The sequence below is a fragment of the Prosopis cineraria genome, unplaced genomic scaffold, assembly GCF_029017545.1.
Source record: "Prosopis cineraria cultivar Desert tree isolate PC_DT_omini unplaced genomic scaffold, ASM2901754v1 PC6, whole genome shotgun sequence".
Classification (NCBI taxonomy): domain Eukaryota; kingdom Viridiplantae; phylum Streptophyta; class Magnoliopsida; order Fabales; family Fabaceae; genus Prosopis; species Prosopis cineraria.
In genome coordinates this window covers 19,001,981-19,074,069 of record NW_026555337.1, presented here as the reverse complement: position 1 = coordinate 19,074,069, position 72,089 = coordinate 19,001,981, and the positions used below count along the sequence as shown (strand labels likewise).

General features: G+C 31.8%; 4 protein-coding genes and 1 long non-coding RNA gene across 7 annotated transcripts in view; 2 read left to right on the top strand and 3 right to left on the bottom strand.

Moving 5' to 3' along the window:
* LOC129312692 (uncharacterized) overlaps positions 1 to 512 on the top strand; it is a 529-nt gene extending 17 nt beyond the window's left edge. Inside the window, exon 1 of the mRNA XM_054955368.1 lies at positions 1 to 512. This exon is cut by the window's left edge and continues 17 nt beyond it. Within this exon, the coding sequence (XP_054811343.1) occupies positions 1 to 349 (349 nt within the window). The 3' untranslated portion in view covers positions 350 to 512.
* A 6,034-nt stretch (positions 513 to 6,546) lies between these two features.
* LOC129313966 (uncharacterized) lies at positions 6,547 to 10,412 on the bottom strand. Its single transcript, XM_054957351.1, has 4 exons — positions 9,938 to 10,412; positions 7,195 to 7,304; positions 6,997 to 7,128; positions 6,547 to 6,903 (listed from the first exon to the last, which is right to left on the bottom strand). Exons 1-4 carry the CDS (start codon positions 10,410 to 10,412, stop codon positions 6,547 to 6,549), a joined length of 1,074 nt encoding a protein of 357 aa, XP_054813326.1.
* Positions 10,413 to 15,083: 4,671 nt separating this feature from the next.
* LOC129312967 (uncharacterized) lies at positions 15,084 to 16,432 on the bottom strand. Its single transcript, XR_008593802.1, has 4 exons — positions 16,356 to 16,432; positions 16,097 to 16,232; positions 15,380 to 15,448; positions 15,084 to 15,270 (listed from the first exon to the last, which is right to left on the bottom strand). It is a non-coding gene; the product is annotated as an uncharacterized LOC129312967 (long non-coding RNA).
* Positions 16,433 to 27,160: 10,728 nt separating this feature from the next.
* On the top strand, positions 27,161 to 35,402 carry LOC129312744 (uncharacterized). Its single transcript, XM_054955430.1, has 10 exons — positions 27,161 to 27,395; positions 28,596 to 28,734; positions 29,512 to 29,656; positions 29,795 to 29,922; positions 30,183 to 30,254; positions 32,627 to 32,729; positions 32,827 to 32,933; positions 33,439 to 33,480; positions 34,763 to 34,975; positions 35,178 to 35,402. Exons 1-10 carry the CDS (start codon positions 27,199 to 27,201, stop codon positions 35,244 to 35,246), a joined length of 1,215 nt encoding a protein of 404 aa, XP_054811405.1. The 5' UTR covers positions 27,161 to 27,198; the 3' UTR covers positions 35,247 to 35,402.
* A 1,954-nt stretch (positions 35,403 to 37,356) lies between these two features.
* On the bottom strand, positions 37,357 to 51,069 carry LOC129313549 (ATP-dependent 6-phosphofructokinase 4, chloroplastic-like). 3 transcript variants are annotated; one of them, XM_054956765.1, is made up of 14 exons: positions 50,640 to 51,065; positions 49,739 to 49,785; positions 49,540 to 49,579; positions 49,371 to 49,433; positions 49,164 to 49,301; positions 48,552 to 48,710; positions 48,399 to 48,452; positions 48,220 to 48,288; positions 46,638 to 46,767; positions 46,407 to 46,447; positions 45,202 to 45,426; positions 44,483 to 44,531; positions 40,943 to 41,097; positions 37,357 to 38,151 (listed from the first exon to the last, which is right to left on the bottom strand). In XM_054956765.1, exons 1-14 carry the CDS (start codon positions 50,922 to 50,924, stop codon positions 38,002 to 38,004), a joined length of 1,605 nt encoding a protein of 534 aa, XP_054812740.1. In that variant the 5' UTR covers positions 50,925 to 51,065; the 3' UTR covers positions 37,357 to 38,001. The 3 variants fall into 3 exon arrangements, with proteins under 3 accessions (XP_054812740.1, XP_054812742.1, XP_054812741.1); XM_054956767.1 differs by lacking the exon at positions 37,357 to 38,151 and adding an exon at positions 40,369 to 40,751 and having other exon boundaries at positions 50,640 to 51,069; XM_054956766.1 differs by lacking the exon at positions 37,357 to 38,151 and adding an exon at positions 40,370 to 40,696 and having other exon boundaries at positions 50,640 to 51,069.
* Positions 51,070 to 72,089: the final 21,020 nt, after the last annotated feature.

Here is a 72,089-nt window from a genome sequence, read left to right as displayed (position 1 = left end):
GAACAATTATGAGATCAGTAACTATGTGTGGTTCCTCAATTCCTTGATAGATAATGCAGATGATGTCAAAGCGTTAAGGAAAGCTAGGGTTCTGAACAACCTTCTCGGAAGCGATGATGAAGTGGCGAAAATCTTCAACACAGTGAGCACCGACTTGGTGCTTTATACAGGAAAGTATGATCGTGTGAGAGACAATATTGAGAAAATTTACAATCGTAAAGTAAGCACTTGGTTCGCTGAATTGCAACTCAAGCATTTCAACACCCCGTGGACAATCATTGGCCTAATATCTGCTTTTCTTGGGTTTAATCTCACTATTGTCACCCTCATAAGGGAATTAAGCAAATAAGAAGGATTAGCCTCCTCCTAATAGCCATCCACTAAAATCAGATCCCTCACTGGTGTGTTTAGACAATTAAGATTCACTTTAATGTGGTTTGTGTCGTATAAATGAATAAGTTAACCAAAGGCGTAGTCACTGATAAAGCATAATGGCCTTGCGCAATTTCCATGTAACTGGCCCGTCCTGAGGACATAAAACTTTTTGTTGTTGTTGTTGTTGAATGATATTAATATACAGTTTCCTACAATATTGTACATTTGCGTTTGAGATACATTTCAATATTTTTTTTTTTTTACTATGTTGGTGGTTTCATATGTCTTTGTGAAAAAAATTAAGGAAAAATTTATTATTTGATCCTTGTAGTTTTAAACCAATTGTAACTCAGTCCTTCAATTTCAACTCATTATAATTCAGTCCTTGAAATTTTAACTCTGTTATAAATCGGTCCCTGAATTTTGTCTCTCGCAATTTAGTCTCTAAAATTTTAACTTCTTAAATATTGATCCCTATATTTTAAAAAATAAAATTGTAAAAATTAAAAATAAAATTCAATCCACATTCTTGTAGATAGCAGTAACTGGTGGCATGGTTATAGAAGCATTATTTAGAAGAAAATGTGGGGTGGATTCAATTTGTAGAATCTGCAATACAGAAGTTGAGACCATTGAACACTATATACTAATGCGTGATTGGGCACAAAGAGTTTGCTTTGAGGTGTCCATTGGCTCTGGTAAGGTATTTCTAGGTTTGACAAGTGGACGTGTCATTTGATTGGGACTGAGAGTAGCCTTGGTGAATATAAGAAGGCTCTTATTGGCACTGTTTAACTTTCTTGGTGTGCGTAAGGATAGGTGCATCGTGTCATTTCAAGAATGAGAGACTAAGCCTGTTAGGGTTATGTGGAATGTTGTTAACCTGGTTGAAGAGGTTTGGAAGGCTAATAGGAAATGAACTGTAGAAACTGAGAAGAAGGGATGGAAGAATAAAGAAGTAGCCTGTTACTGCTTGTTCTGATTTAATTCACGGATAAGTTTGGATGGATCTTACCATGAAAAGGAGGGAAGAGCAGGGATTGGAATTATAATACGAAGTATTGATGCAAGAATGCTTGATGGTTACGTTTTGCTAGTAAGGTGAATGTAGCTTCTACATTTACCACAGAAGCACTGGCCGTGAGGAAGGCTTTGAGTATCACGAATCGATTTACTAATAGATAGGTAGTAATTGAGACTGAAAGTGAAAACTTGGCACCATGTGTGAAGGAGAGAAGGGTGGAATCGTGTGAGTGGGATGCATCAACAGTAGTGGAGGATATCATAGCAATGTTAGAAGATGCAACAATGTGGTGGTTTCTCTGATTTTTAGAGCATAGAATAAAACTGTGGAGTTGGGTTGCATTGAAAGCTTCAAAGGGAATGTTTTTCTGGATTTAGCTTATTAGTTGTTTCCTGTTTTGTCATTTTGTTTTTTCTCTTTTAGTAAGTTATGTGTTTACCGACCTCATCTAATAGGATAAGACTTATTGTTGTAGTAGTAGTAAGTTATGTGTTTAGGTTGTACTGTTATATTTTTTATTTTTTAGTGTTTTTTTGTTTTTAGCTTGTGTCTACTTTATTGATATTAATAAAATTGACTTGTTTTAGCCAAGAAAATTTTTTGTTCATATCCACCTCAACGTGTATCATTGCCCGGATGTCTGTGATTCAATTAGAGATCAAATATTGCATCATAGGAAAAAAAAAACCATATCAAATTTTACATTATTTACTTTTATTTTTATTCTTTAACATATCAAATTTATATGATTTATAATTTTTTATTATATATATGTTTTCTGTCCTTTTAGATTTTATATAATTTAAAAAAATTTTAGAATACAAATTATTTATCATATTAAATTTTACATAATGAAAGATTACGTATCATAAAACACATATTTTAGGGAAAATGTTAATTAAAGATCCCATAAGAGCATTAATAATAATTGTAGGCCCTAAATTATTAAAATCTTATTAACAGACAATGATCTTTATATGCAATTAAAAAAATGCAAATAGTCAACTGAGAAATCAATAAAAGATAATTAAAATTATTTTTAATGTCAGGTGATAATTTATGAAAATTAATTGTGAATATCAATTTTTTACTATTAATATACAAATAGACCACTTGGGAGGAAATCAAGATTATACACTTTAGATTATTAGTAACATTAGTTAGGAATTTGCAAGAAAAATTTTTGAATTACAAACCAATCACTCATAAATTTTGTTGCCAATATACAAATAAATCATTTAAAAAACCTATAAAATACATTTAGAATTATTTATAACATCAATTGATAATTTATAAGATTCAATTATAAATCACAATCCTATCATTTGTTTTTTTTTTTAACTATTGCTTGGGAAATCAAAAAAAGATATTTGAAAATCTTTGTAATGTTAGTTGAAATTTTACAAAAACCTATTGTGAATCTTAAGCCAATTAACAAAAAATAATTTATTGTAAGTAAGGATCATGGTCTATCATTAAAATTTCAATAATTCAAGGTTAGTAATTATTCTTATAAGTCCCTACTTGTCATTTTCCCGATACTTTATGATAGTTATATATTTAAAAGTATTTTTATTATTATATATTATCATAATAACTTTTTGTTTTTACTTTTGAAAAAAATATTTAAATGTAAATCTCTTTACAATGGCCAAAGTGGACTTTCCAAAAATGAATTTTGTTAAGAGTTAAATGTCACGGCCTAAAAATTAGGTATGAACGGCATAAGATATGTGGGTGCAAAACTCACATCCGTTAAACCTTGATGAACTCCTAAGTCAATATTTTAGACGCCTTAGTATGATAATTAGAAATTCTTACCATGCTTTTTATATAAACCAAAAATCATGAACTTATAAAGAAATTTCAGAAAAACTTCCTCTAAAAATAGGACCTCTAGAAATTACTAGAACAATAATTTATAATATCAAATTAGATATACAATATTAAAAGAAAGACAAGGATCCTACCTACAATTTACATGGAGCACCTAGGGCCAGACTCAGATAAAAATATAAAGTTCAAATTATCATCAAATTATCATCAAATTGAGACTTATTTCAAATAACTCTTTCACTTCAGTTCAATAATAAAACTCCTTAATAAATATCTTGAGATACAAGTTCGATACCCTCTAAGGCCAAAAATATCTTTTTTAGTGAATAACGTCCCAGATTAAAATTAAAGGAAATATAGTAAGGAATTATAAATGGAATAAACATGAATTTAACTAAATTAGTCATAAAAAATGGTAGGATTGCATAATTCAAATCAAATAGTTTTCATGTGATAACCGAAGAATTTAAGAAAAAATTAATTATATATATATATATATATAAGTTTGTGTTTTAATAGTAATTATATAAATTCTTGGAATAAATATAACAAGTAAGAAAGCTAGTGTAGTGGTAGCAGAATATGTATTCTCTCATTAGGTCACGTGTTCAAATCTAATGAAGACCAGGAAAATTTTTTTCTACTCTTTGTTTATAAATTATGAAATTACCCTTTTCCAAATATGATAAAAGCTTCCTTCTCTTCTTTGGCCATTCCAAAAAATGGAGAGAGAGAGTATGAGAATTTGATCGACTCAACATTTTCTCAACACCTCTGACCCTTTTTTCATTCCAATGATCACCAACTCATCTCCCTTTTATGTTCTGGTGGTGGCTGGTGCAGTTGACGCTGTAGTTGTTTTGGTTCGTTTCCCTTGTGTTTCCTGTCTCTATTCTGTCTCATCATTTTCTACTTTGTTTCTATCTGTCTTCATTGGGTTGGGTTGCTGCTAATTTGTTTCTTTTCATTTTGGCCGAGCTGTGTTCAGTGGATCCCTCTTGTTCAACTGTAGGTTTCGTTTCCTTCTTCTTGGTGTATGCTATCGACTTTTTCTGAGGTGAGGAGTTTGAACTCTTTCATTTGTTAGTTCTATTGTGCATGTGAATAGATGGAATAAGGGAGTTGAATACTGAAAGAAAAATTGTTCTTCTCTATGTTGTTATCGTTGCTCTGTGTGTAGTTATAGATTTCATTTTTTTTAATGCTATGTGTGCGCTTGAGGCTACAGAGGATCAGCGTGTTCTATTGTGGCTGTGCTTGAGGAAGCTTCACGTTTAGGTTTTTCTTGCTATGTATATATGTGAACTGGTGATTAAAGTGGCAAATCTTGGCTCCCCTGTTATTGTCCGTGACTGTATGTGGGTGATTGGAGTTAAAAGAAAAAAAATTAAATTTATGCATGCTTTCTGTTGCTGTTGAGCCGTGCTATTATAGGAGGGAGAGGACTCAAATTTAAGTTGGAAGTCTATTCTAAAGTTTGATAATATATATATATATATATATGGGTCATAATTTTTGGAGTTAAATAAATCTAATTTGGATTGAATATGGTTAAAGAAACTACTAAGGAAAAATGGGAAGAGAGTAGCTTGGATATATAACTTAAATAATTAGAATTTATGCACATAAAGTAATTGGTGCAAAACCTATGAGAAAATCTTTACCTCAAGAATGGGGAAGGTTATAAGTATGGAGGATAATATTTGGTGGGAGAAGTATATTAGTATGGAAGCTATGGAATTATGAATGGATGGTTTTGGCTAAAACAAATTGGTGGGGATTAGTGATATTAATAATAACACTTGGATCAACTCTAAATATGATGTTGGTTTTGGAATTTTAAATGATGGTGGTTGATTTGGAATTATGTCAAAAATTTCATTTATTTATATTCTAATAGGGTGTCAAGAAGAACAGGACCCTAACCAAAATTAAAGGAAAGGATATTTTGAGAAATTGAAGCTCTGACAAGTAAGTGAATATCATTCCATTTAATTTATTTTTAATAGTCTTCTATTAAAATATTTTATTCTTATGAATTACATTAATTTTGAAAATTATGAAATATCAATGAAGAACAAACAAGTTATGATATGCGCATTTATTTTTTTCAAGTGTATTTCCAAGATTGATGAAAGTATTTTTGTATCGTTGTTAAGCTTTGAAATATATTAGCTATTCAATTACTACATTTGGTATATTAGTTATAAAGTATGATTTTCACAAATTTTGAGAATTGAAACAACAATTCATGCAAGTTTGGCATTGAGAATGGTAATTTTTTGACAGCAGTAATTATTCTTCTCGCATGTTTGAAACATAAATTTTTAAAAAGACTCTAAATAGAACACTGCTACTAACGGCAGTTCCGTTAGCCCGTAGCGCACTGTGGTTAAACACTAGTTAATTTGTTTCATGAGCTTATGCTCACGTTTGGTATTCGTGGGCTTTGTACCCACGTTTGATTTCATGGCCTGACTGCATTTGGTTATTTACCCTCGTGGACTGTGTGTCCATGTTTGTTTTCATGGCATAAGCCACACTAACCACAACCCCGTGCATCGCACGGGTATACCTAATAAAAAGAACTAAATTTAAGTAATGATAATATAGTTCATATAATTATAGTCATAATATGTGACATGTGGTAAAGAAAGAAATGTGATAATACTTAACAAAAACTATTATATTTGGCCACAAAAGAGTTCAATAAGGAAGTCATTATTCACTACATACGCAGCCAAAAAAAAACAATGTTCATAAACAAATCATGCATTTATAGCTTGAAGGTTTTGAAAGATCTCATAAAAGACCACATTAGTAATGGTTGACTTAGCTTGTTTATCAATGTCATGAATCAATATTCTCAACCCATTTATGCTTATGACTCTAGAAAGTGCAACATACAGTTGGTCGTGTGTGAAAATTGGTCTTGGCAGATAAAGACCAACGTTGTACAGTGATTGGCCTTGACTTTTGTTTATTATCATTGCAAATGAAAGAATGATTAGGAACTGTCTTCTTTGCATACGGAAAGGCCATCTATTTTTAGAAGGATTCATATCCATCCTATGTATAAGAAACTTTTGATTTGGGCTTGAACCATTAAGTGTCACTACTTCAATTACACATTTCCCAAGCTTTGTGATTCGCAATCTTGTACCATTACATAATCCCAACACTTGGTCAACATTCCTGAGAAGCATTACCAATGCACCAATCTTGAGTGTAAGTTTATGAGGAGGTAGACCAGAACTATTACTTGTGTTAAGGAACTCAGTAGTGTAAAGATCCTCGAATGAGTCACTGTCTTATGATGATCTGCAAACAAAATCACAACTGAAATATTCTACCAATTCACCAGGTAAAATACCACACATGAATTCATTTATCTGGTTAACGCACTCAAGAGTTAGTGCAAGGATTGCCCGATCATTGAAATATGTCGTGTTGGACAAATTATCCAATAAGTCTGGGTATGTAGATGACACAATTGTAGCCAAATGATCCTTGTATAAAGTAATCAATATCTCTGATGGAATTTCAATATCTACAATGCCATCATTTGATTCTCCAACCCTGCTATCTCCAATATCTAGTAACCATTGTGAGAATTTCTCTATTTTTTCACGATCAGAAGAGGATGAAGATGATGTCAACTGCATGTTCTTCATCAATTTATATATTTTGCATTAACTCCACAAGTACAAAGAACTTATGGATGCATTGACTATATCTGCCCTACTACCTTTAGGAATTACAGGTAGAATCTGACGGAAATCACCTCCCATGACTATAGACTTCCCTCCAAATGGTAGATCACAATGCATTATATCTTTGAGTGAGCGATCAAATGCTTCTATACAATGGCGACGTATCATTGGAGCTTCATCCTAAATGATTAATTCTATTTATTGCAACAAATATGCAAGTGGGGATCTCTGGCTGATGTTACAGACTGAATCTTCATTTATATCAATTGGGATTGCAAATCTTGAGTGTGCAGTTCTTCCTGATGGTAACAAAGTAGTTGCAATTGCACTTGATGCAACAGCAAGAACTACCTTCCCTTTAGAACACAATGTTGTAGTTAGAGCGTTCCATAAAAATGTTTTACCAGTGCCTCCATAACCATATACAAAGAAAAAGTTACCAACATGTGAAGATGTAGAGGCAATGATACATTGGAAGATCTCTTGTTGTTCATCAGTCAATAATTGTAATAGTCTCTCAGATTGATCTTGTAATGCAACTTTGTCATAATTTAATTCTTGCATGATTAAATGATTTTCAAAATCTAGAATTGGAGAATTCTTAGGCTTAGGAAGAGAAGGATAGTAAGAAAGGCTTTTTCCATTACTTTGTAAGAGTGATTCAATCTCTTTGAGAACAGCTTCTTCTTTATCTTCTTATGAAATTTGCAGACCTGTAACAAAAAAAAAAATAATAATAATAATAATAATAATAATAATAATAAGTGTAAGAAAAATATGTGATATATATAAGTGAATTAAATAAATTTGAAATTTTTTTAGACTAATATTTACTTGAGTATGTTTCATCATTGTGTGGAATGTAAAACAAATCCTCTGAAAGTATCTTGGAACTTTCTTTCCAAACTATGTCAAGGCGACTAAGGCAACAACATAATAACATGCTGACAAACATTTTTCTCAACGTTATGCCCGTTGCCTAAATTGATGCTTCTTTAATTGCATCTATATATTCTTTATCATCATCTAGAAGTCCACGTGCATAACATGCTTCTCTAAAAGTAGGGTACACAATATTATCAATAGTTTTGATCTCATCATATGAACGTGGCCCTTTAACCTTAGTCAATAGAATACGAAGGTAGTATCTCTCCTCAGATGCTGGTGATGCATGACCTATCCGACCCACTGCAAAACCCTTTTCTCTTTTTTTCCACAACCTATTATTCTGTTGCCACACATAATATTGAGGGAATTCACCATATGTAAGTGTTCTTGTAAATTTATCTTTCTTATCTTGATTACACTTTATCCAAGCAAGAAACATTGACTCACAGACTCTTGGTTTATTAAGCAATGAAGAAACATCTTGATCACCAGAGTATACAATATACTGCTCATTAGGAAGGTGGAAACTTAATCTCTCAACAGAGGGGTACCTGTGGTGGATATCAAATGCAAATATTTGTCAACAGCCTTCACAGGAGGAGACATACCTACAATTATAGTACTGCTTGATCTCATCAATGATGGATTGGCCCTCTTAACCAGAACTTGAATAAAGTGAAGCAATAACTCTATCATTCCCTTTGTTTATGTACTTGAACAAATATTTGATAGAAGTTGATTGATTTGTTTTCTCAATATTGATATGAGCCTGGAACTTGTAAAGAAGATAAGAATTATATGGCACAACAAAACAATTATCTAAAGGAACACCATTTTTTTCTATTGTTTTTCCATCATCTCTCCTTTTATACGTCGGGTAGCCATCTTTATCAACTATTGTTTTGTCATTAAATTTTTTGGGAAAGTATTTGCTACATTTACCATCCTTCATGTAAGGGGACTTTTTATTGCTATGACCACATGGCCTATGCATCATGTACGTCCCAACTAAATCATATAGTAAGGGAGAGGAATCCTTATTTGGAATCTCAGAAGAAATTATGTTGTCAATTTCTTTGGGGCTCTTGATTTTGTCATTTTGTTGTAAGAATAAAAGAATGTGTGCATGTGGAAGACCCCTCTTTTAGAACTCAACTGTATAGATCTCTGTCAAGATGAACAAACATATAAATAAAAGATTTTAATAGTAATGAGAAGTTCAATTTTAATTTGTAATAAATTTAATCTTACATATATTTAAAAGTTTAAAATCTATAATCCTACAGAGATCCAAATTAATATTAGTGTTGTTAGCAAAAATAGTCATTTTAATTTGTAATAAGATTTAACAGTATTGTGCTTGTCACATGTACTCATAAATTAATATCAATATATATTTAAATGTTTAAATTTTGTTTAATGAAAAATAACACTGTTAAATTTAATATAATTAATTATTTGTTAAAATTCATTAAAATAAGATATAACTTTTTTTGATTGGTGGTTTCAGTTTCATGCAATCTTCAAAAATTGAGCTTAAAGCATCAAAATTTTGTTTTACATGCATTATTATTCATAATAATATATAATTAATAAATTGCATGTATACAAATGTAAGAGAGTGTAAAATCATATTTTCATTATAATTTATTATTATTTTACATTTAATCATATTAACAAACAAAGTTTATTTAATTGGAAATTTGTAAAATTTCCTTAATATGAAATGTAAATTCATCGAGCTGAAGAATCTTTTTTATTCCTCTCCTATTATTTAATTGTTTAATTTTATGAAATTTAACATGTAGTATAAGTTATGCGAAATGTAGAAAATGATTCTAAAAGGATATAATAGTTACAGTATATGTTACTAATAAACAATAATTGTAAAAGGGCATGGTAATGCCATGAAATAAATTAAATCTTACTTATCCTAGACATAAAATAATATAACATATATTACCAATAAGGTATGAATCATAAATTGGACGTATATAAATTTAAGATATTATAAAATCATGTCCTCAATGTAATTTAATATTTTTATAAAATAATTTAATATATATATATATATAACTTATGTACGGAATATTGTTCTAACCTGCACGTATGGTGCCAAAAATTTTCTTGTCCTTGATTGTCTTTAACAGTGATTGTAATTTCATCTTGAAGACTCTGCATAGGATGTCGGCCTTATCTGTCGAGGAAAGATTATATTTCTCGCAATACCGTTTGATTTTTGGCCATGCAGGATTGCATGTGAAAGTAATAAAAAGATCTGGGTAACCAGCCCATCTACAGATTGCCATTGCATCCTGATAGTTTTGAATCATGTATCTTGCTCCTCCAGTGAATGAAGATGGTAAAATAATGCGTTTACCAGTTAAAGATGCTTGTGTTTCCCCTGTTAGAATCGCGTCTGATAGATCTTGATACAAGTCACCCCTGAGTTCTTTCTGGTGCGTTGTAATCCAATGAAGTCTTTGAGACTCCATCATAGTGTAACCATCAACGATAAATTGTTGAAGAAGCCTACTTGCATGAAGCATAGTTGAAATTTCATTGTCTCTTATCATGAGTCTGTAGGCAAAAAATTCTCTCATGCTAATAGTTTTCTTCTTCTTTGTAGTTCCTAGAGTCTCTTCTCAATGGTATATATCATCTCTATACCCATCTTCTCCAAGTGGGAAAAGATTGGGTATTGAAAAGGAAGATAAGATAGGTGTAACTCATTGATACGTTGCACTGTGCCTGGTAGTTTCTCAACAATAATATCTCTAAGATGGAATACTTGATCAATATCTCCTATAATGAGTGCAGCAACTTCAAAGCATGTCGGTACATTATATGTGCGTCCATCCTTGTCTTACTTACTAAGTAATGCTAATTTCATGTTACAAGGTAGATGACTTTGAATCATTGCTGATGCCAAACAATATTGTTTGACAAATGGATTCACTTCATCCAAAGTAATTTGGATCTTGTCTACAATCACTGGATCAATACCTTCTTGATTTTGATAATTACTGCACATAATTTAATAGAAGGACGGATTAGTAATGTGATTTTTATTACAATAATAATTTATGTAAATTCAAGAATTTGAACTGACCTAACGGCTGAGATTCTGTTGGAAACTTCATTCTCTGTGTCATAAATATAGAGTTGAGAGAACACTGGTCTGGACCCCTCAATAGGGAAAAGATTGCCTATTTTATGGTAATTATGCCCTGTCAGAATGAAGGTGTATGGACCACCACCCTTATTTTTTGAATGATCTATCTTACCATCCATAGATGTAAATGAGAACATGCTATTATAAGTATGAATATTGGAGTGAAAACTCTTTGACTCAAGAAGTGTTTTGTTAAAGAATAAGTCCTTTATAAATTGAGGAGGAGAATGCATTGGTGGCAATAACACTTTTCCCTTGAGGCAACACAAAGAAAACCCATTAGTTATTGAGCCTCTATCTCTTTTAGCCCTTTTATTAAACCATATTTGAGCTTGGCAAAACTTGCAGACATTAGTTGGATCACCCTCATCCAAGTAATCTGAAATTATTGTATTGACAATATTAATATCAATTCAGTATAGTCAAATTGAATTGCCATATGATATTGAAAGAGATATACCTAAAGCATTACTTTCAGCCACACCAGCCAGAACGGTACACTCATGGTCTTCATTTGGATTGGTATCATCATCAATAGATAACTCCTCTGAATATAAAGATTTTTATCATATATCCGGTTAATTTGATAGAAAAAGATTTGCATATATTGTGAACAATTCAAACTTGAATATTTAAAACTTTGAAAATTAAATTCAGCCCTATCATTCATGTTCATCCTCATTAATATTTGTTATACTTTTAGATAACGCAACTATATTTTTTTTTTGCAAGGAATAATCAATGTCAGAATTGAATGCTACATAGGAGGTAGTTTTAAGCAATCAATACCAGTGCCACCATAATTCTGTACTGATTTATTTGCTTGAGTTTTTTTGTGCCATGTACATCTTTGAATTCTATCATTGTGAGAGGTAGTAGAACTATACAAATCTCTTTCTACATCTGTAAAGAAATCTGGGTTAAATTACATCAAAATATGTAGTTGAAAAATGAAACATTCATGTAGAGGCATTAATGGTTAACCTTGGTTTGTTGATAGTTCTCTATGTACTGGCAATTCTAAGACAGCATTTGAATGTTGTGTAGTTAGAATACTGATCTTTTCTGATTATAACACATGCCATATAGAAAAAAAAACAAAGATACTATTGTTTTGTCATGTATGAATAACAAAAAGGAAGTAGATAGCACGTGGGATACATTCAATGAATTATCAAAACAATATATAAGATAAACTATAAAAAATATATACTAAACTATCATCACCACAACATGAATTCATTAAAACTTATGCCATGAGTATAATCTAATAAAGAAATGACAAGGTGGATAGCACATGGGGTCTAGATAAGTGCAGAACAATAAAATAGCCACATAACTTGCCACAATACATGCATTACTGGTCGTATGACATCTGGTTAATGCAATTGATTATGTAAAGCCATTTGGAAAGCATATTGCCATATGGAAAGAATATCACCATCCTAGAAATATAATAGCAATTATCATAATAAATAAAGTAGAACTACCGTACATCAATATCCACAATGTCAATGAATTTGTTATATATAATAAATGAAGTCAGCACTAACATACACATCTATCATGTCCTAAGACATAGTAAAGTAGGACCATGAGAAGATTAATTAGAAGCATTATTTGCAAGAGGAATGACAAGTGGAATGTTCATACTATGGCATGATTTGCATGCAATTAGGGGTTAAATAATAGCAAGCCATATGTAAAGCACTTGCAATTCTGTCAAAAACTACATTATCACATAACAACCTTTATATATGAATATACTGATTCAATCTGATTTAGTAAAAATGACTATAAAAAGATCACTTAAGCACCCATCCGATAGGTAGAAATTAATTTTGAATGAAGTACCTTGTTCTTGAGTGTTCTGCAATTGAGAAAAGGAAATGAAATCACCATTGGAGCTAAAGTTTTCAAAAGTACAAAATCTGGTGCTCCTTCTCTTAAACATGGGCTTTAAGTCTGATTTATGGTATAGTTGATATGCATTCATACTTGCTAGGCAAATCACAAATAAATCAGGGGATTGCTAAACTTCTTTGACAGGTTAATTGCTACATTAGTTATGTCTTGAAGAGCATTTATCCTTGCCTATTTTCTATGATGTAGAGATTTATTGTTTGAGAAGAGTTGAGAAGGATTTGTATTTGGTATATTCTCTGCTTCAGGTTTTAGTGTGCCATTGTCTTCAGATACTGGTGATTCAAACGTGGAAGTCATGATAGCAAATAACCTTGCACGATTTCTCTTTCTATTGAACATCTTGTATTGAAGTTTTAACTTCAAGTACTAAGACTTACTTCAGAAACTACTAAGCTTGCACTTTGAATTAATGAATGTGCAATCTGAATTTTTTATCTACTGTTGGATTGGAGTTCAGCAAATTCATCTTGACTTCCTCTATCGAGTTCTTGATTCTTAAACCACTACAAATAATATTTGAATCAGTTGACGTGCAAAATGCTCTTAGTTTCAAATCTCAGATTTTGGTTCACAATATCTAAGGAGGTTGAAGCTAAGAGGTTAAGGTAGGAAGGGATTCTTGAAAACTTCAATAGGCTGTGTGCATTAATTAGATGACTTTGACATTTGGAAAAGGCTCTTTTTATGCGGCCTATTATCTCTTCTTACTGATTTCACAAAGTAAAGAAGTGACATGACTCTAGAGGTGTTTGTACATAGACTAACTGTCAAAATATTAAATTAAAGCATTTTGACACTGACAAATGCACCGGCGTAGGTGAAATACACTAATTCGGGTTCAGTTGAATCTTACAGCATTTAATGAAGCATGTAAAAAGCAATTAAAGTCTGGCTTATGTGACAGGTAGGCAACTAATAGTAATGATGTTATCAAATTTCAAATCTATTGACTGTGTATTAGTGTTAACTGCTGGTTATTAATTTATTTTATACCAGTGCAAGTAATATCGATGCTGTTACTAGTAGTTTATTTGCTATTTTTCTGTCCCTTTTTATTTTTTTGGATAATAAAAAAATCTTTCTTGTACAACTGGCTATCAATTAAAACCTGTTGTTTTAGCAAACAACTTATGACAACAAAGATGTTTTATGGTGCCCATTTTTTCTGGTGTATTAGCAATATATTAAAACATGTTTGATGTCAGATATCTTGTTTAATTAGAATTGCATCAGTTCAATAGAGTTGTTGTCATGTGTTTCTCAAATATTTGCACTAATGGGTGAGTCAATATTTTTTCATCAAATCAATTTTTTTTTTGGTGACTTACTTAATTATTTAATGTTAGGTTGTTTCTAATTTAAATTAGAATTGCATCAGTTTATTTCTTTAGTTTAATTGTAGATCTATTTCTAATTACTTTCCATCTTGATTTGGCTTGGAAGAATTTTTTTAAGTTATTGCTATATTAATTCTATATGACATAACTTCATACCTTCTAATTTGTTCAAAAGAATATCTCTTCAAGTTTATACTTTATAATTTGTTCAAATCTGTCATAGTCTTATGAAGATTGCAGTATCAATTGGCGTTAAATAGATAATTTGGTCTAAATGGAGGATGAGAATATACGTGTAGGTGTCATGCACTGTAAAAATTTAATTAACATTTAAAGCTTCATAACTAAGTGTTTGAATTTAAAGTGGTCACGCATATTTCATTTAGGGGCTAAAATGATCAATCACGCAACACAAATTTAAAAAGAAGTCATCAAGTTGTCCTATTTTCAGGACTGCATTCCTGAAAAATATGGAAAATTGGTAGAGGAAAAATAATGAGCTCCTAGAGCATTGACAGACCTTAAAATAAATGCCATTAGTAATTAATAATTCATTACATATTAGAGTTCCTGGCCAAAAGAAATAAAACTTAAACAGTAACATAATAACTATTTTAATTCTAACATCTGGAAAGGCAAGATGATAAGTGAACACAACAATAGTTAAAAAAACACAGAAACAACAAAAAGGACATTAATGCTTCAGTTGAAGCTCTTGAAAAGCTCAAGCTTTTTCTTGTTTAATTATCTTGACAGGCTTGGTGTTAGGCATGGCATGAGTAGATGGTTAAGGTTGGGGATTAATTTGCTGGACTTTTGCACTCTTTTTCAAATATTGCTTCCTCTTTCCTCTTGGCAGTGGAGGAGGATACAACTGAGATATAGTCATTTCATCAATCCCAATGTCTTGAGACATTATTGGTTCAACTTGGAAAGAGATGAACCTATAGTTGTTTCTTCATGACTATTCTCAAAGCCTGAGGCTGTTGGAACCACCTGTAATAATCAAACACACACAAAGGCACTCTTAAATCATTCATTGCATAAAAAAAAACTTTTCATAGACCATAACTAATATAAAATAAAAAATCACATTTCATTATACCTCATTCACTCCCTCTTCAACTGTAGTACCCTTTGAGACCATAATAGCTAGACCTGAATTGGTACCCTTCTAGAATGTAAAATTTTTTAAAAAACCAAACAAAATACAAAATAATTTAGCACAACATGTCAGTTATTGAATAAAATTTTAAACCATAATAGCTATTAATTATTTCACCTCTACTAAAGCCTCTTTAAAGGATAAGTGAGACAATATGTGGCTAAATTTTGGAAAAGATAGAGAGATAAGTACTAAGAGATTACTTTATGTAGCTGCTCTTTTATCTCAGAAGCAGTTTTTCAAGTGAACTCATATGCATGCTTGTCAGAAAAGACAACAGAGGTATTTCCAAATTCATCAAACACGTTATAGTGTGCTTTGAGCCTAATTAGATAGATTTCCAACCATATGTAATGAGAATAGAGTTAAATGTAAAGATCAAATGAAAAGAAAGTAGGAAAAGTTAGCAAATTTACTTAAATTCAGTTTGAGTCATATCACTAGGGCATGAAAAGAAAACCATAATTCCTTTTGAATTAAGCCTATGTTTGGTTCCACATCTGATACAACCCTCATATGTCTAGCCTGGATTAGTCTCTAATTTCTCTATTACACACTCTATGATACATAGATCACCCTAAGAATAATAAAAAAATGTAACATGTCATTAAAAATGAAACTTTATCCATGACTATTCACATAGGTTTATGAGGTCACCACTTTCATTGTGTCGATGTCAGAAATCATAATCTTCTTGGTGGATCTCAACATAGAGTCTACAGAGAGTTGTGTAGTTTGAATTGGTATAACTTGGCTCAAGCAAGAGTTGTTTGAAGATGAGCTTTCCTTGGCACTGGAAAATAAAAAAGAGTTGATGCAAATACTGTAACGTAACTAACATGTTGATAAACAGATAAAGGGTTAAAGAAATGGTGCTTGTAATAAATTTCATGCTACTGGCCACTTTTTGGTAAACCTGTCAATCAAATCTGAAACTTCCTTAATATTTGGATTCAACCACACTTTTGTTGCATTAAAGGATGAACCAATCTAGACCTCCTCTGTACAAGAAAAAATAAATTAGTTTCTCATATCAAAAAGGCAAAGGTAAGAATGTGTTGAAAATTTCTTACTGTTGTCTATAGTAACTCGGCACAGTTGAATGACAAACACTAATGGAAACCTTTCATTGTCAAGATATCTATAATAGGTATTTGAGGCACACTCTTTAAGAAGCACACATACAATACTTGTGCCACTGCAAAAGAAATAAGTTAAGAATAGCTTCTTAGGTCATGCAGAATAAAAGACATGCACCCATTAAAAAAATATTCTTACTTTTGATCTGCCAATGTTAAAGTCAGCTTGTTTTGGAATCCATTTTCGGTCCTGTACTCTTCAAGCTTTCCTATAGACTTTAACACTCCAATAACATCTGTATAAAGGCAGAGAAGTATGGAGGAGAAAGTAATGTCATATTTAAAGGAATATTACAAAGATGAAAGTTGTAAAGAAGATAACTCGTGGGCACACATCTCTTGTCATTTTTAAAAACAAATTCGTTGAAGATATTGTTTGAACAAATTACTAATCAAGTATTCAGGTGCAATCTCTTGTTCAAGGCAAACACTAATAGGCATAAAAGAGAAAGAGTTCCATGGTATGTTTGCTTTCTCTTCATCTATGAAAGTGTTTGCATTAAAAATGATCTTGTAAGTGTGATTTGTTGCTTTGTACTGGTTATTCTCTACTACATTGAAATTGGCTATGAATACAGTACTTCCCTCAACAGGCCTATCTCTGAAACGTTCAAGAAGAGGCTTTTGTGTAACACTTTCTTGTATCCTCTCACCCTACCAAATGGAGAAAATAAAATAAGTATGATATGTTAAACAATACATGTAACTAAGCTAAGGGATATGATCTACTAATGTAGAAATTTTGAAAATAACAACTTGAAATAGTTAGAAAATGTAATACCTCTTAATCAATGAGAATCATATTGATACAAAATACCTCTAAAGGCTTGTTTTTAGGAGTAACATTCCATTTCCTTACAACCCTTACAATAATGGTCCACGTCTCCTTGGAAGCATGAAGTTCTCTAATCAAATGGCCTTTTCTTGGTGCTATTTCAGCAGCCGAAGAAGAGGTGGTTGGATAGTGTAGAAAAAAATACTTTTTGGTTTGAAAGTATGGGATGGTGATACAAAATGAAATCAGTTAAGGGGAATAAATAGAGGCATGTAGGAGTACACATTAGGAAGTTCACATCAGACACTACATGAATTTAGATTGGTAAGAACCAAAAAAGAAGCCACCTACAGCAAGTTCTCACGTGAAGATGTGAGCTATATATGCATACAATGGAATTTAATGCTTTATAGAAGGTACAGCTTGTGAGTAACAAGTAAAAGACTATCCCACACAAGGAGTAAATAGATAATAAGGACTGATTTAAGTGTCTTAAGTAGGCAATAGCCTTATGATATTGGGAAACAAAGAAGACAGGATGTAACATGAAGAGTACATTGCACAATGCTCTATGTGTCCTACAATACCTACTCTTGTAAGAAACACATCCAATCATACTTAATAAATAAAGCAACTTTTATAAATCAACTATAAATGTTGTTTCTCTTCATCTTATACTTCTTTGACGCTTAAAAGATGAAAGAAACATTGTAAATCAATTAAAAGTAAGCAAGATCTAGATATAAGAGACTTGGAACTAATAGCCATGCCTCAACATATTTGAAAAAGTAAAAAAAAAGAATAAAAAAAACTTTATCAATGCATTGAGTTGTTATGGCTGCAAACATGATTTTGTCCAAAGTTCGTCCTATTATGGTAGGTGATAGAAAACTAAAAAGGTACTCTTAAAATGATCTACCCTTTAAATCGCTGCAACTTTCTAAGTTGGCAGTAGGATGAATTATTTTAAAATAAATTTGGAGCATCCCTTTAGTAGATTATATTCAAGCAAGAGAACTTAAATAATTTAACAAACTCTAAACTCTTAACTTTTTAATGTTTGCATATAGCTAATTATTCTATAAATTTGATATTGGAAAAATAAGGAAACTCTTGAGTGATATCGAATATGAAAATAAATACAATTGATACACCAAACATATTATAGTTGTTGGCCAAAAATATTAAAAGTGCAACAGCAACATAGTAGCTACTCTAGTCATAAGTAAAGAAAAGAAACCATGATAATTGGATGCAGACTTCCATGGACAATGCTCAAGGTGTCCTTCCATGTCTTCATCCTAAAAAAATGTTAGTGGAAGTAACAGACACAATAAAAGTTTTTTAGGAAACAAAAGAAAAATACTATTGTGCAACAGATAAAAAATGTCAACCTTTATAATCCAAGAATTTACTGTGACAGTATAAGATCATGGATTTACTTGGTATATTGTACCCAAGATTCACACTCTTAACATTGCTTCAGCATAGTGACTCAGATACTTTTAAGCATAGTGACTTAAGATTGAATGGTGGTTGTTAGTGAATTTTGGATAAATATAGATGGACATGGATGTGGTGTGTGAGTGAGTGATCTTAATGAATGATAAGGCAATTGTACGTAGGCAGTAGGACTTTTGTTTAAAGAGGATGAGATAGGATAGTTCGAACACACAAATGAATCTTCATCATCCAGCCTTCTCTGATTAAACAAAAACTAATGCGCAAGCCAGTAAAAGCGCGCGAATGGCTAGTCTGCAGCATCCAAGTTGGCAAGAGCCTAAAAGGATCCTTCACTAAAGGGGAATATACATGTGAATCTCACATAATACATCTATCTCAAAAATAGACATTTTCAGTATCTAAATCTATAAAATGTTGGTGTATGGACCAAAAAATAGACATCAATTAAAACTTAAGGTTTCCAGATTAAATGAGAAAAATTTGATTAATTTATAGGTTAAAGAGGTAAAAAGGAATATGAAATAAGGCAATATATACTCATATCAGGCTTCCCTAACTCTGACTCTCTTTTTCACATGTTTGATAAATGTATGGACCAAAAACCAGACTTGTTTTGCTGGATAGAATTCTAAAATATAGAGGCTCTTACTTTAGCAAAACTCTCCGAAAACTGACCCGTAAGCATGTTATTGAACCTGAAAGTCCATTCACTTGAAGAAACAGAGTATCGAGGTTCTGAAGTTTGCCAAGTTTCAGTGGTTTCTAGCCAGTCAATCTGTAGTTCACAGTGTCAAATCTGACAAGTTGCGACAAGTTTCCAATCTCAGGCGGTATGCCGCGCGTGTAAGTGTTAAAGTATCCAACATAAAGTTCCCAGAGGTTGGTCAATGAACACTCAATGGTCCTCCATTTCTGAATCGATGAACACTCGATGCATGCACCGCCTGAGAGATTGAGAGTTTGGGCGATTGAACAACTAAGGTTTCCAAAGATAGAGCAGTTGAGAGAATGAGAGATTGAGGGATCGAGCTTCGAAGAGAGACAATTACAGGAAGAGAAATAAAAGAATGCATGGCTCACCAGTTGCTCAGAAGCAAAAGAACACTTGATGCATGCACCGCCAGAAGAACACTTAATGCATCCAGATATAGAGCAGCTAAGAGAATGAGAGATTGAAGCACCGAGCTTTGAAGAGAGGTACAGCTCCAGCTGTCTTGAAAGGAAGTGTCTTGAAAGGAAGTCACTCCACGACATATAATGATGAGCATCTTGCGGAAGACACATGGAAGTCTGGCAGTAAAATTTTCATTAATTAAACCTCCCCTTGAGCCATGTGTTGATGGCATGAAGCCGTTACTGTAGATAAAGCCGGGTACTGTTCATAGAGCTGATGAATAGAGTTTACTGTTTGGAGCCATGTGCATAGAGTAGCTTGCCTGGAATACTTTTATTATTTAGATTGATTTAGTTATTTATCCTCATGGACTGTGTATCCACGTTTGTAACCTGCTCTATTGAGTTTTCAAAATTTTAAATGTTGAATAATATGTGTTTTCAAAACTTACATGATTTTTGGCTAATAATTACACCACTCTGAGTTATATGTGAGTAAATTATTTTCTTTAAGCATGATAACATAAATTGCTTTCAATTTACTCTCATTTTATAATTATGGTTATGACCTATAGACTTATAAATTTGTTTTGTTGAATTATTTTTAATTAGTTTACACCATTATTAGAGTTTATTGATTTAAATTTTAAAAATTTTACTTTAGGAATGCTATTCACTGAAAAAACTTATTTTGGCCTCAAATTTGTTAGCTGACGCTAATCCCACTATCGACCTCTAAAGGGCAATATAACTACACGGGGTGAAAATTTTTGATTGGTACTGTTACTTTTGATGTAAATATATAAGTCGTATGTATTTTGCTTTAAAAGAAAGATTAGTGCTCCACATAAATTGCTGTTAGGGTTTTATTTTAATTTGTATATTGGTTTTCTAGAGGGAGCTACGCTCCTGATTTATACTATCTTTGTAAAAATTTTCTGTTGTAGAATTCTCGGGAGATCTTAGTTACAGGGGAGGTTCTATCGAAATTTCTACAAAAACGTTGAAGTCTTCTTATGATAAGTAATATTAAAAGAATTATAAATTCTATATAATCTAATTATTTTAAAAAAAATGAATTAAATTTTCATGTTAAGGCTTACGAGAATGCGCGATGTAGTTTGCACCCATGCCGGTCACCCTCTATTTTCAAGGCATGACATTTCATTTAAAAACTTAATCTAAAGGCATCTTTATGTAAGGATAACGATTTCACTTTCCAACTGCCACATTCATATAAAACAGATAAAAATAGCATAGCTCATTATAAAAAAAATTTCATTCATAAAAATCATCTTGTTTAATAAAATTAGTTTTAAAAAATATTAATTTCAAATATTCTTTTAACGGGACTTATCATAGCAGATAACAAGCATGGGCACACAATCTACAAGAATAAGTTACTGATAAGTGTGGCTTAAAGCCACGAAATAAGTATAGGCACAAAACTCACAAAACAAGTGTGAGTATGATGCTCATGAACAATTATCCCTCCATTTCATATGATTTAGCCTTCGCATAGGGCCAGCACCTCCTATAAACACCCTGATAATTAGGTGTATCTTGGCATGCCAAGGGTTAATGAAACTACCATTATCAACCAACATTTTGAATTCGGTCCCCTTAATCCAAATCAAACATGTGCAAATCTAAACATCCATTTTAAAATCATTCTTTTCAAAATGTAAAGTTCAATTATCAACTCCTTTTTACAACAATTTTTTCATGTACGAATCACCGTGTTAAAAAATTTCAAATCAAATACAAAATTAAAAATTTAATTAATAGGATCATTTCAAATAAATAATCGATTCATTACATCTTAGATCTAGTAGCATAATTTTTTGATAAAATAGAATGATTTTAGTAATAAACCAATTGAATAAAACTAGGATAAGTAAAGAGGACTATATAAATGGTAAAGAAAATAATAACAAAGTCTTTAAACAAAGCATTTAATAAAGATATTTTAAGAAAAATTTTAAGAAAATTTAATTGATAAATTAATTGGGACGTTATCCACTTACCTGTCATATATCCAAATGTAAAACTTACCCTTAATTGGCACTCTTGCACCAATGCTTGGTCTCTAAATTCCTAATATTCAATTAATGTCCTTGTCATTTCTTCTTATATGCTTTATCATTTAAAATTTTTAGTCCAAAATGATTAAAAAATAAAAAAAATTAACTTCAATCTTTCTCATATATTGCATCAAACATTCCACAAATATTTTAAAGATAAAACTTCAGTATTTTTCAAATATCATATTTAAAACATGCTTTAGCTAGTTAAGAAATACTTTAAAACTCAGTCATATTCAAACAACTTACAACTTACCACCTACCATCTATATCCTTAAAGAATTATTCTCAAAAGGTTTTAGACACACACCCTTCTAATAGTTATACAATAATCACACGCTTATTTATTTATTGTGTATAATAACACAAAAACTAGTGACCCAAATATTCAAAATAACTATGATTGATTTAGTAGGATTTAGCCACTCCTTTGAACAAAAATTTTCACTCAAACATTCTAACAAATGCCTCATGTGCAAGACAATTAATCTTTATTCAAGCCACATAAACAGAATAACAAATCTTCACATGATTCACTAATTCTTAAATTCATTCTTCAAATTAAATCCTTTAATTTATAGACATAATTTAGATTTGAAAGAGAAAGGAAAAAATTATATTATATTGTTCAGCCTTTCATCAATACACAACTGAAAAATGCATGAATAATACCTCCTAGTAGAAGCTCTATTCCCCTCAACGATTTAGCTAACCAAAACTCTACTCTGTTTTTTTTCCTCTAGTTGCTGTAGAGAAGTAAAGAAAGGAAAAGGCAATAATGAACACATGCAACCAAACTGACGCAATGAGTAGAGAAGAAGCTACGATGAATTGAGGAAATATATAAGAGGAATGGAACAAGGGAATCAATGTTCTCTCATTCATACTAGTACAGAACACCGCAAACAGGGGAGGAGGAGAGATATCCGGTGACGTCAAAACGAGAAAGAACTTGCGGATAGAAATAATCACGGTCGCCAGCGTCGAACAAGAACGATGAAGGAAGACGAACGATGGAGAAACAAGGAAGAAAACGAAGTTTCTGGATTCCAATCACTTGTCTCTCTCTCACTGTTGCTAAAGCAAAAATGAAGATGGGGAAGATATAATATCATATGATGTCACGTGTGCCGTGTGCGTGTTGTTATATTTTTTTTTTTAAATATTTCTGATGGCATTTTAGTAATTAAGTAACACCAGAGAATAAAATTCCTTTATTTCAAAGAATATCTGAACCCAAAACTTTGTAATAGGTTGCATACAAAATTTTCACTAGACTACAAATCCTCTCATATTATTTATTTCCAAAACTTTAAGTTAAATATAATTAAAATTTCTTATCACAAATTTTAATTTTACTAAAATTCTTAGGTCATTACAATTTAAGTCAAAATATCAAGAAAAATTAATTATTTTATTTTAATTTTTAAAATTTACACCAACTTCTCTTTTGATGCTTAAATTAAATTTATTGCATTGTTTGAATTCTTGAATTTTTTTTCAATCATTACATTGAAGGGCAATTTGACCTTTAAATTATACGTTCATGAGTGTCTAAGACTCTAAATTTATTTATTATATATTATTCCTTAACTTTTGAAAATAATGCAATGTAACTTTTACTATTAATAGAAGTTAATTTTAACTATTAGTTAATAAAATAAATGATAAAAAAAGTATCAAAAAATTACATAAATGGAAAAAAATATAGAAAATGACCCAAAAAGTACAAACCAAGGCACAAAATTACACAAATGGCCAATTTATAATTTTTGAAGTTCTTTTCTATCATTTGTTTAATCAATCGATGATTAAAGTTAATTTTTATCAATAATAAAAGTTATATTTCACTGTTTTCAAATGTTAAAAAAAAATATTATATAAAAAATAAGTTTAATAAAATTTTAGAAGCTCGTGATTTTATAGTTTAGTTGTCAAATTGATATTTAACCTTTTTGTCAACCTAGAAATTAAAGATTTGGTCTTGGTTTCACGCTTTTCCAACAAAAAGGCTTGCCTCTTGGAGATACGGTGATGCTAGTAGAAGAGAAACATGAAATGGGTAGTGTTATGTTTCCCTTTCTTTTTCGAAGCTACTCGATGTGTTTTACTGTCTATTTTGCTCATGGTTTTTTGCATAATGAAGTCCCGGACTCCTTGTTTCATAATTCTTAGTCGTTGAAGACACTTTATTTTTGGATGTTGGCTTTTGGCTGTTGATAATAACTTTTTGTTATCGCTTTTGTGCCTACACGACACACTTGCAAGTTCGCATGTAAGAAGATGGCTCCAAACTAGAACATGCAGAGTCCTGCATCCAATGCCTGTGGGTTTTCTCCCAATTAGCAGTCATCGCCATTACAAAAAAAAAAGTTAAAATTAATAATGAATCATGAACTTTCCTTAAAAAACACTTTTGGAGTTTACAAAAAATTTGAATTAATAGTTTTGGAAAAAAAATTAATTTAATATAATATTTTCAATTTAAACTTTTTAAAAATTATTTATGCATAAAAATTATTTAAACCACAATCTAATTATATAAATTTTAATTTATAAAAAATCTTCAGCTAATTCTAAAATTATATAATCTTTTAATAAAAAGGAAAGGCGCCAATGGCAACCACGGCCAGAGTTGTTTTGTTGGACACTACTTTCAAGTCATATGGTCAACGCTTTGATTGGAGTCATATTGGTTGCCTTTAACCAAGAAGGTGTAGTTCTTACTGTCGCACTTGATTTCAATATCAAGCTCACTGACAAAACTCTCTCTAAGAGACTAAAAGTCCAAATCCAAATTCATGGAGTTGAACAAGAGCCTGATGCCATCATGGTCACTCTTCACCATTAAATGATCTTTAAACTTCAAGATCATTCATTTAATCTTGGTTTCCCAATGCAATTAGTGATGCTTTGTTCATGAATGCCAGAAATTCAGGGAATCCCTCAATTTTGCAAATCATGAAACAATTACCTATTGAACAACTAGCTGACATGATATCCTTAGAATGGATCAACAATTATGCGAAACAATTACAAAACTTCTTATCGTTTACAAGAAGCAAGATGGTACTATAAAATATGTTTTCAAGAAGCTTGAAACCCACAGTCTAAACCAAATCTCTAGAAGAATTATGTCTATTTCTTTAGCTTTTACTGTTGACAAAAAGCACCCTCTGATTGAGTGGTTTGATGCAGACACCGTCTATGTCTCACTTATCAATGGTCACTTTATCTAGGACTGTGCCCTTGAAATGTGTAACCCCAATTGTGACTGTTATCTTTGGACTGATTCTAATGATGATGACTATAGTTCCAAAAAAAGAAAGACTAGGAAGCTTAAACATCATAGATCTCCATGTGGACATAAATGATCTCCAAAAGATGATGATGATGACTATGGCCCAAAATAGTCTGTTCGAGAAAATGAATAGGACCCCCAAATCCTCCCATTAAAAGGAGTACTCTTTTTGAACCCCTTAAAAAAATTGGCCATGAAGATCTCCTTCCCTTGGAAAAGCTAGACCTAATGATTCCAACTATCCCACGAATTCCAGAACCTATAATTCCAACAATTCCAACTACACCAGTATAAACTTTACCTTGTATTGCCATGATAAGACCTTATGAAGAGGAATTTCTTCCTCTTGAAAGAAAAGCATAAGACAAGACCAAAGTGTCTAGTAAACCCTTTATCCCACAAACAGAGGCACTCTCAAGCCTATTACACCAACAAAAGAGGTTGTTAATTGGTAGTCTCATAATACTGTCAGCTAAAACAGAGTTATTCATAAGATAGATTTCAAACTTGATCACGTATCACTTACAATAGGAAACTAGTCGTTACAAGTTAATGAAATCAATGATCAAGTACAAAATCTTTAACAAAGACTCTGCCGATAAGAACAAAAGTTGGATGCAGAACCCCTTAGATTTATCAGTCAAGGATATGATGGACCAAAATTCTTTAGAAAGTAAAAAGAAATTTCTGAGTAAAAAGACAGTTACAACAAATAGAAGTAGACCTAGCCCAAGACTAATCCAAGATTATCTATAAGTCTTATCCAACTTTTTCTACCATGACCAAACAATTCCCATCTTATACCATTATGCCCCCAACATATTCAACTGAGATTGATTATAGTAAAGTATTCAAGATGTCTTATCTAATTCTCAGAAAAGCTCAGAAACAACCCTCTCAAAAGGCAAAATCACTTGTAACTTATAACCTGCCTTCTTACCAAAAGCCTTAAAAATACCAAGTCTCACTATCATTTACCAAGTTCCTAAAAAAACCTTTGACTATAAAAACACCACCAGCTACATCTAAAAAACTAAAGGGGATTAAAGATCCTTCAAACCCTTTGAAACAATTGCTTCTATGATAAATGCTATTTTTGACCAAGTCTTTTCTGAACAAGAAGATTCAGACTCTATAGCCTCAATAGAGATTTCCATAGAATACACAGATTTTGAAACAGACCACCTACTTGATTTATCAAATATTACTATAGTCCAACCTTAATCTCAACAACAACAAGCTCAAGGAGAAACTGGGAGAGAATCTAGAACAAAACTTGGTGTAGAAGACCCTCCTGATAAAGAATCAGAAGCAGCGCCAATAAAAAGTGTTTAGTATACACCTATCCATCAGGATTCAAACTTCAAACCCACAGCTGGTCCCTGGTTTACATTTGATGATGTTCCTCCATATACGTCACAAATCTCTCTTGATGAGATCTATCAACTAGGTCTATCCATTTTAGATAAACTTTGTGAACAATAGAATCTCTTGAAGTCTATGTTAAAAGGAAAGCTGAAACTTAAGAGAGTGTGCAAAAAGCTTTATTTGAAGATTAAGTGTAAAGAAGCTGATCTTTGTTCTTGTAGAAAAAGACTCATTTTTACGAATATAGGCATATACCATTCAAGTAAAATAATGATGTTCCTTTAGATTATTCAAAGGGAGAAATACAAGACTTAAGAGATCAGATGCTTTATAAAATTACGAAATTAACATGGAACCTTGCAAAGTTAAATAACTAAAGTATAGCTTAGCCAAATATTTAAAAGTATTTTTCTTAATAAATTTGTGGACTTATCTTCTTAAATTAGGAATGCTTATATCCTCTTCACATTAATCAGAGAGATTCCAATATATGGGCTAGCGCGGAATGCGACCTAATGATTGTCTCTATTGTACAACATTGTTCTATTCTAACCCGGGCCCAGTGCCCAAAAGCGTTCCGGTTCGCCAGATTCTGGGTTCTGAATATGAATTTTCAAAGGTTGCTGTGTTCGCTAACAAGGGTTAACCATTCTTTCGCGTCTAACATTCAGACTCGCTCATTCACTACTTCCGCCGCCAGATTTGCTTCCCGGTAAGGCTTTGTTTTTTCAATTTTTAAAATGTTATTCATATAATTTTCAATAAATATTTGACTGAAATGTTTTTTTTTTTAATTCGTGTGTATTTATTGATCAATATATTTGGTGGTTCATTGCATTTTGCCTGTCTGTCCCTGTATGATAGATGATTGATACTTGGTAGCCAAACATTGCGGTCCATACTTCTATTTTTGGTTTGAGAAAGCTATTGTCACTAGTGAACGCCTTCTCTTAGTTGAAAGAAAGTATATAATCTATTTACATTTCGGTTCTGGGTTACTAAAATAATTGTGCAACAGATTGTGGTTTTGCTGCTCAATGTTCTATTATCTGCAAGACATGGACGTGAAATATTTGCTTCTTTCTAATTCTTTTTACTTCGCTCTACATTATCCCTGAAGTTCCAGGCTCTCCTGCCTTGTGATTTTTGAACTGTGATAAAAGAAAATTGAACATTTGTCCTATGGGTTATTTACAATTATTTGTTGGCGCTGTATGTAAATGAACGTCTTATTTTGTCAATTGCAAAATGATTCAAGGGGCATCCATGTACTGTATATTTGGCCTCCTTTGTGCAAACTGCAATTGTACCTCTGTACTTAATAACATAACTTTCGTACAATATGTTCCCTGCTTCTTGTATGGCATATAGAGACTTCCGAATATATCAGCTTTCTGGAACTTAAATATCAGCAAAGATCAATTAGTAAGTGGGAATGTTTACGATGTTCCTAGAAGGGAATGGAGACTATTGGAATTTGCCAATTTGGTTTTTAAACACATTGTATCTAAATAGTAAAGGGCCCCTTAATTGTAGGGGTAAAATTTCTACACACACAGACTGGCTCAAAATTTGAGGAATCAAATCAAAATGAACTGTAATTCCATGGTAAATCAACAGTACTTATCTATTCTAGTTTATTATAATATAATCATTTTATGTGGTGTTTTCCTTATGTATATATGTTTTCCTTTTATATTATGAATCGTGGTATCTTATTTTTCTGTTTTGTGTATCTACATTTTAGCTTTTGTGTATTCAACTTTATTGGAATCTATACTTTCTTTTCCAAATAGAGATAAGGAAATAATGTGAAAATTAAAAAAAAATTGCTAACGTTTGACTAAATATTTTCAAGGATTTATGATATTTAATATTTATTACATCTTTGCTACCTGTTATAAATTTTTAGGGTAGATCTTATGGATGGAGATGGGAGCATGATCAAGAATTTTGACAATCGTATCACCCGTGTTTTGTTTTGTGGGCCCCATTTTCCTGCCTCTCATGATTATACAAGAGAGTATTTGCAGAATTATTCATCTATCAAGGTACCTTAATATTATTGCTTTTGTGTTTTCATTTATGCAATCCTTGTTTAATTGTATTTAGACACATTTTTGTTTGTTTAGTTATAAGAGGTAGCTGTGAGCAAGAATGAATAAGGATTCAATGGCAAGTCATTTGCATAATTTTGTTCTATTAGAATGTATATTAGCTTCCTTAATATTACTTTCTGAGATAAATTTAGTACCAATATGTGGTTCTGATTTTAATTTTTTTGTTAAACAAGTGTTTTGCTGTCTGGAGCTGCTTTTACTTTTCAAGAGTCTACAGGTTGCTTCTGCTGGACAAGTAGGGGCATCTGCAAGCTATGCTGGTTTCTTTTTTCTTTTCTTTTTTTAAATTTTAATTCTTCCTTCTCATTTATTTTTGTCATCACTTGTTTCCTATTAGATAATGTCTCATCCTGTTCCATTTTACTTCTTGTCATCAATAACATTTCTTTTTCTGCGAAAACAGAAGCCAGTCAATCTGGTTATGCTTGTCATTATGATAGTAGTAATTTCCTTGCTATAATTTTTTCTTAATTGCATATTGATTTCTATTAAATAGTGAAAGAGCATTGCACTGCTACATCTTCTATTTATTATGTGACTAAGTGACCTTAACTCTTGTGCTTGCTGTGAATGGTTCAGGTGTGAAGTCTTAAGTCAATGCTTTCCCTCTAGTGTCATAAAACTGTATTGTTGTGATCTTTGTTGTACTGAGAATGTAATGCATTATGTAATTGGAGTTTATTGACCTCTCATTTATTCCATTTGTAGGTTGATGTTCTCCCCTTGGAAGATGTGCCCAAGGCTATTGGAGACTATCACATGTGCATACCAAAAATCATGAGGCTAGATTCAAACATAATTTCTCATGCAGTTAACATGCAGCTTATTTTGCAGTATGGTGTTGGTCTGGAAGGTACTGTGTTTGGAGTCAGTTGATTTTCTTTAGTGATGGGTCTTGGAGATATTATCATTGCCTTTCTTTTGTTATTAAATAAATTTACATTTTCTTTTTACTTTTGTTCATCATGCCCTTTCATGATGTTTTACGAAGGTGTTGATATTGATGCTGCAACCAAGCATGGAGTTAAAGTCGCTAGGATTCCTAGTGATGGTACTGGAAATTCTAGTTCAAGTGCAGAAATGGCCATATATCTAATGCTGGGTCTCCTTCGTCGGCAAGTATGAGGTCTTCAATTTTAAATTATTGAACAATAGTAAAAAATCCGAAAGGGTGGGTAAGATGTCTTACAAAAGTAACGTAGAACATGACATTGCACAAGAGAAAATCCCAAGCAAGACCCTTGATCACTAAGGTTTCTTCGGAACAAAGCCTCAATGTTCTGTGCATGTCTAACAAAGCAACTAACTATCTAACTGATTATTCTATATTTATTTATTTACGTTTACACATCATTGACACTAATAAATTGTACTTGCAGAATGAAATGCGAACTTCCATACAACAAAAGAAGCTTGGGGATCCAATTGGTGAAACGATACTGGGAAAAACAGTAAGTTAATTGGTTTATCTTTTTTTTTTTAATTCAAAAGTGAACTTTATTGATGAAGCAATAAAATTACGAAGTAGAAAAATAAGATATCTTCTGAAAAGAACCTCAAAAAGAAAATCGGCATTAATGATTAAATTATTTACATACCTTGGCAGCCCAATCTTGTTGGAAATCTTAGATACAATCTCCTTGAAGAAACAATGATCAGAGCTCCAAATTGAGGACATGAAACTATCCTTTCCCTCATTTTTTAGGATGAAGAGGCACATTAAATAATTCAGCTTCAGTCACTCTCCTTTTGAAACAAAAGCGTCCAGGGTTAAATGCACAGCCCAATGTTAAACATACGTTTATACAGTTTAAGAACAGATTTAAAGCTGATTCTGAGTTATTCATACACATGATACAAATGTCTGATGAAGGGGCTATTTTAGGGATGCAAACTTGCATTGCTTCTTATCATTATTATCAATCCTATTCAATACCACGGACCAGATAAATGACTATACCTTAGAGAGAGCTTTTGGTTTCCCACTGCGTTTATCTGAAAATACCTTTCCCTATAAAGAGAATAAGTTACATCCTTTCACACACACAAAAAAAAAAAAAAAAGAACGAGTTTTATAAATGAAGGGACCGTTTGATATGTTGGAAATACTTTTGAAAGAATTAGAATATGAAAGAGAATGAGAATTTGAAGTGGAAACATAATGGAATTGAATTTTAAAGTATGTTTGGCGTGTCAAAAAAATTTGATGGAGTCCTTTTTATAATATTTGTTTGATATGTATACTTGTATTAGGAAAAAGCTAAAAACCCTTTTGTTTTAAAAACCCAATTGTCACCATAAAAGCAGAGCCTGTGGCGGAGGCTTGCTCTTCTCCTTCACTGTCCAAAAATACAAATATCCAGCCAGCAATAATTAGCAACCAATACACTGCAAGATTGACCAACACCACAATCAAAACAATCTAAAAATTGAAAGAACCAGAAATTGATAGTTTTTAGGCCAAAGAAAGGGCGAAGATGAAGGAGCACAAGGTGATGGGGTCAGGGAGAAGTACAGGAGATCAAAGACAGAGTACTGTCACTGTTTATTGAAGGTGAAGTTTCAATCGAAGTTGAAGGAGGATGGTGGAAGCAAAGTTGAATTGGAGAATTTTGGCTGCCATTGATTCTTTTTTTGGGTGTGGAAGTGAAGTTGAAGTTGAAGTTTAGTTGCTGCAGTTGATGTGGAGAATTGATCATCATTGATAGAAGCTGGGGGGAGGAGCAAAGTTGAAGCTTGCAGAGGGTAAATGAGAGAAAAACTTGATTCCTTGGTGTTAAGTCAATTCCGATTGGTTAGGGGTTGGTGGAAGAGGATTTAGGGTTTAGGTGGAAGAGGATTCTGGCCATTTTTTTAGAATCATGATTCTTCGGAATTTGGTTTCAGGTGTCTTCAGGTGCATGAAACATAAGTTCAGCAAGAATCCCTTTCCAATTCCTTTTCCATGCTCAGGATTCCAATGTACCAAGCACAAGATAAAAGAATGGCTTACATGAATAAACACTACCAGTTGAGATCAAATTCTTCTAGAAAGAATGAACATCTATCTGTTAAGTTATAACACACAAATAAAGAAAAATTGAAAGAAGGGTAAGTTTCTTACACAATGGGAAAGATGGCATTAGGAACATAGTAGTTAGCACCCTTCTTCACTTCACTACATATATTAGCGTACGCATTACTAGTCTTTTTTATGCTACTTTTGCATTTGGTCTCTTATGGAGACGGATGTTTCTAATCTGATTGAAGAGAGACTGGATATGGTACTGAAGAATGCGTGAAGGCTAGAAATCCACAAAATCATGAGAAACCATGGCTAGATCAGCTTTTTGACCTTTGGTTAGCTCTTTCTGTGGCCACCAAAAGTTGGTCATGCTAAAAATATGCAAAAAATTGTATGATGGTTGAAGATCAAATGCCACAGAAGAATCTGAGCTGTAGTCTGATCAGGGATGGAAGATGTACATACTCTTTGTTCATTGCCTTTTAAGTTTCTGTGTCTTTCTTTTGATCTAGGCTAGGGTTTAAGATTAGGAAGAATGCTAATGCTTTGAGGCATGAAATAAGACAATGCTTTGTTGAGCATGCATGCTAATACTTTGTTTATATAATATAACTTGATATTCCTTCAAAAATTTAATAATTCTCTACAATTAGTCACTAAGTGGAAGTGCATTGTTAAAGGGAGCACTTTAGGGGAGAAGAATGTGTAAACAGTGTACTAATTTTTCTATCCGTTTTCTTTCTTGGTGTATTTTCACTTGTCAATGATATTAGCAATCATTTATTATACTGTTCACGGATTGTCTCCTTGATCCTCTAGGTTTTCATATTCGGCTTTGGAAACATTGGAATAGATTTAGCAAAGCGATTGCGGCCATTTGGTGTAAAAATTATTGCTACAAAGCGGAGCTGGGTTTCATATGGTAAGCACCTTCCTTAAAGTTGTGGAATCTGGAATGTTCACTTGTATAAACCCTAGTCAGTTCTTATTTTCTCACTTGTTTTGTATTCTTCTTCAAGATGATGCTAGCGAACTTGTTGATCTGAAGGGTAATCAGGAAGATATATTCGACTTTGCAAAGAAAGCTGACATTGTCGTTTGCTGCTTAAGATTAAACAGTGAAACGGTTTAACCCTTTCCGCTCTTGTTATGTTTGCTTCTATATTAAACACAATTTATGTTCTTTATTTTATTCTTATTGATAAGGGGGTTTAAATATATGAAATAGCAAATGACATAAACATGTTGGCGAGTTTTTCTTGGTTCGCATATCTTATTTGTGTCCTCCCCATCCCCACCTCCTCCTCCTCCCTGCCTCTCCTCCGTGTCTTGTTATTGCTGCTGCTGCTTCTTGTGGCATTGTTGATGACATCATGCTTTTAATTGTCTGCTTTCTCTTGCTTTGAGGCACTAGGGTGTTTTGGTGCCTCACCTTAGCACCTAAATGATCCATGCTTAACTTTTTTAGCTGTTAAAGATGTACTAACACAGAATGTTTACTAATAATCCTTATTTTCTGTGTGCTCAAGCATCAATGGCACGTTAGATCGGTGTCATTTTTACCTTAATAGTTGCATAATACAGAGCTGATTCACTGGGATACTTATTGACTTGGATGTAATGCTTTTCAGGCTGGTATTATAAACAATAAATTCATATCTTCAATGAAGAAGGTTTGTTACAATCTCAGACCGTCTTTTATTACTTTTTTTAATCATAGAATACATGTTCGTAGTCCAAGTTCTTTTCACAAGTTGCAAGGGTAGGTATCAACACACATCCTTACTATGTATTGTTGAATTATGTCATAAATTCTGCTAAGTGTTGGTAGTTTCATTTTCCTATGAAATTTTTTAATTGTACATTGTAAGTGGAATTTCATGTTTTGTTATTTTATGTTTGATCACCTTAACTTCTTAATCTTCATTCATAGTTGAAAATGGAACGACATGATTTGTTTTTCCAAGTTTACAAAACCATTGTCTGTTACTAAGAAATTTTGGGGAGGGCTTTTAGTAGTTTGATTTTCTTTTAAGTTCGATCCAATTTTAATGCTAGCCATAGGCAAACCTTGTCCTTAAAAACTACTTTTGAAGACAGTTTTCATAACTTTACTCATTCCCATTTCTCAAGTTCTGTTTTTGTCATGACCCAAGTGATTGGCACCTCTTTATTTGCTCTTCGTTGTGTTGCGTACTTTCCCCTATCCCTTGGTCAAACTTGCTCTTTTTTTTTTTTTTAAATATTTGTTGCAGTCTTCTGATTTTAGTCATCAGTTATCCTAATAACTACTGTTTAGGGATTAGCTCTTTATTTGAATGAGCGAAAAAGCTGTTTGAGAGAGTGGATAAAGATCATAAATTATAGGGTTTAAGATGCTTTTGACATATACATTATATATATATATATATATATATTTGGTTAGTAAGTACTAAGTGCTATAAGACAGGGTACTTTTCTTCATGCTAGTGGAAATGTTAGACTCTAAAGAGACTACTTATCAGAAACAGGAATTATCAGAGATGAGATCGGGAAATCCATTCTAATGCACAGAAAATAAAAAATTGGACAGCACTTAAATTCATGTTAAGCTGCAAGGCAATGATTAGTTGCAAAGAATTTGTCTGACAGAACATAACGAGATCCTTGAAATCTATGGAACATAGGGATGAAATTTTGAAACAGAAGAGATCTTCTGAATGAGATAAGGGGGACCCAAACTGGTATGGAAGGAATTTCAGGAGATAAGGTTGCAATATTGAAGGATGTTAAGTCTAAGATTATCTTAGGCCTATGCTATTCTGGCACGGGACATAACTTCAATTTCTTCTTTCTACTTATGGTGGCTGCTTTTTCCTTTTCTTTCTAACATGGCCTGTCAAGTCATTGTGTGAAAGTTAACATGGCCTGTTTCTTCCATCGCACATCTGATTTATCAATTTATACGTATTTCAGGGAGCTCTTTTGGTGAATATTGCTAGAGGGGCTTTAATAGATTATGGGTCTGTGGCCCACCACCTTGAGTCAGGTCACTTAGGTGGCTTGGGTACTGATGTAGCTTGGACTGAGCCATTTGACCCTGACGATCCAATATTAAGACACAAGAACGTTATTATCACTCCTCATGTTGCGGGCGTTACAGAATATTCATATAGATCCATGGCTAAGGTATGACCTTCTTGTACATTTACCAGCCTTGATTGGTATCAAATTTATTTTCACCCTATTCAAATCACTTCTTTGCATGACATTTTTTACATCATGCTGTGTACCTGAGTTGTGCGAAGATGTATCAAAAAATTATAGAAGAGAAAAAAAGAATGGAATGATAGCCTGAAATGATCTCTGCTTGCTTGATGTTCAAGTGCAGGTTGTTGGTGATGTTGCTCTTCAACTTCACGGAGGATTTCCTTTGACTGGAATAGAAATTGTGAATTAAGCTGGTGCATAATATAAAGTGCCATCTCATCCACTTAAAACACTGTCGTTCCATTGCTGGTTGAGGTGATGAAACTTTTCATAAATTGAATGATGTTGAAAATAACTACATCGGCGGTCTAAACCAATTATTATTATTTTTTTAGTTTTCCCTTTATATTTGTTTTTTGTTTTTTTTTTTAACTGCGGTGAACCAGGGGACATTATGCAGATAAAAAGAGCCAATGGAGACACGCATTTTACATAAAGGCCAATGGATATTTAGCAACACAAATTGACCCCTTTAATTTTTTTCGTTTTTCCTTAAATAGTGATGGGACTAAAACTACTTGCTAAACTACCTAATCAACCAAATTGTCAAGTAGTTTGATTTTTCGGCTACGCTTTGCTACAATTTAGATGGATTATTTTTAATGAACAATGACGTCATCATTTTTTAAAGTGGAGGCAATTATGTTTGAAGCACTTTTAGGTACTAAGTATGGACACTTATTAATGAAGGATTGTTTTGGGTTCAAGACTCAAGGCCCGAAGCTATTGTGGGACCATGTTGATAACTTGAAATGCCTTAATATGTACCAGAAAATGCCTTGATAAATAGAATCAAAACCCTTGTGGGCTATTAACAAATGTTGATCTAGTGAATAAGGATTACTCATGATCTACAAGATTGTGGGAGCAAATTTCAAGTTAATGTGAGGATTTTAATAGATGATTTGTAAGTATGTTTATAAGGGTTCTGAGCTTGAAGGCATAATCTAATCTTAATGAGTTCCTATAACTCATCTAATTTTTTTTCTTCAAAAAAACAATGTGGGCTTGAGGTTTTAAAAATATAATGGGTTTCGTAGTTTTTGGGCAACGTGGGGAGTTCATTGAATTTGTATCTATTGTGTGCTTATGTTTGATAATAACTGACGTTCTTTTGAATTGTTTTCAACTTTGGTTGGAAGGAAGAAGAGGCTAGGGAAAGGAAAATTTTCTCTTTCCTTGTTTGGCATCCGGTTTCTCCCTCCCCTCAATTAAACATAATATAAGGGTGTTTAGATTTTTTTTAAAAAAATTTAGTTTTAGGTTCATAATTAATGTTGACATATATAATAGGTGTTTAGATATTTTTAAAAAATATTGGTTTTAGATTCATAATTAATTTTAACATGTAATAGAAGTGTTTGGATTTTCACAAAATCATGATTTTACTTAATTTTCAATTCTGCTTTTTTAGTGCTACTTTTTTATTTTGATTAAAAATTAATCTTATTAATCAATTTTATGAAACAATCATATACTATATAATAATCAATCATATTAATCAATTTTTTTTTATAATCAATTTTTTCTAACCAATATCCAAAAGGCCCCGTGGAGTTATTTTTTGGGCTTTCAATTTTTGTTCTCAAAGTTTTATTTGCAATAATTTTTTATTATTAATATAATTTAACTCCATTTAAAAAAATTATAGTGAAAGAAATTTTCTTAGTAATTAAAGATGGAAAAAAGAATAAATTAACTCTTAAATTATAAGTTCAAAAGTATCTTGGACTCTAAACTTATTTTTGATACATTTCCTTTCAACTTTTAAAAATGATACATTCCAACTTTTACTATTAATAAAAATTAAATTTAACTATTAATTGATTAGAAATTAGTACAAAAGAGCATCAAAAATTACAAAAATTATCAAGAAATTGCAATAAAATACCCAAAAATTATAGACAATGACCCAAAAAATTATAGAAAAGAACCAAAAATTTTAATTGATTATTTTTTATAATTTTTGAAATATTTTTCTATTATTTTCTGAGCAATGAACAATTAAAATAAACTTTTGTCAATGACAGAATTCAAATTGCACAGCTTTTAAAAATTAAAGGAAAATATTACATTAAAAATGAATTTAAAATCTCAATCATTCCTAAACTTATAGTTTAAGAATGAAATTGCTCTTATCCATACAAGATTCAATATTCTGAACTAAGGTTTTTTATTTGAGTGTCAATGATAGAACAAACAATGAAACAACGTTGGGAAAGATTCCTTGCAAGTATGGATTGACCCAAAACAAATCTGAATGTTGGTCATAATAAATACTAGATTAGAACAAAAATAAATTTCAGATTAAGAGTTCAGTCTAAATTCAAAAATAGAGAACCAAACTACTTTGCCACTGTCCGAATTAAATTCACCTGAAAGCAATACAATATTCCTGTAAGTAACCCTTGCCATTGTCCGAATTAAGTCTCTATGTAACCCTGTCTCCTATAAAAGAATTCATGTATTATTCCTGCAAATCCTCTTTTACAAAAAAAACAAAGCTAATGAAGAGGATTGAATGCATAGCAAAATCTGGATTGCTTTAATAAAGAAAAATTACTCAGGTTCAACACAAATTATCTAAATATAAAAAAAATTCCATGAAATTATAAAATTACTATGAAGTGTCGTGTTTTTTACTGAAATTGTTAATTGTTGCTGGATAATTTAGTTATTACTACTTTAATTGTCAACTGAATAACTCCATTAACAATTATCCAGCAATAAGCAACAACTTCAATAAAAGATGGAATTTCAAGTAATTTTACGATTTCATAAGACTTTTTTGTGTTTAGATTCTTTGTATGACACTAGACAACGATCTTCCCTTTAACAAACACATGGTAACCTGAAGTGCTATAATAGATAAATGCTTCATGAACAACCTAACTAGATGTAATTTTCACTTAAAAAAAAAAATTGTAAGGAATTAAGTCTAGTTTTCATTTATTTATTTTCTTGACCGTCTCTTTTTCAACTTCATCTTGAATCAAATCTTCAGGTGTCACAAAACTTGGTTGGTTTGTTGATGAAAGAACTCTTGCCCACATGCGACCAGTCAGCTTCACCGTATTTGGTCTCTCGGTCACACGCTGCAATAGGATGAAAATTACAGAGATCAATAGAGACAATATACTCCTTCATGGTCATACACTGTTCATATAAACCACTAAGAATAATTCTTTCCACATTCTATACAAATCCATTTTATGATATGAAATTGGAAACAGCACGTCACATGATAACCAGTGATCTCTAGGGACTCAAAATGATGTTTGAGTTGGTTTTCAAAATTGATTATGATAGATTTGTCACGTGATCCAACCAAAGGAAAAAGAAAAATCAAGTGTTTTGACAGAGTTCGTTCATTGGAGTATTCTTAAACAAGATGCATCAAAATGGTGTGAAGCGTCCGCTCTTATGGGCTCCTTGTTAAAGTTCTCAGATTATGAAGATTTCTAACTGAGACGTTTCGAAACAGAGAGACCTATTTAAACATAGACAGGAATAATTATATTTAAAGTAGTGCATCTTCAATTTGTTCAGAAAGTTTCAGGTCTATGTTAAATTTGGATTTGCTTGACTAGTCAAGAGTAATTTTGATCAATGTTATATGGAAAGCAGACAGGACTGGCAGATAAAATTGCAAACAAGATACCAGATTCTGTCCAGAACACCCCAAAAACCAAAGGTGGTAAAAATTGAACAAGAGCTGACATAAATCATTCTTTATTTTTTATGCAATATGTTTATACAAGAAACTTAAAATATATCAGCTTGATTATGATTAGTTTCATCACGATTGGGATTGGACCATGATCATACCAATATCCTTGAACAAGTACTTCTACTGGTTTAATAACCAATCAACTTTAAAAATGTTGATTTTGATTCTAAAGTCCTATTTTGTCGCCTGGCTGGCTGAGCTCAAAGTTGCCCTCTTGCTTATTTAGACCTCTTTGTACTTCTCCTTTCCAGGCTTTGCTAAATAAAATATTAAATTCTAATCCTAATTTATTCTTAAGTAAAATAGTACTAATCTTGTATAAAATCCTATTCTCTATATTTATTGATGACTATAAAGAATTAAAGAGACAATGCTTTACCGTAGAATCTACCTGCATTGGTTTTTGTAAATTTTTGTATTGCTTTACCTTTACTTTTATTAAATTTTTTTCTTTTTTAAACTTGGATAACCCCCTGCAATTGCAGCCGCTTTGAAATAGAAACAATTATCTTTTATCATTCTTTTCCATCCACCATGAAGGAACTTCATCATTTGGAGAAGCAAGGAACAACCTATGGGCTATGGTTGCTACAAGTAGTGCTATGGCTGAGCAAGAAGACCATGACCAAGGTCAATGTGAAGGTCTGGCTCAAAAGGCTACAAGAAAATATTAGAATGAAATGTTGAAGGTTGAATGAAGTAGCTTCTTGAAAAGCATAAAATCAATGTCAATGTGGAGAATTAGGATATAGCCAAGAATCTTGTGTACGGTGATGAAACAATGTGGAGAATAAATGTAACTCCAAGGAAAATTTGTAAGCACGAATGATTGACATTATCTATGTACCAGCTCCTTCCTTTCCATGTGGCTAACACTCTTACCGGCGAACTTTTGAGGATTAATTTCCAAGATTTGATTTGCAATTTGAAAGTGTTCAGCACATGCTTTATTAAGGAGCATATTCTGAGTTTGTTGTCTAATTTTATGGTTGGCTGAAGTGAACGTTATCTTGTAGTTTTTTGTTTCCTGCAGTTTCACTAGGTTATATTGATTTAACGTTTTTCTGTTACTACTTTACAAGAATGATTGGATAAACCTTGTGGCCAACAACTTCTCCTCTATGTATTTTCCTGTTTCCAATAATAAGAATTCAACGAGCAGTTTGTCTGAAATTTTACAAGAAGAAAACTATACATTGATCCACTATTCACGAAAGACTCCTTTAGGTTGTATGTATGTATGCGTTATTTAATTGTTGTTGGTGTTATTATTATTATTAAGAAAAGACTTAAGAATTAGTTAAGATTTAAACAAAATTCAGATATGATTTATAATTCAAATAGATTTAGATAGGATTTGACATTTAACTATATAATTATTATAATAGTAGGATTTAGATAGATTAGGATATATATTCATATGAGAATAATACCTACAAATAAAAGGCAATAGAGTATCCAATTTCTGACTTTGATTTCCAATAAAAATTGCATATTCAGATTTTCTCTATCTTTGTTCACTTTTTCCCTCTTTTTCTCTCTCTTTCCAATCCAAATTCTATAACAGTATGGCACACAGGCTTTTCAAAAAACACTACACAAACATTCATGAATTTTCCCAGTTGAAGGAAGATTTACACAGATTTTTAGAACAGAGGAAAGATTTGTGCAAAATCAGAAATCCAAGAAGTATTTTACTTAAACTCCTAAGAAAATTGAAAATTAAAACATTTATGTGGGAGAGAAATTTACATGCCACATGGAAGTGAAACACAGTATAGAGTTGTAACATATAAGGGAAGAAGTCTTCACAATGAGCAAGTCTCCCTTATGTAGTGCACGTTATTGGGCGTTTTCGACGTCATACAGTTCAATCAATGGCCTTGATGCATTATTCTTCATAACTGTAGCTGTTTATTCTTATTAGTTTTCTATTGTGCTATGAAGCTCGTAAGAAGTTTAATCCTAATGGACAAAAATTGATCAGTGTAACATGATAGAAAAAGAAAAAAGGTTATTAGATGTTAAGGCGTTAAGTAAAGACAAGATTTGTTAACATGAATAATGAAGATCAATTAAAAAGACCTCTAAGTTACATTTATATAGCAGATCATTTACTCAAATAAAAACATGAGGCAATAGGAAGAACCACTTACAGCAATTGGAATATATGCATGCCTGCTGTTCACAGGTCCAACTGTGAATCCAGTGTACCCGGCCATAGCTCCATGAACAGCACTATGAGCAAGAAGCGTGCAGTAAATGTTGTCAGATGCATTGCTTGGAATAGCTCGAATCATGTATGTGGGATCTGCATTACAAACATTAAAAGAATGATAATTTTTTCTTTTTGATATAAGAAGAAAGATTATTCAAAAGAAGAGGGAAAATTACAAAAACAAAGGACATGAGATCCTCTTCAATCAAAAGAAAGGAAGAAAAAGGGAAATGCCCCAGAATCTTTAACTTGGGCTTCTATAATGCCCCACCAATCCCCCAGGCCTGGTTTTCCGTTTTCCCCCAAAGAAAACTCTGAGGAAGAAATGAATTTCAGTAGAACAAGTGTATGACATCTGCTATGTCAGCGTGAATGTGAGGTGTATTTTAGGCATATTCCAGTTGCTAATATAGTTAGAGTGTGTACTGCGTAGTTGCATGTAGATGAAATATTTATTTTACAAGCTGTAAAGTCTCAATGAAATACTACTATCATCAATATACATTCTCAGACCTATGGTTTCCTTTCATCTTTTCTTTTTCTTTTTCTTTTTTCACGCTTCACAAATTTCAAGCATCAAAAAGAGGAACCAAAAGATGTTTCAAAATGGAATTCCAAAAGCCGTATTACAGTTCAAAATATAACTTCAAGATAATGAGAAAAAAATCGTGTAGAAAATTGTATGCTTGTGATTTTAGCCCTTTACAAGCCCCTCCTTGAACCCAAAGGAAAAGGAAGAAGATTTTAAATATGCTAGAAAACTTGTTATTAACTGTTACCCAGTCCCAATAGCATCGAGATTCATTGTCACTCTCTTTATGATAAGATTTGAGAATTTCATCTCCACAGGGCGTGTCAGGACTAAAGAACAATTGGGTGATATTTTCACAAAGAGCCCTGAATTGGGCTCAGGTGCTTGGGTTCAATTAATTTGTAACAAGTTAGGCATGTCTATGCTCCAACTTGAGAGGGACTGCCAGGACCGCAGAAGGTTTATTTCATTATTGTAGATATTATACCTCTATTGTACGGATAGGATATTATTCTGTCATTGAGCCATTAAAGCCCAAGGCTCCACTCTTGTGTGTGTGTGTGTGTCCCAACCCACAGAATGAATAAACAACATGTTACAATAACATTTTCCCAAAGAAGGAATTATATTCGATCATCCGTGTGGAAACAATTGATGGAAAAGTTCGAAATCAACAAATTGGGGGTAGACTCATACTTTCTCAGCATTGAAGTCACTCATTCACATCAAGGGACTTTTATAACACCACAGTATGCAATAGCCTTGATGATTGATATATGCAAGTCCGAGTATAAACTAACAAATACACAGAGAATCAAATGATAGGCATTGTGAATCTCTAGAAGAAGCAATCATTGATAAAAAGGAATGCCAAAGACTCGTGGTGGGAAGACTAATCTACTTGTCCCACACCAGGGCATAGCATAAGTTATGAGTGTTGTTAGTTAGTTTATGCAGTCTCAGAGTAAATATCTTACGCTGGTGCATAGAATACTTCTCAAAGGGCACACCAAGAAAAAGAATTATGTTTTGAAGGGGGAGGGATTAACTCTTGAAAATTATATGGGATTATGCAGAATCTCTAGTTCATAGGAGATCAACCAATAACTGCTATGCTTTCCGAAGAGGAAACCTAGTTATTTGGAGTGGCAAGAAACAAAATGCAGTTTCCAGATTTAGTCCAGGCTAAGTTCAAAGCAATGGCACTGGGGGTTTGAGTTATTGAGAACAAAATTCCAATGAATTTTTATTGTGATAATAAGTTGACCATTAACATTGCCCACAATCCAATACACCACAACTGAACAAAACACATCAAAGGAGATTGGCACTTTATCAAATTGAAATTGGACAATGGTTTAATTTGCATTCTTTTTGTCCCCACAGTTGATCAATTTGCACGTATCCTCACAAAAGGACTGTCCAGTATCATCTTTCAAAACATAGCTGGCAAGTGGGGTTGTGGTAAATGGATGACATCTGCTCACCAGTTTGAGGGAAAGTGGTAGAAAATATTATTAGTCATTATAGTTAATCAGGCAATACCTGACGCCAGGATTAAGGGATTGATAATCCCTTGAAAATCTGAAATCTTTCCAACATTTATTGGATATGAATTCCCCACTCTACTGCACTTGCGTTTAGAAACCAATGTAATGTCCTCATTGTAAACCACAAGAGATTAATATTCAAGCTATTATTTGTGTCACCTAGGTCAAAGACAGATCAAATGCTACCTTATTACTTCTTTTGTCTTCTCAGAAGGATTACCATACCAATGAATTTCACAAGCTAGAAAGACAAACCATGAGCACTAGATGAAACTCAAAAAATTGAAGTAGAAGAAAAGGACTCTTGAACGCATTAGAACAATAAAGTTTCTTGATATATAAACTCAACCATTTACATCCTTTTTATTTAGATTCTTTGAAACAAAAGAACAAAACCTGTGTACTCAAGCTTATATACTTAAACATTAAATTCTCCAATTAACTAATATGTACATTATATTTACACCACACTAACTTAGTCACCAAAGTTGATAACTAACCTCTAAATTTACTTTAAAAAAACAAAGGAAGTCTCCATATCCACCTTCTTTCTATAATTGTCACGGTAATAATTCATAGTCATCTTTACTCCCTGACAGTACACAATCTAAAGAAGCACCCATATCTACCGTGAAGGAAATGAACCCAAAGCGGATTATGCTGGGGTCACAATAAAAGGGCTCGCTTCATCCCCTCTCAAAATGTGGCTAATGCCCACAGAAGACAAGCTTGGAGGGATATGAGAGGATGTTCTTGCACCTCTGAAGTTATTTTACATGTCTTTCTCATATACTTTTGTAGTCATCTTGTCAGAGTCAGCCATATGACTGTAGCGTGCAAATGAATGTAATAAGCACAATTTTTCTACAATCTCCTATGCAGATATCTACGGGCAGGTGCAAGTATTGAAGGGACGGCCAGAATAGTAAAGTCTTTGATTTTCAAATTGGGGGAAGTTGACATGGAGGAAGAAGGAATGTAAATTTTATGGCTGATTTAATACTTTGCAATAGTAATAGAAGGAGAAGATGAGAATGATGTGTAAGGTTTTTTTTGTTTTCATTCATTTTCTTTTTGGTTTCAAGAGTTGAGTTAATAGAGAAATATGGTGAAGTGTGGTCCATGCAGCCAACCCCCCCTAGTGGGGTAAGACTTGTTGCTATTGTTGTTCCTGTTGAAAAAGTTAAGTTAATAGTGCTAGGAATTAGGTTGGTAAGGTGTAAAAATAATGTGCAGTTAATTGATTGGGTAACCTGATGTAAAGTAAGTTTTAAGCATACATGTTTTGTCCAAAAATAATAATTGTTATTAGCAAATGATAGTTATTAGAACCAGAACTTCCTAGAAGAATAAAAATGTAAGAATGGAAAGATTCATGGGCAAATCATGAATTTACCTATATATTTCATATTTACAGCCATCTTCTTAACGTTTGTGAAATAATCCTGCGACAAACAGCATGAGGATTAAAGAAATTGGATTAGTGACCAAAAATAAGTAGAAGAAATAACCACAACCTCTTGAGAAATAAAAGCAACTGCTCATCTAACATGGAAATTGTTGCATTTAGTTGTAGTAAACAATCTTTAATCAAAGCGAAGTAGTTAGTTGAAAAAACAATAGGTCCAAGCTCTAACAAATTCATCAATATTTATTACGTGTGTAGGTTATTCCAAATTATGGGAAAATTTTTGAGAATGCAGAGAGTTAACAAATGGACTGGGGCACCACTCAAACAGCAACATAATTAAAGGGAAAAAATTGAACTAATAAGATAATTCTTTCATTGGATAATGGATAACAAAAACTGTTTTTTTTTTCTGTTTACAGTTGCTATTTTTTGAGGTTACAGAATCCATCTACCAAAAAGATTACAATTCCCATCAGAATAAACTTAACAATTGAATCAGATAGAAGAATTTCTTAGGAGTTAATCTTACACTAAGATCATAATCATAATTGTTAAAATTGTGGAATTGACTCCCAAAGAAATCACCAATCTGACCCACTCTCTAGTCCTCTATGATGGAAGTTACCATACATTTCTGTTAAAAAAATATATATAAGAGGAGCACAACGAATGCCAAAACAGCATGTAGAGATAACACACAATACCTTGATCTTTTGGGATAGCCATGGGCCAACATCAAGTAGTAGTTTGTTTCCCGACGCATCCTTATCAGCCAATACATGCACTTCAGCAGAAACATATTCCTGGCCAGCACCTTCTGCCATCACAATAACTAAATGTCCATTTTCTTTTAGCCTCTCTTCAAGAAAGTCAAAAAGACCACCCTTTCCTTCTAAATAAAATGGGGACTCTGGAATCAAGCAGCAATCCTGTTACAGCTGACACATGATCAGTTGTTTTCTTTTTGTTGATTTTCTTTTCTTTCACTAATTTTGATAGGGGAGCAATTTAAAGTCCAAGATGAGATATGCTGACTCTTAAGAACGAAAAGGCAGTGGGAAGATGAGACATCCCCCAAAGAAAACTACAAAGGAAAGAGAAGGCGAAGTAGAAAGATTAAAAAAACACAGAATGAAAGTGAGAAGGAAAAAGAAAAGCATCATTCTCTAAACTTGCATTACCCACAGAGAACCACCTTTAAGAAGAATATTGATTATTTACTATCAATTATCTTTGCTGATCTCGAAAGAATCCATGCCTAAAGGGTGAGTTTTCTAATTTTGCAAAGATTATAAGCATATACATTTTAATTTTTAAGAGGAAGGGAGGGCATTAGATTTTAAGCCTATTGGTTTACGTTGAGTCATTTTCATTTGTGATATCAATTCCTAGTAACTAAGATCACCTAGGATAATATTGTAACTCAGTGCAGAACTGTAGACAAAGTAGCTGCTAACAAATTAAAAATCCCTTAGAATATGGGTGGCACTTTTCCTTAGGGATTAACAGCCTTCACTCTTAAATCTTATATTAATCATCAACTAGTGCATTTGGTAATGTTTGTGAAAGTTGCATCAAAATCCCAAGAAACTAATTAGTTAGGATAGCTATTCAACTCTTCACATATCAGAAACAGAGATTCCCTTGAAATAACCATGGAACAAGCACTAAAGAGCTGCCATACAGACAAATCTTCAACCCTTAAGTTCTAACTGTTACTCAGTTTTAACTGAAAAGGTCAACAGCTAAATTTCTTGTTTTTACTAAAAAGATCCTGCACTAGAACTAATAACATGATCTATCCAATTTATTTACCACATGAAATTAAAATTTTACAAAGACAATAAAACCAACTTGTAAACTTTTATGACATTGATCGAGCATATGTGAGACTGGGTAGTAGACTTACCACATCTCGGCTTGCCAAAGTTGCATGCATAGCAATGAAACCTGCAGATGGAAGGTTGTAAAGCATATTGCTGAAAAAGAAACAAGATGCTCACAGATCTAATACTAATGCATCATGCATCATATAAATCTCGCATTCTGCATTTTAAATTTAAATACTTTTGAGACTTAGAGATTAAAAAAAACAGAGAAATAAAAAATACAAAGTAGAGCATCTCCTAAGTGCTAATACCACTGTATCTGCCCATTAGTTTAACAATTCCAACTCCATTTTCAACACTTTCAACCTCCACATGTGCCGCATTAATGGCTCTTTGAGCTTCTTCAACAGCAGTATCAAATCCAAAAGATTTGTCTATCACCTGAAGCCAAACAAGAAAAATATCAATAGCAAATATCACGGATTCTTCTCTCAGGGAAAAAAATCATTGACCATAAAGTACAAAATGCTAATCCTTGTGTGCATTTTAGCTGAACATATGTAGCTATATATGATTGCTATATTTGTTGTACTTATAGGTACTGTTTTGTATTAAGTCACTATAACCATCAGAATTAAGTATAAATATAGAAGTTAACAATATATTCAGGAGTCCCACATGGCTTGTATTACATGATTCATAGTCTTTATAGTGCATGTAATAGAGGGCAACCTTATGTTTTTCCCTGTCCCAAAAGAAGAAGAAGAAGCTTCTTTTCTGGAGAAAACTACAGTACACTGATTGGTAAGACCATCAAAATATTTATAAGAATCAACTTAACCCCTCGAATGCTTTGATAGAACAACGGGATGCTCTGATGAAGAAAAAATATTTCTGCTGCCAAAAAGGCTACAGTAAGAAACCTTGAATTTTGCATGCTCTTGCTACACTTAATCAACCTCTTTTGGATTATTAGCAAAGCTATGTCTCTATTTAACTGAGACCTTTCATTTGACTATGTTGTCTAGAAGACTACGAGAAAATTTGGATGTCCTGGAGATGTAATAAAAATGTCTTATAAAAGCTGTTGAAGGTCCTACAAAAAGTGATACTATAAAATCAAAATATCAGTAAAATAAAATGAACATATTATGACAAATTTGGAGAAAAAAGTCCTTGAAAGAAATTGTACACAGTAAAGAAATTTTCAATGGGAGAATCATGCAAATTAGAAAGCCAATAATTGCAAGGACATTTGTCATATCTTGGCATATGTGACAATTTTGAAAGGATTTTGTACAAACACACATCCACAAAGAGGGAAATTTGTACGATGATCACAGCCTGATGTTATGAAGATTCCGATGGCATTAAAACCACAATGGAAAAGACTACTGCAAAATTCTAATGGAGGCAAATGTTTCAAATTTAACATAATAATTTATATTTGATGACATGGCTTCTTCAAAAGTTCCAGGATACTGAGAAATCTTCCATAATCGTAAAGCACAAATCAGCATTGCAAAATGGCCAAAAAAAAAAAAAATAATAATAAGCAAATTGCAGTTTAACCAAAAAAAAAAAAAAAAATCTACTGATATAGAGAAGAAAAAGATAATGAAACATCTTCAAAGTTTACAGAAAACTCAAATGTATCAAGTCAGCCTAAAAAAAAGTACTTTGTCATGGTCTAATTTACAGAGTTCAAGAAAGTCATCAAATATATAAATCGTTATATGCATGATTTTCAGCTGCAAAAGAATAGCTACAGTTCAGAAATGAGGATAATGACCGAATTATAATATGTAACTATGAATTCAAATTTTTTCATCTGCAAAAATAATAATAATAGTTATTGAAAAAAACTAAGGATTTATAGTTAGCTTCACTTACAGCAATATCATTATCAATTGTCTTCGGAATCCCAGCCACAGCAACTTGAAGGCCACGTTTTTTAACTTCCTTCATAACAGTAAGCCCATATTACTTCATCCAATAGAACTAAATGAATAAGAAGTTAAAGACTTTAAGTTCAAGGCAAGAAGTTTCATCATGTGGCACGAAACAGTTACCTCATATATGACTGCAGCTCCTCTCTGGGTACCGTCACCTCCAATTATGTATACCTTACATACAAAAATCAGTTCAGCCATCAAGGTTTGGCCCCCAGGGGGGGGGGTGAGTAAAGCTATCAAGACAATCAAGACAGATGAACAAACAACCACCTGATTTATTCCCCTGTCCTGAATGTTATCAACTATCTTGTGGGTATCATGCCCTCCTCGAGATGTGCGAAGAAAAGTGCCACCACGTTTATGGATATTGTCAACAACTTTAGTTGATAATTTCAATGTATTTTTGGAATAAAATCCTCTATATCCTCCCTGAATTGTATTCAGCAGCATTATAGTCACGCAAACTGAAGTGCAAATACAAAAAACAGTATAAATATGCCCTCAAACAACTAAAAGCATATAAATTTGTGTTTCCTGAAGAAATAAGAAAGCAGGATTGAAGTGCGAAGATTGAGGACATCAAATGCCCAATAACTATGAGAAGAAGGAAAGGAAAATATTGAGGAAAAAAAATAAAAGGAGATATATTAGCATTAGTCCATTGCATGGGAATTAATGAGATTTTGGCCAGCTATTGACCATACCAGATCTCGTCCATTATAATTAATCCTCAATTTATCCCTCATTAAATCTGGATATTGGACCATATTATACCAGCATTAGGAAATAATTATGACTTTGAACAACAAGTGACAATCAACTGTTCACTTAGCAAAAGCAAAGAACATTGAGGAAGTGAGACATAGGTTTCAACGAAATCACCTCAATTCCTAGTATATCCTCAACACCGTACATGTAGTTCAAGCCACAAACAATTTCCCTGATCACTGTATTGATTCCGGGGCATAATCCTCCACAAGTAACTATGCAAGCTCGAACTTCTTCTGGCTTAAAGTAAACCTAGCATTACAATGCACCATCATTAACTTCTGAAGATAAAAAATGGGCACATATAACATGCATTTATACCTTTTCTCGAGGCCCTGCACGCCGAAAATGAACTCCTCTGGGGCTGTCTTTCTGAACCACAATCTAGAGAGGGTATTGAAAGAAAATGTACATAAAGCAAGGGTCATCAACCATTTTTAAAAAAGAAAAAACATTCATATAAAGGGAAACGAAACACTCTGTCACTTACATTTTGTGCAACCACATCTTCAGGGCACACAAAAGTGTTCCTAATAATCCAAACAAAACAAGGACAAAAGGCTTTCAGTTTAAGACAATAAGAAACAAAATGTTTTTGGGTACTAGAAAAAGCCATCAGATAAAATCTTAAAAATTACAAAGAAAAATCATAAATTATGTCATAAAAAAATGAAAATAAGTGAACTAACTTGACAATTGCATAAGCTCGGCTCTTCTGCAATGGATTTGGAAATGACTGCAATGGAGGAAGTAATGAAATAAGCATAATGAATCAGCTCAATGGAGAAAATTTGGAAAGATAAGAGAGCTCTTTTAAATAGAGTTTCCAATTTGGAAACTAGGGTTTATAATTAGTAATATCGTTTTTATTGTCTTTGCATATAAGTTATTGACCTCAATTATATTGGAGCATGTTATTTTTCTCGATCTTGATTCATTTTCTGCTCATCAATCTATTCAAATATCATTATCTTAGGCTTCTAATAGTTGATATGAATTTTAAACAGAGGAGGGCTACATCAATCGAATTCTCTCTTAATATATTTACAGGGTATAACGGCATAAGTGTGATTAAGACAATTGTAAAGATTAGTTTGTAATAGAAATGAAAACATCGCTCACTGTACATATTACTGAGAGAACAGAAAGTCCTTTAGCTTTAATGGGCTTATCTCATTACAATCATGTTGAATTTCCAAGTCGATCTGTGTCTTTCCATCTCCTCAGAGGCTCTTCTTCTTTTTTCACACACATTCCTTCATTAAATTAGAGTTGCTAAAAATGCTTCCTTTCTCACTAATAAGCCGGAAGGAGATGACCCAAATGTATAGAATAGACGAACTTTTAAAAATGAAACTAAAAAGTAAAAATAGCATATCAGAGTATTTCGTTTTGAATGCGTATATATTGTGCATTTGTGTTTTCAGCTGACAAACCATGATTTATCCTTTTAAATTCAGACCCAAGCGAACTTCGCTTGTTATGCACAACAATAATATCAATAATCAATAATATAGTATCACAACCTAGAATAATCTAGATGAGTTAAAACAAGAAGTTTAATGAAAACTAATGCAAACAAATCAGCACCTGTAAATCTGGAAGGAAATGCGTCAAGTGGGGAACGTCTTCCAGCACAAACCCGTCATTACGTGCTTGCTTTGAACTCTGGGAAGCTCTTATCACAACATGCGTATGGCGGGAAAGCAAGGGCTTCGTAAGAAAGATTTCAGATCGGCAACGCAAATTCGGAGGAAAACGCGATGATTTTAAAGATTTTGGTTCGAGGGAAAGTTGAGGGGAAAATGAAGTGGAAGGTGAAGATGGAAAAAATGAAGACATTTCAGAGAGCGAAGAGGTAAGCGAAATATCCATATCGAAGTGACAAACAGAAAGAGAATTACACGGAAACTACTTTGATTCGGAACTTATGATCTTGATTCCTGAATCGACTTCCAGTTATGTCACGCAAGAGAAGAGACGCCAGCTTCTACATTGCTGTCGGGACGTGCCCCAAAAAAGGACTTTTCTTTGAAAGGAACAAATCTTTAATTCAACCAAAAAATTTCTTTGACTGATAAATAAGGGTGGAATTCAACTCACTTTATTATGTTCGGTCAAAACAAAAGTCACTTTTAGTAGGGGTTATGTTATAAAATATACTCCCTCCTTTTAAACTATGATATAAGATATTTTTTATAAATTTTACTTAATATAAAATATAAAATATTAAATAATTTTAGATTTATTTTTTAATAATTTTTATTTGTGTTCGTAAATCATAATTAATTAATTATGATTTTTATTATAATTTGAGAAGAGTAACTAATATAAAAAGCAAAGATAAACAAGACAATAACAAGCCAAAAATGGAGGAGAAAATAATGGAAGATAATTTGTTATTCTCTTAAATAGTTTTGCTTTAGAGATGGCTCTATTTGTAGGGATCTAACTATTAAAATTTTATTCTATAAAAAAATGAAGAGATATATAATGGTATATTATATAAATCTTCTAAAGATATAAGGTATTAATTACTCTAAAAAATTCACTTTAAATTATTCGTTAGGACATTAAGGATAAAGAAATCTTAAGATACTTCCTCCATTTTTATATATAAGAGAAAGTATCACTTTTTTTTTCCATAAACCATTCCTAAGGTAAACCATTCATTTATTACAAAATTTTTAAATTATCCCTTATAAACTCATTATTTTCATTCATGAAAAACAATTAGTGCATTTTTATTTAGATTAAATACATGGATATTTTGGTATAATTTTTTATTTTCAAATGTAATTATTATAATTAATTGATTTTATTAAAATATGATACATTTATTTTCTTTTATATATAGAAATAAAGAGAATATAAGTTGTGAATATCCACAATATAATATTTAGGGTTAATGATCATTTTTATTTTTAAAGTTTTCTCTCACAAATATCCAGTGTTTAAAACTCAATTTTAGTCCATTCTTTCTCTTGACATGTATTTGGTTGGGGGCTTCTCGATTTTGGAAGGGATCTCCCCTCTCCTCCCCTTATATTGCTCCCCTTTAAATTGAAGTTTTTTTGGAGGGGAGCTAATTTTTTAATATTATAAGTACACTCATAATTAAAAAAAAACTCTTTTTTATATTAGATTATGTTTCACTCTCAGATCTCAACTGATTTCATTGGAATTTTTTTAAAAAATTACAGTTCATCATATTTTATTATATATTTAAGGGAGTTATTTATTTTTTATAAAAAAATGTAATCATTATAATTATTGGTTTAATTTTTTTATTCACATATTAACAATATGATAGGATGAGAATAAATTTTTAAAAAATCATGCAATTTAAATTAATGTGTAAAATTATTTTCTACAAGAAACAAATAAAAAATTTTAAACTAATATATTGGGATATAATAATAAATTTGTTATTACCTTCCCTCCTCTCCTAAACTAAACAAAAAATCATTAAAAACCCTTCTCCTCTGCTCCCCTCCAACAAAATCAAATAAGGTAACATTAAAACCTTTTCCTTCCCTCTCTTCCATCCTTTCCTCTCAAATCAAATACACCTTAAAAGTTATAAAATGGATCACTCTTACCCTGCCATCAATTCCAGTTAAGTTTGATAGTTAGTTTTTTTTTAATCAAAGAATACATTTAATCCTTTAATTTTATATAAAGATTCATTTAAGTCTGTTAATTTTATAAAATGTCCTCTTAATCATATAATCCTAATATTGTTAGTTCCATCCTAATAAATTTTCACATTAAACTTCCAAATATTAATAAAACATTTTAAAATATTGACATATTAAATTTAATTTTTTAAAATAAAAATGATTGATACAAAATCATTTAAAAATAACAGTATTATAGTTAAAGAATTAAAAAAATACTTTATAAAATTAAAAAAAATCAAATGAAATCTTATATAAAATTAAAGAATTAAAAATATATTTTAACTTTTTTTTAAACATAAAATTGTAGAGTTGTCGCCTGCGTGTCACTCAAATCATCCACCTTGCAAACGAGTCAGATTATTTATTTTTAACCAAAAACTCTCTCTCTCTCTCTCTCGCCTCCCCCTCTCCCCCTGCTTCTCAGCGCCTTGTCCGATTCTGTTTCACGAAGATGAAATCTTCTACATCACAATAGCCACATTTCTACATCACAATGCAATTTCAAACCCATAACAAGCTGAACAAGTCAATATCCCAGAAAGAACAAATCGCTGGCAACTTATTGAAGAAAAATCAAATCCTTCTTTTTTTAAAAAAATCAAAAATTAAACCCAACTGAAACATATCAACGACGAAGAAGAGATTGGAGAATCAAATCTTGACAGAGGCACAGCAACAATATGAAAGCGATTAAAAAACAACAACAGTTGTAACAGCAGAAAAAAATCAGAAAAACCCATAAAAAATTCCAATCACAACCCTTTTCAGAGACACGACGATGACTGCCGCTGGAGGAATTGGAAGGGACAGAGACGATAACCAGAGAAGCGGAAGCTCGGATGCCTTCAGCCATTGCACCTTCTGGGGATGATGAATTGGTGAAAATTGGTTTGTTTCTTTTTTCTTTTCTTTCCCCCCCCCCCCCCTTGCTGTTGCGAGGAAGTGATGAGGTGGAGGGAGGGGAAGTGGTGGTTTTGGTGGAGGTAAAGAGGACGTGGAGGGACAATGTGGACATTCTAGTCAAATAGAAAATATTTAACCGTGTACGTTAATTAACGGTAAGCGATGAATTGAACCAATTTTTTAAGTTTAAAGCAAAAGAATGAACGAAAGTGGAGTTTAAGATAGTCAGTATCCTAAAAAAAATAGTTTAAAAACAAAATTAAGGATTAACCTTAATATTAATAATGCTCGCATTGGATGTTCATAATAAATATTATATTAGACATTTATAATAAATATTATATTTTATTAAAACCTTATTAGAAAAAAATTCAATGAAATAAAAACTTAAAAAAAAAAGAGTACACAATATTTTTAGACGCTTGATAAAATTATCTCATTAAAAATTTTTTAGAAAAAACTCAATAGGACAAAAACTACACACACCTACAGCTGTTAAAAGCAGATTTATCACAACTTATGATACAAAGGCCACTTATCTCAACCAATATCATGATTTGCCACAGCCAATCCATGCGAAACAATCTGTCACGATAATCAAGGCAATCCGTTGTGGCATACACCCAAAAACAGCACAATTATGGCATTAGGAAATTAAATTTTTGAAGCACCAAATTAATTGCTCGAAGTTTTGATTAAGATGATCCAAACGTTTGCATGTAGATAATTAAAAGATCTATCTAATGACTTTTGTTTTATCACATTCTTGTATTAGATGAGGATTTTGGAATACTTTGCACCGAACAAGCACCTGTGCCAAAAGCATCAAAATTAAGTTTCTCTCCTCTTAAGCCTCAAACACCCTCCACATGCATAAATTACAACATGTAAAATCATGCACATCGCATACTATCAACTTAAGGATCCGCCCATGTGCACACATTTGCACCGTTTTTCCAAAAACATATAGGACCACAATCAAAAATACCCTAATTTAACAATAACGGCTTGATGAAGATGATAAATAATCCAAAAAAAAATATAATAACCCCTAATGTTAGCAAATATGTGATCTATTTATACATAATTTAACTAGAGACTTTACATTGGCAAGCTCTAGTTTCTCGCTCTAGCAATGTCCCCTTTCCCCTTAGCCATACCATCTATTGGAAAGATAATAACAAACAAAAATGATATTTTGCAATTTCAATAACAAAGCAATTTAATCAAAATGTATAAAAATGTGGCATTCATAATAAATAAGCATAATTATTACACAAGAAAATCTACAAATTAATCACAATGCATCATTAAGTCATAATCTACATTATCATATACAATCACCTTATATCACTTCTTATATCTGAATTCATAGGCTATTAACTTATATAGATTTAACCTATGTGATTGGGCTAGCCCTGCTCTTCAATTATGAAGGGTTACTTACCCAAAGGCTTTCACACTCACTCTCGAACCATGGACTCTCAGAGAGATTGGTGATACTAATTATCATGCCCGACCCATGTTATACTTGAAAGGTTGATGAGAATACTAAGCACACATATTAATAAATATGTTAAACATTGTGTGTAAACTTAATGAAAGCCACATCACGTGAATTTTCCAATGATATCTTCCATTAACACTAGGGCGAACTCCTGCCTATCCGTGATTATGCAAGTTCACTAAATGTATGCCCAACACATTCATACTTTCCATTATCACACATAATTGTATAAGCATAAATATACTCATTTTTTGTAACTCAAGAAGTTGCATGTATTTCTTGATAAAGCATCACACCCAATTTTAAAGCTAAAAATTTCATGATTACCAACTCAAGACTTACTCAATTAAAGCTCATCACATTCGTAACCACATATACAAGAGTCACATATAATTCCACCAAGTGTAGCTTCATCACAAAGAGACAAATTTCTTACCTCGAGTAACCCCTTAAAGGTAACAAGCACATAATCATGTTTTTATTCCTTATTATGTAATGATCCTAAATTTTAAATTAATAAAAAAAATTTCTCCCAATTTGTAGTTTATTTAAATTAGTTTTATGAAAAATAAAGAGTGGTGAATTAGTAGAACTTATGCTAATAGTTTGTTTCCTTTTTGCAATTTCCTAATGTTTAGATTTTTATTCTTTCCTTTTCTTGTCAAACGCACACACCGTCTCAAATTTTTTTCCTTCTCCTCCTTCGAAATTTAAGGAATTAAATACTGTTTTGAATAATATTGTATGCTATTTTATAAATGCTGAGCTAAAGATTGATGAAGAGATTAAATGTTGAAAATGGTTGAATTGTTTGGATGATTCTCTTATGATTTATTTAATCATGAATGTTCTCATAGTACTTATAAATATGCTTGAAAGGTTTATTGGTGGAAATGAGATTGTTAAATTTTTATAGTAGAACCTAGAGAAATTATAAATATTACTCAAAGGAGTACATGTAAATTTTGGAGTTTTAAAATATCAAAATAAGAGAAAGTAATTCACAGGATGCATGTATGATGTGTTGTTAAATTTAAAAGAAGCATGAGAATTGTTAATATGAGTTACTATGACTTATGGTTAAAAATGAGCTACAGGAAGATATGAGGATGAATTGAGGGTTGGTAAATGCTTAATTAACTTAAGTATATTTGAAACATAATTGATTAAAATATTATCTTTAATATTATTTGGATTGAATTTAAATGCTTACTAAATGCTTGAAAAATTACTTGATAAACATTTTTAAAATTATGATTTATTTGTCAGAAAATTAAGAGCATTATTAAAATTAAAGTGAAAAAAAGTTAAGAAAAACAAGCTTTAATATTCTTGAAAAATTCTCAAGTAAGTGAGCAATGTTCCAAATAAATTTCTAGTAGTGTATTTATAAAAATTTCTTTATTTAAATTTTAATATTATTTTCTTATAAATTGTGTTAATATCTTTTTCAATTAAAATTTTTACAATAATTGTTTTATTAATGATTATGTCTTGATTTTTACCAATAATTTATGTTAATGCAATTTGATTATTTAATGTCATGTTTGATATGAAAATGAAGTTGGGCAATGGGAAATAATAGTTGAATAGGGTGATGGAAGATGAAAACTTTAAAGTTGCTTTCTTGCCTTATGCACGCTTGATTTTTATTAAGGGAATTGAGTTTAAAATGCTGATTGTTAATGGCAATTCTGTTAACCCTTAGCACGTTATGATACACTAAGCTAGTGGGGTGCTTAAGCAGGAGGTGGTAGCCCCATGCAAAGGCCAACACACATGAATCGAAGGGATGGTGATTTGTTGTTCTCACACTTGTTTTTCGTGGGCCTCATACTTGCGCTTGATTTATGGCTTCTGTCGTGGTTGATTTATGGCTCTTACAACGCTTGTTTTGGGGTTTCAGTTGCTCTTGATTGGTTAGTTACCCTCATGAACTATGTGTCCACGCTTGTTATTTGTTCTAATAAAGCCATACTAAATTCGATAAAAAAAATTATCATTTTTATATCAATTTCTTTAAAGGAATTTTAAATTGCACCATTACTTGAAATTTTACATATATCATGAACATAAAAATTTTGATAAACTTAATTTGTTCTAATATTGTTGTTGGTTTCACAATTATACTTGTGAACACCGTATTTTGTCCGGGCATTTTTTTTAAAAAAATTTTAATAATAAAAAATCAAAAAATATAAAAAATATAAAAATGAAATTTAATCCTTTTAGGATTATATTTTCAAAAAAAAAATCTTGCTCAATTTTTTTGAAAAAAAAATCTCTCTCAAATTATCCCAACCATTCAAAGATATTGGGAATCAATTTTTTTTTTGAGACTCAACTTTTTTTTAAATTTCTCTCCTTAAATTTTTTCCATTTAAAAATATGTATTTTAAAACTAAACTTTTCTTTCTCTCCCTCAATCTAATTAACAAAAAAAAAGCATTAAAGAATGGCTAAAAAAAAAAAGGAAGAGAGCATCAGAACACACGCACACACATACTCTTTCGGCCATGTGCAGAAAAAGAAGAAAACAGCAGAAAAGAGACACGAAATGCAGAGACACAAAATGCAAAAACAGCAAAGAAATGCAGAAACAGTGAAGAAACACAGGCACAGAGACGCAGAAATAAAATAAGCATACACTTTCGGCCATGTAGCAGGAAAAAGGACAGAAACAACAGAATGCACGAGCTGCAGACGCTGAAAGAAACAGCAAAAAACAGACATGAAACGCAGAAGAAGCAAAACAGAGCATAAAGAACAGTAAGCAACCGGAACACGTACGCATATACTTTCGGCTGGCAGGAGAAAAGAAACAGAACTAAGGACGCACGCATGCATGAAGGAAATGGCACAGCAGAGAAAGCAGACGGGACAGCACAGAAAATAGAGACAGAAATGCAGAAAAACAGAGCAGACTTCGGCGCACACAGAAAACGTAGCAGAAAGGAAAAGCGGAGCAGGAAAGCAATGATTCACCTCTTCCATCCCCTATATAAGATTGAATGAAAAACAGAGGGAGGGACGGTTTTTTGGACTGAAAGAAAGGAAGAGAGAAACAGACAGACAGAAGAAATAGAAAATAGAGCACAAAAAAAACGAAGGAGAAGAAGAGAGAAGAGTGACCGAGAAGGAGGGGGAAGCAACGTAAAAAAATATATACAGAGGAGAGAGAGGACCGAAAGAGGTGAAACAGAGGCTGAGGGAGAAAGGCTATTCCGGCTGGAACAAAGTAGAGGAAACGAAGAAGAGGAGTACGTTTTTTTGGCTGGAGAAAGGAAGGAGAAACGTACGTACGGAAGAAACAGAAAACAGAGCACGAAAGGAAAAGAAGAGAAGAGGCGGAGAGGAGAAAGAAGAAACAGAAACGGAGAGGAGAAAGAAGAGGCTGAGACAGATCTGGACGTCCCATACGCGCAGGTTCTTGCTTCTGAATCCAAAATATACGTGTTTAATTTCTGTTTACTATTCCAAAATGGATTTCATGTTTAAATGTTTTGTCTCATATTTTTCAGCTCCCAAGTGATTTCATTGCAATTGTCATATTTTTTTTTAAGAAAAGAGGGTTTGAAGAAGAAATAATAAAGAAATTGCAAATGATAATTTTTGTTTCCTATCATAGCTAAGCTAAATTTGATTATTAGGCACAATTTCATTTCAAATACAGAATTAGTGTAATTATTAAGCGGGGTCTTTAAATGTGTATATTAACATGTATGAGCATTATTTTTTTATCTCCATTAATTCTAAGGTCCTTTACTTGTCAATAATATTGTTACACTCATACCGTATGACACTTTCTATCCACATGTACAATTGTATAAAAGATTAAGAGGAGAGAATTCAATTCTCATCTAAAAAAAACAAATGAATAAGAGAAGGTTTCTTGTATTTTATTAACTTGCCGTGTGAGATTTTAAGAATTTTCGCAGGCATTTAAAGTGATCTTATACCGTGTAAATCAATAAGATTTCGCAGGTATAGAGATCCAATTTATATGTACAATCAATGGTTTCAATGACCAACCGTTAAAACCAACTGTCTTTTTATAATCTAAATAATCCATTTAAGTTCCGTGTAAGATTACGAGAATCTTTGTAGAGACTTAAATTAATCATATTATCGTGTGGGATAATAAATCCTCGCAGATATAGTGATCATCCATTTTTATAATAAATAAATAATTTTTGTAAATAATCATATAGTATACAATTTAAGAAACTTAATTAACCAAATTAATATATTTAAATTGTAACCATATTTACCAATTATATCTTTTAGTCATGTGAGATTTTTGAATCTCCGTAGGCTTCTAAGATCATCGTGTTATCGTGTGAGTCAATAAGACTCTGCAGATATAATGATTTAGTTTTTAAAATATATATACATATATATTATATAATTAATTAAATCAATTAATTAAATTTAATTCCTGTATCGTGTGAGATTTTAGAATCTCCGTAGATATTTAGGATAATCATATTACCGTATAAGTCAATAAGGCTTTGCAGGTATGATGATTAAAATTCTTCAAAACATGTATATACATACTTAAAATATATTTTTAATACTTAAAATGTACATCAGAATATAAATAAATAAATTAAATTGCCAAACTCTTCTATCATGTGAGATTTCAGAATCTTCGCAGATACTTAGAGCAATTGCATTACCGTATGAATCAATAAGGTTCTACAGGTACTGCAATTAAACTTCTAATCATAAAATATAAAGAAAAATAATTTTAAACCCTTTCCTTTCTTTATTCCAAAATTCAAAAATGGAGAAAATAATTAAAATTAAATTATCTTTTGCAATTTAAAACACACATATCAAAATTTCAGAAATTGTTTTACTTGCAAAATGGTGAATTATTTATAATTAATTTCTCTTCAAAAAAATATTTTTATACCAACAACTTTTAAGCCCGAACTACGTGAACTTTGATCCCCATCACAGGGTACATAGGCCTCAGAGTCAGATTCTGAGTCAAGTCCGTCCTCCCTCGTAAATAAATAAACATTTCTCACATAATTCTTATCATTTTTATCAAACACATGAATACAAGAGGGATAATTAAAATAATTATAAAACCATACTAAAAGAGCACAACAAACTTCAGGTAACTGTTCTGACGAACGGGTGTTGTGGGGTGCCTAACACTCAACCAACTCCCGAACCTATTCTCTGATTACGCAGATCATCCTTATCCTCTATTTAATCGGTTTCCCGAGATTTACCTCAAAATCTTGGTGGCGACTCCTCGTTTGATCCGGTTCCCACCGCGAAGGCCGGGCCTCCGCTTGCGCGCCGTCCGCGTTGCATTTTTCCGGGTGCGACAATACTAATAAGTAAACTCTTCATTTATTGTTAATTAAAGTAAGTGTTTCATCACTCCCTTGAGTTGTTTAAACTAAGTTATTAGTTACTATCTTCATATTTTTATTTTTTGTATAATTTATAAACTCAATTGGAATGTTACTCATCGAAAACTTTCTTTGGTCTCAGATATTGTAGTTGATCCTGTGCTTTTTGCTGTTATTGAGGGAAAGTACTGCTTTTTGGATAATGGGAGCATTCTTAGGCCATCCACTTTGATGTAATTGTGTATTTATTTGAAATTATAAATTTAATATTTCACATATATCGTAGTTAGGTCCTAGTTTTATTTTATTATATTGTGAAATCTACTAGTGTGGGCTTGATGTCACAGGATCATCATTCTTTTCCCAAAAGGGCAATTCAGTAGAGTGTGCAACACACTAGCTTATACATGCACATAACCCTCCCCAAGTCCCTCCATAAGCCAATTCATGACATCCTCATCATGAGTGACCCATCAGTCAAAAGGTCTACGACTAGACAAACCTAAGTTCGGCTTTAATAACATTTTGTCATGAGCCAATTACTCTCTTTCCAAAAAACTAATTTAGTGGAGTGTATAAGGTACCTACTTATATGATCCTCTCTAAGTTCTTCCTAGCTGTGATGTAATATTGGGCTATCTTCTTCTGTTGGTTTATATTTTGGATAGCTTCGTAGACATATTATGAGGATTTGTGGACTCAAAAAGCGTGTGCACACGCTCTCTTTATAACTGTCATCTTTGAAAGTTATCAGGCGATACAAGATCCGATGGAGGAAAATATTCATAGATATATGATTTTAGTTATAGAAATGAGTGAATTGTTTTTAGTGTAAATCACACGATTTCAAAATGAGAAAGGAGGCATATAATTTAGGCAAAATTATTGGGCCACTACCGCATCACAAAACTTTAAAGCCAGTGACAGGAAAGGCTTGTCTTTAATTAGGGGCACTTACCAATGGGCACTTGGTAGAGTTGGCAAGGGCTACTACCAACATTCCTCAAGACGAGGGTTTGAACCCTGTGGAGTGACAAACGCGATAATTAATGCGACCTTAAAGAGGTTGTCCTATCGGTACCTCGCTACCACTGTAAGGTCTCCTCGCGAGAGGTCCGGATTAGTCTGGGGCGGGCAATGAACCCAAGATATCCCAGGATACCGGATGGTTTATATCGAAAAAAAATTAGGGGCACTTGCATTCTGATTCTTATAATTCATAAGATATATTTAGGAATTTTCTTTAAAGAAAAAGAGACCTTCAAGATTTAATGGTACATTTTTATCCTTGAATTATTTTTCAAAAAACACTCAGTGTTTTAAAATATTTATTGTAGCACTTTTATCCTTAAAGAAATTAAAACATAGCATATATATTTGTCCTAATATTAAATATCCCAATGTTAACCATTAAAAATGTTGACTAGGACTTAAATTTGACAAAAAATATAACCTTTATGCCAAGTGAATTGAAGTTAAAGTGCATTTTTGCTATTGAATTATTCTCTGAGAAGCATTCAATGTCATAAACTATTTGTGTCATGGCAACTTCACCCCTAAAGTAATTAAAGTGTAGCAAAAATACATCTTAACTTGGATCCACTTAGTACGATACGCATCATTTTTAGCTATAATTTAAAAACTAGATCGGACTGAACGGTTGGACTGTCTTTTGGATTGAGAACTAGGATCAAGTTGGGAATTAAATCCAGTTCTTAAAAATTGAATTGCTAAAAAAAGACCCTTTTTCTTTTTTTTTTTAATCAATTTTTTAGAAAATGACTCATTTTTTCAATCACTTGATGTTATGTTATATCATGCAGCTTGTTAAGTCACGGTAGACTTAAAATGTTTGATTTTATTTTTAAGTTAAGTAACAATTTTATATTTATTGCTTATATTTAAATTATTATATACATATATAATTTTTTAATTTAATTATTATGTTATCGGTTTGACCATTAGTCCAACCCAATTAAACTATGCGAACTGTGAACTGTTAGCTTTTTTAATTCAATATTCGGTTTGATTCTACAAAGACTTTGGTCAAACTTAATTCCTAATTATCATTTTTAACAATCAAAATTAGAGTATTTAACATTAGGGGTAAATATATTACGTTTTAGTTATTTTAGAATGAACATGTTTTATATAATGATCTGTCTCATTCATTGTCAGGTTCACGTCTTTGCTTCTGCACGAAAATATCCAAAATCAAGGGCTACTATTGTATAATTTTTTTTAAACAAAAACACTCAATTATGGCTATTGTTGTGCGATAGAACTGTCGTCATTACTACTATACATATTTTTTCACTACGTCTTCTCTACTGTCGCGAAAATGCAAATTGAACCGTCGCAAAAATTAGTATTTGTGCTAGCATGTTTAACTACAAGAAGGCATGAGATTAATTCAATATACTTTTGAAATTGGTATCCATGTATGCTGGGATAATTTTAATTTACTATTTCCATATAGGTAGTCATCTTCCTCATCTTCCTCATCTTCATCACTTTGCCATTGATTTCTTGTGCCTAGACAATCACATTTGATTCATCATCCTCATCTTCATAGTCACTAGGCTTAACAATTCTCTTCATCTATTTCTTCCTCTTCCTCTTCCTTTCCTCCTTACTCTTCTCATCCTCACTATCATTCTCATCATCATCATCATAATCAAACCCTAGTTTGAGATTCAACAGCTCATCATTGTACTCTTCATTTGACAATTTGCTTGTTATAGATATTAGACCCTCTTGACATCAAATTTTAAGAAGAGCGATCAGACTATAAATTGTTTTAATTGATATCAACAATTTGTCTCTTATATATATATATATATATATGCTTATTGCTCTTCGAGTAATGAATAATAAAATAGGATAGGATCATGTTGATGTACGTTGCAGAGAATCATCAATTTTTGTATGGGAACATGCAATTTTCTTTAATATTACATCAATATTTTTCTATATGGTTCATTATTTTTCATTCAAGTGAATGGGACTTGGCCAGTTAAAAAGAAAGGAACAAAATGATTATCTTGTAAAGTCAGTTACACGTAATCATGTACGAGTATGTTGGTGATTTTTTTTTTTTTTAAAGAAGAACGGAAGTAAAGAAGAGATATGAAATAAAATAATATAGCCTTACTCAACATGTGATTTTTTTTTCTTTTTTTACTTAGGCAAGAAGAAAACTTTATTAGGGCCAATTAGAGAAACACAAACAACACAGAGGTGAAAAAAAGTACAACCACAACTAAAAAGACAACCATAACTTCATTAAGAAGAAAATCATCAATAAGAAGCACGTTCTATTATAAATTTTGTTTAGATAATTTATAATTTTTTTCTCCTCCAACAAATATAAACTTCATAAAATATATGAAATAAATAAAAGTTTTGTTATAAATAAATGAAATTTAAATATTATGTACGGAGATTTTGTTATAAATTTCCTCTGGGTAATTACTTGTAAAAAGTTTTCGCCTTAACTATATAAAAACGACGTGAACTATGTGAAATTACTTGTACATTTCCTCTACTTCAACAAGTATAAATAACATGAACTATGTAAAGTGAATGGACTTTTTATTGTTAATAAATGGAAATTGAATATCATTTATGGATATTCTATTGTGTATTTCACAAAAGAATAATTCCATGTTTTCATAAAAAAAAAAAACTTAGTTCCAATAGAAAATTTTAGACCTATAAAAATATGTTGGTTCCATGGGCTTACAATGAGATTCTCCTGGCTGCAATATAGTAAAGCTGGTTTTGTTTTTCATTTTATGTTTTTAATTGCTTTTATATTAGGGGGATAAATAAGTCCTAAGGATTTAAATTAAGTCTCAACCAATTTTAGAATGCTAACAAAGTCATTTGGTCCTTTAGCAGTAATAAGTCTAACATTTCCATAAATTTGCAAATTTAACTCTCAATTCTGTAACTTTGTTGTGATGCATTTGCAACTTATTTTTAAAATTTTAATATGGTTGAAAAATAAATAATAGGCAATGGAAAAATGGAAGATCAATTTTTTTTATTGATAATTAGGCAATAGGTGAAGAATAAACAAAGACTTAATATTTTTCAACATTAAATTTAAACATTTGTGCTTCCTGTTAAAATATGAAAAACAAATTATAAATTCATTACAATAAAATTATAAAATTAGGAATCCAATTTGCAATCTCTAGAACTGTTAGACATAATATTTTTTGATATTTATGTTTTCTTTATTAAAATTAGGAAAACAAATTGTAAATACATCACAGTGAAATTATAAAATAAGAAGCTGAATTTGTAAATTCTTGAAATTACTAGATTTAATACTTCTTAATATTAAAGATGAATAATTGTGTTCCTTGTTAAAATTTGAATAATAAGTTAAAAGTGCATTATAATTATAAAATTGAGAGTCAAATTTATAAATTTTTATAAATTCTTGTTAGATTTATTACTGGACTAAAAAATTTTGTTGACATTATAATTTTATAAAATTTGGGCCTTTTTATCGCACTTGAGGGGACACGCTCTTTCTGCTTTAATAAAGGGATGGCATAACAGTAACTATTGGCACAACTTTTTGACTTTTTAAAGTTACGCTCCTCGATCGGTTTCTCTGACGATTGTGTCATAGTTTCTCTCGCGGCTCTCTTCGCGCCTCCGTCGCTGTCGTCGCTCGCTCAACTTGCTCTCACTTTCGTGCTCCGGTGACGGTGACGGTGACGGTTAGGTATATTATCTCTTTTACTCTCATCTCACTCATTCTCAGCTTCATCTTCATCTCTTCAAGTCTCGGCATTCATGAAGGAATGCTTTCTGTGATCTGGCAATTAGCTTCAAATTTCAATTGGGGAATTTGAATCGTGTGCGATCGTTAAAATTGGTGTGGGTCGGGCCTGTAAATAGAAAACAGTTATTTAAAAAATTACATAAAATGACTTAAAAAATAAAAAATACCCCTTAAAAAAATTAATGCCAATTAAGTCGTTATATGATCATTTCTAACTCTTCCACCAAAATTTACAAATAGTATTATTTATAAATGATTGCATTTTGTACCTTAGCTATAAAATTTTAAAGAAGGATTTTTAAATTTTGGTGGAAGACTTATAAATTACACACTATTAATTTTTTTTGTAGGGTATTTATGTATTTTTTTGGTCATTTTTTGTAATTTTTAATGTCTTTTTCTACAATTTTTAAGTCAATTAACTAATAGTTAAAATTAATCTTTTTAATAGTAGGGTATCCAGTGCATCATTTTCAAATGTTGAAGAGAGAAATTACACCACATCTAAATTTAGGACACTAGAATCTCCCTAACGAATAGTTGAAGGGCAAAAATATATTTTAATCCATGAATTTTTCTGTTGAGTTGCCTTTGTGGGTATTTAATCAATAAAATTATTTTGTATTTTGGATTTTATCTTTTAGTATATGCCTACACATCTATATCGACATTTTCATATTTGCTATTCTAACTTTATGTTCTAATTGTCCCCTTAAAGTTCAATAAAATTATTTTATATTCTAGGCTAATTGTCATTCTGATGGCAGATGGAAGAAACTGATTCAAAGATATGGCCTGAGTTAATCGCTAAAGCTTTCATAGATATTGTGGCTAAAGTTTAAATGAGTGAAGTACTTGCAACATCGGCTGAAGCAAATAAAGGTGAAAGAAGTAAGGAGGCCACTTCTTCTTTGCCAGATTATTCTCTTGCCAAGTGTGTGATTACTCTTAATGAGATGGCATACCTTCAAGAAGATGCTTATATGGAAGCCTTGAAAACCTTGAAGAATGACCCTGAATGGAGAGAAATTTTTCTTAACATGATACTTTACAGGAAAAGCAATGGGTACTTCATGCTTATAGTGGAGAGTTATGAGTCTTTATTTTGTTATTGAACTTGACGATTATGTCACTAAACTTATGAGTAGTTTGTGTTGGAGATCGGATTTTTGAGCCTTTATTTTGTTATGGAACTCTATGGTTATGCCATTAAATTTACACTACTATAAAATTGGCTATACTTGATAGTTATTTTTGCCCATATTTAAAAGTCAACAATCGTCAGTAAGCTTCTATCATATATTGGGGATGCCTATATTTAATGGTTAAGAAACCATAAAATATTGTGCTTAAATATTTAACTATTGTTATCAACTGTCATATATAAGTGCTCATATTTGACCAATAACAGAGTTATGATGGCAAATTTGATGATTATAATATATAACCGTCAAATATGCACCCTCATATTTAACGGCTATGGCAATAATTGTCAAATATGCCCCTCATTTTTTAAAAAAGTTGGGGGCTACATATTTCACAACCCTCTAAATTACAAACTAGAATACATGTATCTAGAATGCTTATAATATTTTTTCAATTTAGAATGCTTCTAATATATAAATTAAAACTATTTAATTGAAAATAGGTAAAATAATTATTTTCATATATAATATTATTAAATCCTCCAATAATCTAAATCGAAGTTACCTCCTATGAATTTGTCACAAATTGAGCTAGCAAATGTCAAGAATCTTGACACCACTCCTTGATAACTTCATTGATGCTAGCATCCTCAAATACTTCACAATACGTGCCTGAGTAGTACTACATTATAAAATAATCAAAGAAAAGTTAGTTGGCTGATTTTTAATATTTTAAAAAAATTGAATTCAAATGACACACACTCACACCTATATATGCACATACCTTCGAAGGAATGACAGTCTGTTAGCGACTTATGATATCTTTAATATGCCTCATAGCAATATCCACAGTTTGGGCTATTATCCTTTTGTCGTGGGCACTTAAAAAAAAACAATAAAAATATACTAATGAATTAGAACCAATAAACATAAAATAAAAATAATATTCAAAGGCAGTACCTTAATTATAAGAATTTAAAAATCTTATAAGATGAAATCCTTGAAGGGAAATTAATTTGACAAGTTCAAGTAATTAACTCTTATCCTCACATGTAAGGTGCCAAGAATAACAATTCCTTTGAAGTGTTATTGTTCCTTCCCTCAAAATACTTAGACAAAGCAACCGATTGAGTTTCACAACTCTCGACAGATTGGTCAATAAGCAATGATGACATAAGGACATATAAAGATGAACTTTAAGACAAGGTTGACAAGGATGATGAAATTTTCATAAAGGTACCTAAATAAAGAAATCAAATATATCAATATATTTGTTATAAAATAGAAATTAGTCATGTTAAAAATAAGTACCTCATATGAAAGTGAACAACGATTTGGCTAATCTCCTTGTGCTTGAGAACTTCATCGATCACTCCGATCCTGAGCATATCTCCTTAATCTTTGTTGTACATGCTGTGATTGAGTGGGACCAACATTGTAGGATTTTTAGTCCTAAACATAAGGGCATACGCTTCAAGTGCATCTCGCCATCTCATTGATAGTTGAGATACACTTGTCAAGAGTAGTCCAGCAACCTTGGATTCATATGCTGAGTTTTTAGGACTGTCTTACACCTTGGACTATAAACCAATAGTGTCACTTACAGATGAAAAGAAATTATGTATATACTTTACATGAGATAATGCCAACTAAGATACTTTTTTTGTCTTTTCTTTATTGTCTACCAATAGTATGAGATTCCTAGGCCATGCAACAAAGGAGACTACCACAATGGGTAGGCTTGAATTATAGAGAGAAAAGAGAGAAGAGAGATGACAAATAAAATGGTAGGTGAGATCGAAGAACATATAGAGGCAAATTTAAAATCAACGTATTTGACAGTTGCCCATTTTAACCATCAAATGTATTCCACAAAGTTTAACAGTTTAGTGATGCAACAGTCAAATATATTCTATTTTAATTTTAAATTAAATTATTTTTCAACAAGTTTGATGATTCTCTTATCCAATTGTCAAATTTGTAACTTTATTGTTTATTAAGTTTGATGGTTTCCTATGTGAACTGTCAAATAAGCCCAATTTTAAAATCCCGCCTTAATATATTTGAAAATTCTTTTAATAACCGTCACATATCAAGCATCATATATGCCTAATTCTGTAATAGTGTTTAGAGTTTGTCTTTTTATTCTACTATGGAACTTTGTTTATAAACTATATTGTGTTTGGATTAATGAAAGTTTATATTTTACCAAATTCCTCATGATACTAAAAAATTGATAGATTCATTCATTTCTTATTATAATTCTTTTATAATTTCAAATTATTCTTATATTTTAGTCATTTGAAATTTCAGTCATTTCAAGCATATCATTTTTTTTGTGTTTTTCACTATCAATGTTTTTGCCACTCTTGCATCTTTTCTCATTTATTGTTTTCCTTTTTCATTGATTGAAAAATAAAAGGAAGATTATCACTTTTAATTTTTTGTTTTCTCTTCAAATTCAACGTGTCTCTCTTTCGCTTTGAAAATTTTTTAAAGGTTAATGAGTATTTTAGACCCTAAAATATTATGCAAAAAGTGCCATAGACCTTGAACTTTTAAAATATGCAAACTGAATCCTGAACTTCTAAATTTATAACAAATTACTCGCCACTGTTAAGTTATACTTAATGTTGTTACTGTTTACCATACTGTTCTCCATGGGGGCATACTGTTCTCCATGGGGCCCAATTAAATGCTCGTGTGGCAATCCTTTGTTGATGAATCATTTAATAATGAGCACTATAGACTCTAAATTATTGTACAAGTAGCATCTTAGACCCTAAACTTTGAAATATATAGCAAATTATCCCACTATTTACATGTAAAACATTGATTATTATGTAGACCAAATTAGCCTCAATGTGGTTTGCCATAGTGAATGCATCGTCGGTCATAGCAAACAACCCATAATTTTGTGAAATGATGTTTTCTCCCCTTTTTTGCAATTTCTCTAGATGATTGGTATCTCATGCTTTCATATACTCTATAACTTTAATTTAATCTTATTTTGAATAATGCATATTTATTTAATGGTGAAAACTTGAGATCCCATGTGAAAAGAAGTTTAAGTATCAAAAGATTTTACAGACAATGGATGCAAAAGCTGATAATTTCATCAACGAATTTCAAACTCAAATTAACCAGTTAATTACAATCCTCTAATATTTAAACTCATTTTCAAATGGGATTCCAATTTTTTATGATTAAATAAATAAATTTTATTTAAAATAAGACTAAACTAAAGTTATAGAGTATACAAAAGCATGAGATACCAATCATTTAAAAAACATTAAAAAAGGGGCAAAACAATTATTTCATAAAATTATGGGTCTTTTGTCGTAGCCAATAATGTGTTCACCAAAGTGGACCACACTGAAGCTAATTTGGTCTACATAATAGTTAACATTCTATACATAAACAATGGGGGTAATTTGCTCTAAAGTTTAAAGTTTAAGATCTAAGATGCTACTCGCACAATAGTTTAAGGTCTGTGTTATTTATTAACAAATGACGCATTACAAGGGACTGCCATATCAGCATTTGACTGGGCCCTATAGTGAATAGTAATGTCATTAAGTATAAGCTAATGATGGGAGTAATTTACTATGAATTTATAAGTTTAGGATTCATTTTGCATATTTTAGGAGTTTAGGGTTCATGCTGCTTTTTGCATAATACTTCAAGGTCCAAAATGCTCATTAACCCAATTTTTAAATACATGAATTTTAAATTTGAGAGTTTAAATCTAAAATTTAACAATTCAAATACTATCTTGTAAAATATTTCTAAGTTACTTAATGCAGAGTTTGATTCTTGGATGTGTGTATAAAGAGTATTGCTTGGAAGAGAACAACCCCTTACATGGTATTCAAATTTCTCAAGGGATTAGTTTCATAATTGTTGCCTATGGGGATAATTTGAGCAATAAAAAAGTTGCTTAGCTATTTTTTAATTTGTTGAACCAAGGAACATAGAAATTTTCCTAATTTATTACTTTAAATTTTATATATTTACAAGCAACATAACAATACCATGAACAGTAGAGAGAATAAAAAGAAACGAGTCATGAGGATTATAAGTGAAACCTAGTTGACTCATAGTTTTACTGAACTTAGAAAACCATACACAGGGAGCCCGCTTATAGAGCTCAACGAAGATGATAGATCTTGTTTGTCAGATATTGATATCTGGGTAAAGGCTTTATATACATTTCTTCCTCTAGATCTCCATTTAGAAATGAATTTTTAACATCTATCTAATGAAGAGGCTAATGCTTAACAGTCTAGAAGGTTGTGAGCAGAAGTCATATAGGTAATAGGTGCAAAAGTCTCCTCATAATTAACACCATACTTTTGAGTGAAACCTTGGAGCACCAAGCAAGCCTTACATTGCTTCAAAGTACCATCAGAATGAGTCTTATTCTTACAGACTCAATGGTACCCAACTTGAGTTTTACTAAGAGGAATGTAATATCCTTCCTCTCAAATCATGATTAACTCTAAATCTCCATAATTAAGAGATTGACTTAAGGTAAAAAAAACAAATTTACCAAGTTCGCAAATGAGTCATAAATATGGGATCCCAAGTTTTCAAAATCGATTCCATCTAAAGAGGATTTCCCAATGACAAATTAGAGTTAATAACTATGCAAAAGCATAGGATCATTTTAAGAATCCGTGCATTTGCTTAAAAATCATAAAACAATAGATCTCTGCACAATTTGAGATGTGTGCCATGGCTTGTTGAACATGCACTGCGGCTTGTTTATCTCTGTGCCATGTGCTGTGGTGCATTGCACATTTCATGACAATAGATTTCTATTGTCAAATTGACAGCTTTTGAGGACAACTTCTGACCTGCTCCATTTCTCCGTCCAATGTTCGATTGATGTGAACTAAGTATCTACAGAAAGCTTTTTTTGAGTTTTAACTAATGGCTTGGATTTCACACCTATATTATTACTCAATAAAAAATTGGACGCTCATTTGAAAACTTATACTTTTTCACTACTTTTCACAAAACAAAGTATCCAAAACACATTCCTCAAGCCAAATGCCATAAACACCTTTCTAATCACATACAATAGGCTAAAACTAACTTGTGAAATGCACAACATCATACAAAATGCTTTTAAATCACATTTTTGACACTCAACCCCTTAATTCTCAAAAACAAAAGGAAGAGCTAAAATCATCCATTTCATCAAATAATCCATAAACATCACATGTTATGCTCAACTTTTACTTGTACTAGTATTTTGACCCTACTAATAATATCATGACTCATATACATACACCCTAGGGCCCAAAATATAGTTCCCAACTCACAAAACATGTAATGTAAGTAAGATCCAAAATGGATTAATCGTAGTTGACAATATAAATTATCACATACACATAAATATGTAGAATAAAGGAGGCCTACTACTAGGATGACAATCCTATGCCTCTAACTATTTTCCTCTATCTTATCCTCTTGAGCTATTTCCTGAAATATTAAAGATAGTAGGGTAAATATAACTACTCAATAACCAAAGTCTAACTAATTTATACTAATACAAGTTAATTAATTTAAATGTAAGTGACAATTCTAATTTTTCCTTCATTAAATATATTTTTTTAGA

Bases quoted from the DNA above. Each gene is read 5' to 3' on its own strand.
- LOC129313549 (XM_054956765.1), bottom strand. From the start codon at position 50,924: ATGGATATTTCGCTTACCTCTTCGCTCTCTGAAATGTCTTCATTTTTT. The intron at 49,302-49,370 runs GTATAAATGCAT...TTGTAATGCTAG, and splicing joins GTGCAGGGCCTCGAGAAAAG to GTTTACTTTAAGCCAGAAGA. The intron at 41,098-44,482 runs GTAAATTCATGA...TTTGTAATGCAG, and splicing joins TGTAAATATGAAATATATAG to ATCCCACATACATGATTCGA.
- LOC129313966 (XM_054957351.1), bottom strand. From the start codon at position 10,412: ATGATAAGAGACAATGAAATTTCAACTATGCTTCATGCAAGTAGGCTT. The intron at 7,305-9,937 runs GTTAGAACAATA...TGTGTTCTAAAG, and splicing joins TTTTGGCACCATACGTGCAG to GGAAGGTAGTTCTTGCTGTT. The intron at 6,904-6,996 runs GTAATTCCTAAA...AAATTGATGAAG, and splicing joins ATTTCCGTCAGATTCTACCT to AACATGCAGTTGACATCATC.
- LOC129312744 (XM_054955430.1), top strand. From the start codon at position 27,199: ATGATTGTCTCTATTGTACAACATTGTTCTATTCTAACCCGGGCCCAG. The intron at 29,657-29,794 runs GTACTGTGTTTG...TGTTTTACGAAG, and splicing joins GTATGGTGTTGGTCTGGAAG to GTGTTGATATTGATGCTGCA. The intron at 30,255-32,626 runs GTAAGTTAATTG...TTGATCCTCTAG, and splicing joins AAACGATACTGGGAAAAACA to GTTTTCATATTCGGCTTTGG.